Consider the following 71,225-nt stretch of genomic DNA (forward strand, 5'->3'; position numbering starts at 1 on the left):
ACTAACTCCCTTCACATGTAATGCATTTCTCCATGATGGCAAAGTACTTACATTATACTGCCAAAAATTTTGGGACGTCTGCCTTTACATGCACGTGAATGTAATATGGAGTTGTCCCGCCCTTTGCAGTTATAACAGCTTCAACTCTTCTGGGAAGGCACAACTGCCCCCACAACAAATTACACGAAATTAACCCTACTATCCACAGGAAACCAATCCCTCACTTTTCAAGTAGACTTGACCAAACAGTGTACACAAGGTGCCCGCATTGGCCACACCAGACTCACCCATGGCCACCTGCTAAAAGGGGAAGAACCACAACTATGTCAAGCCTGCAAAATATCTACATCAATAAAACACATTCTACTCCACTCCACAGAAGAGTTGAAGCTGTTATAGTTGTAAAGGGCGGGTGGCAGGCCAACTCCATATTACATTCATGTGCATGTAAAGGCAGACGTCTTGAGGCAGAGTTTTGACCTGGCTCGCCCAAAGGTGTTCTATCAGGTTGAGGTCAGGACTCTGTGAAGTTCCTCCACACCAAACTCACTCATCCATGTCTTTATGGACCTTGCTTTGTGCACTGGTGTGCAGTCATGTTGGAACAGGAAGGGGTCATCCCCAAACTGTTCCCACAATGATGGGAGCATGAAACTGTTCAAAATGTCTTGGTATGAAGCTGAAGCATTAAGAGTTCCTTTCACTGGAACTAAGGGGCCGAGCCCAACCCCTGAAAAACAACACCGAAATTCAATGATTTGGAGGAGTGTCCCAAAACATTTGCCAATATAGTGTATGATGGACCACATGTACATATTTTCGTAAAGATTTGCGTAAGACAAACCAATCTACACATGCTGATTATTTTTTGATACTCATGCATATGTTGGTGAATGCAAGTCTCCTGGCACAGCTGATTTGCATTTGTTGATGCCCATAAAACTCCATAAAAGGTTAAGTTTACAGCACTAATATGATGATTAAAAGTAGACAATGTCAGAGGAAGAAGTGAAATATGGTTTGGTTTAATAGTAGTACAGAGCATCTTAAAGGCCAAAATCTGGAGCCAAGTTATGGAAAGAGTGAGTTAGAAGAAGTAGTCTTTATCGCCACTACACATACATTACAGCACAGTGGACTTCTTCACGTATCCCAGCTGAGGTCAGAGCGCAGGGGCAGCTATGATACAGGCCTCCTGGAGCAGAGAGGGTTAAGGGCCTTGCTCAGTTGCCCAACAGTGGCAGACTGGCAGTGCTGGGGTTTGAACCGTGACCATCTGATCAACAATTTAGAAACTTAACCACTTGATCCACCCCTGCCCCACATAAATGAGTTATGTGAGGTGGGGAAAAATAGTTGTGATACACCGCTTGTCCATTTTTCCTGCTTCTAACATCAACTTTGAGGATAAAATGTTCACTTGCTGCCTAATATATCCCACCCACTAACAGGTGCTATGATGAGGAGGAGATCAGTCTTATTCACTTCACCTGTCACTGTTCACAATGTTTTGCCTAATCGGTGTATTTCTTTAGTTAATGCTATTAAGTTTGACACATTTTTAAGGGAGTATAATGAGTGAGAAATAAATGTCTCTCTTCAACACAACGTCCTGCAGAGTAAAAACAAAGGAAAAGCAAATGTAGTTCATCAAAGAGGGTGTGGTGCGTGTGTTCATTCTAATATTGTATGTGATTCATTAGTGAATGTTGTCCTGCTGTGTGGTCATAAATAAATGTAAGAAAGATGTTTTGAACCAGTTAAACATTTTATCCTTCTCTTTCTGTTTTAAAACTCTAGTGAAGCTGAATGGCGGTCGTCATGTCCAAGGCATCCTGCGTGGATTTGATCCATTTATGAATCTGGTGGTGGATGACTGCATTGAAATGTCCACTGGTGGACAGCAGAACCCTATCGGCATGGTGGTCAGTACTCTCATGTCCCTAACAGAATTAAACATGTAACGTTACCTACATACAGCTATGTAAAGATGCCAACGATTCTGGTAATCTATTTAGCAGAGTTGACCGTAGTATAAGATTTTCATGAAATGATTTAGATTTGTCAGCTTCTTTACAGATTTTTCTGTTCACTTACAGGTCATCAGAGGAAACAGTATTATCATGCTGGAGGCTCTCGAGAGAGTATGATAATGACCTTTTCCTTCGTTTTTACCCCCCTTTTTGTTTGAAAGCTTGTTTTGTGAATAAAGAACCAGGTGCAACTCTGTAATGTATGAATGAACTACTTTTTTCATTATGTTTTGAAAGGTGTATGATTTTGAAATCAATAAATGGTGGATAAACTCTGTCACTTATTTTATTCTGTTTATGGAATTATTATTAGGAGGGTAAGCACCAATGGTACTATTGTGATGGTATGGTTTCTCTAATTCTTATTCTTCTTATTTAAATGATTTTGTGTAATAATATACAAATATTTATTGTTGTCATGTCATTGTCTCCCGCTTATCTGGACATTTATTGTTTTTTTTCCCCCCTTATGTTTGCTTGTCAGACATCAACTTGTACATGAAAACTTCATTAAGGTCCCATTTTCTTTTGACCGAGAGCAAAAAAATTAATACCAATCCTGTTGAGGTTTGTAAAGGGAGGAAAATTGTATTTCCTGTGAAATAAATATAAATATCTTTTAAGATTTACTAACAATATGGCTGCCACCTGCTGATTAATTCTAATGGGGTGAAGCCCCAATGAATGCCCTAATTAGCCCTAATTAATTCAAACAGCTCTAATTTATTAGTCCTACATGCCAAGTGTTGATGTTCCTCTTTGGGAGAAGATTCTGAGAATAAAAGCTGAGATTTGGGTGTGGTTATTAACAGGGGTGGAGTTAAGTTCAATAAACTTTCTTAGGAGCTGCAAATCCGATTAAGCTGAAATTTGTTATTCTGCAATCTATTTCTTTAGGTCCTGATTCATTTTTTTCCATGTACCGCTGTTGACCTTTTGGACAATTTAGCCCCACTCACATGAATTGTTTGGTCATTTGATTGATCTTTGAATCAAACCACTGACAATTATTCCCAAGGATCTTCCCTTGTTTTCAGACTTGTGGTGTTGAATTACTCACGTTGGTCCATAAATAATAATAAAAAAAAACATGCTCTCTTTAAAAAAAAAAAAAAAATTTTTTTAATCCTATACTAGCTAGAAAGTCTGTTCAAGCTTTAAACAAGTGAGCTACCAAAAAAAAAAAAACACCAGGTCATTTATTCCTCCATCAACCCGTCAGTGGTCATAATGTTATGCCTGATCAGTGTATATCTCGTGCACTAGGCTCTAACCCGACCCTCGCCACTCAGCAACATTCTGCTAATGGAGAAATGGCGCCATCTACATCACTTCTTTTTTTCTTTTTTTTTTAACCACACACATGGTCCCAACCCTCATCTTCCAAGTTTAAGTGTTTTGTTTGCTATCAACTCAGGATGGGATGTAAATTTGGTTATTAGTTGTGTTAGAATACACTGTAATGTGTGGAATAGGGTTTTTGGTATTTGTGGGTTGTTGTTTTTTTTTTGGTCAGTTGAACCCCAGCAATGTAATTTATTTACTTCATTAATGTTCCTGTAAGATTTCTGAAGGAAGAAAAAAGCTAAATTTATTACTTAAAAGCGTGTTATCGTTTTGTTTAAAATCTCTGCTCATTTGTTTAAATTAATGTGCATTGACAGTTCTATCCATCTTATGAACAACGCCAGTGTAAAAGTGTTGTCCTGGTGTTTCACGAAACCCTGATTAGGAAACACTAAACATCAGAATACTCTCATGAGGTCAGTATGTAGCATTAAAGGATGTCAGATTTATGACCCTAATGAGCCACAAAAATGATCATATCTCTCCCTATTACGCTATAATCAGCAGATTTTCTTTATGGGGCTAAAACTTATTACATATAAAATGTTTACCTAATGGTTTCAGGTGAGAGATCTCCTTTAAGATATTTGCATGGTCAGAAACTAAACATTATTTTTGAAGACTGGCCACATTCTGGGTGAAGGGAAAGCTGCATATATTTAAATGTATAAATAAATGTTTAACATTCAACAAGGAACAAATTTGTCAGAATGGAAGCAGTTTCCTATCACTTATTAGTATACTTTTCCACACACACAGAAACATTTCTTGCAGACAATCAGGCAGAAAAACACACTTTATCTCAGATCTCAGGCGTTAAAAACATTGTGTACATTTTCATACTGCTATAGTGAAAAGCAATACAGCTCGCAGTTTCCATTAAAACGAAAAAAGTGCTGGGTTTTACAAAGGTGTTGGCGTTGGGAACAATGCAGAACAAATTACAAAAACGAACCTGCCTGTAAATCATCTACAATTCGATAACACTGAAAGATTGTACCACAAAAAAAGTGCTTTTTTTTTTTTCCAACTTCATAGAATTATTAAAACAAAATATTAACCTTCATCTGAAAGGCTAAGATGAATCGTTTGCGCTGAATCGGCATGACACTACGCATGGCAATATTTTTTTTTTCTTTTTTTAATTCACAATGTCCAGCCAAAAGCTCCTACATCTTGACCTAAAGAATAAAATACATTTGAAAAGAACACTGGTAGGATATTTAATTCTGCATGACGGTTGCTCATATCAAGGAAACCAAAGCGTTATTGAATCACTGTAGATGGAAAACGGATAAAAGTTGTGTGTGTGTGTGTGTGTGTTTTTCTCTCTTTTTAACCCCATACATTATGCTGATGGCAAACATTTTGGTCCATAGACAATTGAGAGATGCATTAATATTTGGAGAAATGACAGGAGCTGATTTGGTGATGAGAGTTCAGTCTGTGATCAGGATAATGCTGAGGGAACACTTCATCAGGCACAGAGACGTTACAGGAAGTAGTCAGGGGTCCGGCGGGTCACGTGCGGTTCTCCTCTTCTTGGCGCCGGGTCAAACTGCAAACTAAGGACAAGCAGAGGTGGTGTTAAAGCCGGCTTAACAAGTCTCTTGGCTTCGAATAAGTTTGGATTTTATTCACTATTTCTATTCATTTTAGAAAAGTTCATTTAGTAAAACTTCAGACTAGTCATGATATCTACGGTGGTGGTAGCTGAAGTGGTTAAGGGCTCTGGGTTGTTAAAACTTAAATTGTCTACATTATATTATAAACACTAAGTTTATCATTCTTTTCTCACCTAAAGGGCACATCATTAAAAATGATAAGGATAAATTTATTTATATTATTATATTTCTTTCTATAATTTAATGTCCTGATGCTGATTTTTCTTTTATTCATATAAATCTGCACTGTTCGATGTGTTAAACAAATAATAATTGATCTGAATTAATAAACAAACAGTGTCCAGGAGCACAGGAAGTGACATCAGTTTACACTCACAATGAATACTTGAGCGTGTCATCGAGCTCCATGATGGCCGCCTGATTGCCGCAGCGGTAGCAGTAATTGGGAGCGCTGAAGATCGTGACGACGTTCCTCTCGTGACACCAGTTGTAGCCCTGTAAGAGTTTTAAAAATATCAGACTCTCTACAAACAAACTCCAATATCAATATCAGATCTGGCAAATATAAACATCGCGTCATAATTCATAACATCTAAACTCAAGAGAAAAAGAAAATCTGGAAATATATATATATATATAAATAAAACCCAGGCTGTCATATTGACCAAGACTTTGGGATTTTTATCATTCAGCTCATTGGAACTCCTCACATTTCTTTCATCCGTGCTTCAGTGTGATTTTACACGCTAATGTTATATCATTCTATAATTACTATTAAAATGACTTGTACAAGAATTCCCATTCACATATTATATAACCAAAAGTTTGTGCACCCGTTGAACATCTCATTCCTGTTATAATAAACTCCACTCTTCTCTTCTCTTCAGGTTTTCCACCAGATATTGTGTGAATTTAATCAGCTACTGAAAACAGCTAATTTAATCAGACTCTGATGTTCAGGATGTAGATGAGGCTCCAGTTCATTCCAAAACGGTGTTCAGTGGAGTTGAGTGAGAGTCAGGGATCAGTGCAGGACACTCCAGATCTTCCACATTCATCAACCTTCACCTCTACACCATGTCTTCTTGGAGCTCTGTGCTTTGTGCACAGGGGCATCGTCATGCTAGTTCCAGTGAAGGGAAATTGTGAAACTACATCACACAAAGGCATTCTATACATTTGTGTGCTTCTGGGTTTGGAGTAGAACTACATATGGGTGTGATCATCAGGGTGCACATACTTTTGGCCTTGTGTGACATTTATGAAGTCTTGAATTCATGTGACAAGCAGCTAAAGTTCCCTTAATGTGATTACTCGACATTTTTGGAAACATTTCTATAAAAACGTGATGTTACTGAGATGTATTTGTGTGTGTAGGTGTGTGTGAGTGTATCTGGGTTAGTACTACACACTTATTGTGTTAAAGGTAAGCTCACTGTGCCTCTTAGTACTCAGAATTACAAACCGGACTTGCTATACGATCACAAAAGTGTGTCCAGTGTGGTTCTTCTCTGCGTTTACCTCCATGACTAACTGGTGAGCTCTGGACACCAGGGTCAGAGAGTTGGCATGATTGAAGGTTTCTGAGATGTCCTGGCCGAACGTGTAGCCAGCTCCTCTGGGTGAAATCCCCCAGCCACCGCGGTCATCAGGGTCTGACCACAACAGGTCACACATGGGGCCCTGTCAATCATACAGCCATGGGGCGGGGGTTAAATTATAACAAACAAGAATTTTAATTTACAATAAGGTTAAAGCACACCCTAATTTTACGGTCTGTTCTAACATGTTCAAATCTGAGACTTGTTACTATGGCAACAAATGGATATAAGGTTTGCGGTATCTAGTAGCTAGCTACGACTTTGCTTTCTTGTATGGAGAAAAATCACGTTAAATCCTATCGATATCTCGGATCTAATAAAAACATCCGTTAAACTATGAAGCCGACTCCTACAGCTCTTAAGAATATAGAAGTCTCGAGTTTGTGAGTAGATGTGAATGTTTTAGTTTTTTAATAAATTCGCATGATTCTGACATGGACATAAACACCCTCTAAAGCCAGACTTTCCATTGCAGACGCAAAATGTTCTCCATCACTATCGACTTTCTACAATTAAATGCAGGTCACACTCATATGAGAACGTGTCTGTAATCTTGTAACCACTGAAGGGGAAGAAATGGCACTAGAAATCTCTCTGTGGTTTTGTAGAACAGTTGGCGTTGAATCAGACCTCATGTGGGACTTCCTGGATGCGGTCCAGAGCTCGAATGTGATCCAGGGTATCGATGGACGGAGACAGTCCTCCATGGAGACAGAAAATCTACACAAAAAAAAAAAATAAAAATAGATTTGTGATTATGGAGTCCAAAAATAACTGCGAACCTCAAACGCAAAGATGTGAAAGGTGTAACTGTACACCGATATTGATCTTAATCTCATCTTAAACTGAAGGTCAGAGTCTTGAACAACGATAGGACCTCATTTGTTAACATTTAAAGCAAACAGACTTAAAAGTGATGTTTTCTTTTTAATAGATCCTCTCTGGTTGTAGTTATTAAAGACAATACGCATTCAGACAGAACTGAGGGCTGTGTCCCAAACCACATGCCCAAACTATTCTGTGTAGTATATAGCTGGGCATGTGGCTTAAGTCTGAGTATATAATTATGTCTAAAATAAAATATTTTTCACAGAAATGTTAACAAGTACCAGGTGAAAGAGCAAAACCTCTCCGATTTCTCACTGGGGACCAATTTCAACAAAACTCTGCATACCACTGATACCAACAGACCTATAGCTGTAGACCTACCTCAACTAGCACTATCTAGGAAAAATAAAGTGTCCAGAACAAAACCATCACCTCTGTTCACTTCTTGTGTTTGTATAATTACGAGGTAAGCAGTTGCAGCAGATAACATACTCTCGCCCAATATAACCAAGATCAAACATGTAAATAACAAAAATTAAGGAAGGAAAAACTTCCTCCTTGTCTTTAAACTGGGAATAAATGATATAAACTCCACAACGAGAACAATTCAACTCATTAGCTTCCTGTCAGTTTAGATCATCTGATTCTTTTACTGTCTCATAAGCATGAATTTACATTCTCTTGGCTGAATCTCCTGCCGAACAACATGTAGTCTAGGCTTCTTTCATGCCTAAAGTTTCAACCTGACACAGAGTTAACTGCATTCCCTGAAACCGAATAATCATTTTTTTTCTTTAGTGCACCGGAGATGTAATCATGTTACCTGTGTGTCCACCAGGGCAGTGAGGGGAAGGTAGTCAAAAAGGTCGGTGAAATATTTCCAAACGTTTGCGTTTCCGTACTTTCTCAGACACTCGTCGTAGAAGCCATACACCTGTGTGATCTGTCTGCTTTCGTGGTTCCCTCTGAGGATGGTGATTCGTTCTCTATATCGAACCTGAGGAAATACAAAACTGAGCTCCTTTACACATGTACGATCAGTGACACTTAACTAATGATAAAACACAGTAAAACTAAGAAGCTTTTTTCTTATAATCTGGAAATATTTATATTAAGATAACCAATCTTTACCTTTAAACACACTAGGAGGGTGACGGTCTCTACAGAGTAGTAGCCTCGGTCCACATAGTCGCCCATGAAGAGATAGTTGGTGTCTGGTGATTTCCCGCCGATCTTAAAAAGCTCCATGAGGTCGTGGAATTGCCCGTGGACATCTCCACACACCGTGACTGGACAACGCACCTCCTGAACATTGGACTCCTTTGATAAAATCTCTTTAGCCTGGCAACCAGACGAATAAAGATGTGACATTATGTATGAGATAATTTACTTATTGACTGGACATCCACTGTAGTAAATAAAATAAAATCATTCTTCCTAGAGATGTCTAAATCCTATCTAGCTAAGTATGATTTCCTCACACAGTCAATGTGAAACTTTTAACAAGTTATCGCCAAAGACAAGCGCATAGAACACCTTTGGGATGAATTAGAGCGGAGACTGTGAGCCAGGCCTTCTCGTCCAACATCAGTGACATGTGCTTCTAGAGGAATGGTCAAAAATTCCCATAAACACACTCCTAAATCTTGTGGAAAGCCTTCCCAGAAGAGTGGAAGCTCTTATAGCTGCAAAGAGCAGGACAACTCCATATTACATTCATGTGCATGTAAAGGAAGACGTCCCAGTTATGACCTGTCTCACAGTCTCTGTTCTAATTCATCCCAAAGTTGTTCTATGGGGTTGAGGTCAGGACTCTGTGCAGGCCAGTCAAGCTCCTACACACCAAACTCCCTCATCCATGTCTTTATGGACTTTGCTTTGTGCACTGGTGTGCAGTCATGTTGGAACAGGAAGGGGTCATCCCCAAATTGACCAATGTCTGACCAATGTAAATGTCTTGGTATGAAGCTGAAGCATTAAGAGTTCCTTTCACTGGAACTAAGGGGCCGAGTCCAACCCCTGGAACACAACACCTGAACTCAGGTGTCTGGAGGGGTGTCCCAAAACTTCTGGCGATATAGTGTACATACATTTATAATCAGGGAAATGTTACAGATTTAAGTCCAAGAGATTGATCACAAACTTTTTTCCTGCTCTGAAATGTGTGTTTAGAGGAATTTTATGAGAGACATTTCCTCACAAAATAAATGAAGGGGGCGTAAACTTTTGCACATCGCGGTAAACAAAAGACTGTTTCATTGACACGCAGTTTCCTATCCAGCGCGGTAATAACTACATATTTTCACTCAAATGTTTTTTGTAAAAGCAAATCTTAAAGTCCAAGACTGAAATAATCCACAATCGATGAAATAAACGAAACTTCTTTCGGGTATGTTTAGGCGTCTGCCTGACAACGGGCGCCATTACAGCGGACACACCCCGCGAGCTCTGGTTGCTACCTGCAGTGCACTCGGAAGCAGCCAATCAGCGTCACCCAAAGGTGGCACGGCAACCAATGAGGTGGCGGCTAGGTAAGACTGGCGGCCAATAAAAATAGACCTCACCGCCGCCATCTTCAGACTCGAACATCCAGTAGCTATAGTAACTCGTTTTAATTTAAGCCGCAGTAAAGAGGAATAAAAAAAAGGCGTGCTTACGATTAAAAATAATAAGTAATTAAGACACTTCATGGATTATGAGAGAGATTATACTTACTTTCTCGCATAAAAATTTAACCTGGTTCTCCGACAGCTGCTTGCACTCGTTCAGCTGCTCGATCCATTGATCCAGTTCTTTTGTAAACACCTTCTCATCCATACTCACCAAATAAAATCACGAAAAGAAAATGAATCGTTAATGTAGAATATTTCGGTGGAGAATGTGTGTGTTTTCGTTGGCTAACTAAACTAAACCGGGTCTCGCTTCATCCGGGTCTTTCTTCGATTAAAAAAATATAGAGAGAGCGACGATTCAAATCGACTCTGTTGTATAGATATGTGCAGAATTATCCTAAGGTACCGAAAATAATTTACGAGTTCGACATGAGCGCTAAAATTATATCAGAAAGACAGAATTAGACCCCGATGATTGCGAGTCCGAGGCGCCTGCACCGCGCAGGAAGCGAAGAGGAAGCTGAGCAGCGTTCAACTGACCTGACGCGTTTCATCGCGTTGTGCAGTATTTTCTCCTTGACGTTGTGATTCAGCAAGCCTGTCTGGAAATATGTTATTTTCAGTCAGGATTGATTTAACCCTCTGTTCAACGTGGGTGTTATTTTTCATTTCACAAATATGAATAAAAAAAAAAACCCCGTTAACAATCCAGATAGTATGAAAGTAATGTGTGTGATGTGTGTTTTCATTCATTCGAGTGTTCACTAATAAAGCACTTGAGCTGAACTGATCTATAACAAAATGAATAGCAATTAAATCGTATTTTTTTTTAAAGAATTTGCATTTTTCTGTAACTCGATAATGTGTTTTTGTTCTTTTTATACACGTTGGTATACCCGACTTCCCTGACTAAACGTTGAGCGTTAATGTCTGTAAACTGTAATTGGTTTATGTGAGTCTCCTCCAGGTTGTCCTGTTTCCTCCAACCTCCTAAAAACCTGGTTTTGCTATTCTAGATTTCTCATATTGCTCCAGATTCACCGCAACCCTGACCAAGAAGAGATGTCGTGATTACAAACCTTCGAAAACAAGTTTGATTGTGAAGTTTACTGAATGAGCCCGTTCAAGTAAGATATTTCCAGGTGAGTGGATGTCAGGAGAAAGATGACTGACCAACAAGAAACTGAAATACAGCTCCGACAGAGCAGATGTGAGTTCAGGACTTTGCTCAAGAATCCAGCTGGGATTCAAACTCACACCTTTTGGATTGGTGGCCCAGAATACAAACCACTGAGCCACCGGTGGTCAGATCTTCCAGACTATAAACATTTGCTCTTGTAACTCCTCCACAAATTGTACTTGACTGAACATTCCATGTCATTTTAATTCTTTTAGTGGATATCTTTTACACAGGAGCATGTAAGTCAGGTTGTCTTATTTGTTACATATACACTACTGCAGAGTGAAATTCTTTCTTCACAAATCCCATCCTTGGAGGGTTGGGGTCCGAGTGCATGGTCAGCCATGATGCAGTGCCCCAGTGGGCTGGGCCCAACAGTGGCCCAACAGTGCTGGGACTTGAACCCTGATCTTCCAGTCAACAACCTAGCGCCCTAACCACTTGAGCTACCTCTACCCCGTAGTGTATCTTTACAGCTTTACAGTCTTAGTGGTTAGAACATTTGCCTCGTACCTCTGGGTTCAATTCCTGCCTCCACCCTGTGTGTGCAGAGTTTGTATGTTCTCCCCAAAATTCAGGGGGGGGTTCCTCTCCCAGTCCAAAGACACATGTTGTACACTGACTGACATCTCTAAATAGTCTGTGTTGTGTGTATGTGTAAGTGGTTGCACCCTGTGATGGTTTGGTACCATGTCCAGGGTGTACCTTGCCTTGTGCACCCCATCCTCTAGGAGTCCCCAGGCTCCCTGCAACCCTATGAAGGATAAGCGCTACAGAAAATGGATATAATGATAGCCATTAAATATACGAAAGGGAGTGAGGGAAAAAGAAAAGTACTGTTTAATGCTATCCTTTATGAGTGTGTGATAGAGAAAAGATTTTTAGTATTTCTAGAAAAATCTGTAATCACCTTGTAATTCATATAATAAAAAATATGTGAAATGCTGGTCTGGGCATAATAGTGCTAGTTTTTTTTGTTGTAAAACATCATAGAGTTCAAGTGCTGTGACTGGGAGTTTATTAGGGCACCGAGTCTAATCCACAACACCTTGGCACAGTGTTGTTGAAGGCACCCTTGCTGCTGGGAGAGGAGGCGTTTCTGTCAGCAGGGTGGAGGGAAGAGGAGAGGAGATGCTGCTGCCTGATGATAATAATAGACCACTGAACAAATCTCTGCATATCAAACCCAACCTCGTTTTATATAATAAGATGAACAAGTTAGAAAGCCAAGATGAAACACTTACACGCAGATCCTTCAGCGTTCTCATCAATTAACAGCAAAAGAACCCATCAGGCTTGATCAATTTCGCCCTAACTGTTTACGGCCTTCCTTTTTTACATAGTCGGAATGATCGAAAAACTTAAAGTAAACTGAAATCATGTCAGGATTAAACTGCTGACGCTGTTACGGTACAAAAGTGCAGCACTAAGCCTTACCACTTGAGGTCAAGTCCGGTCACAAGCCGAATGGGCCGCTGTCCAATAATGTACTTACCACTGTAATTACTGAAATTGGCTGGCCCACATACTTAAGCCTCAGTGCTGAAATACCTCAGGAAAACATAATAAATGTTCCAAGATGCATCATAGGGTACTAACCTAATGTCCTGCTAAAACATTTTCATTATTATACATTATACTTTACATCAGACTTTGATGTATTTTGATCTATTTATTCAGGCATAACTGTTTTATCTGTTATGTCACAGCAAATCCCAAGTACATCCCGGGAAACTCTAGGCATCAGACAGGACACTGGATGGGTGATCAGTCTATCTTTTCGCATTGTACACACACACACACATACACACAGACACACACACTTACACCTAGGGCCAATTTATATTTGCTAATCCATTTAATGCCATATTTTTTTGGAAAACCTTCACAGACATGAAGAACAAGGATGTACAAGTCCACTCAGAGTGTAACCATGAGTTCAGGGTTAAACCCAGGGACTCTGGATCCAGCAACAACACCAATGTGCTGATACTATACTGCCTTTCTTTAAAAAAAAAAGTTGGTATTATGGTCTTGTTTGGTTTATAATCATTTTTTTGTCAGTTTATTGCCAGACATTTGCATCTAAAGCAGAATCCAATCCATTATCAGCTGAGAGGAGCTTCTGCTCACTTTTTCCACATTTATTCTTGTGATACTAACATATATAGATATACATGATATTGCCAAAAGTTTTGGGACACTCCTCCAAATCATTGAATTCAGGTGTTGTTTTTCAGGGGTTGGGCTCGGCCCCTTAGTTCCAGTGAAAGGAACTCTTAATGCTTCAGCTTCATAGCAAGACATTTTGGACAGTTTCATGCTCCCAACTTTGTGGGAACAGTTTGGGGATGACCCCTTCCTGTTCCAACATGACTGCACACCAGTGCACAAAGCAAGGTCCATAAAGACATGGATGAGTGAGCTTGGTGTAGAGGGACTTGACTGGCCTGCACAGAGCACAAATGGTCTAGATTAGGGGTGTCCAATCATATCTGCAAAGGACCGGTATGAAAATTTGCACCCACACCAGCCCTTTCTGGATAAGATTGGACACCCCTGGTCTAGAGGAATGGTCAAAAATACACACTCCTAAACCTTGTGGAAAGCCTTCCCAGAAGAGTTGGAGCTGTTATAGCTGCAAAGGGTGGGACAACTCCATATTACATTCATGTGCATGTAAAGGCAGACGTCCCAGTTTTGGCCTGGCTCACAGTCTCCGCTCTAATTAATCCTTAAGTTGCTTAGACCAAGGTGTTGATGTTGGCGTTGGTGCAGGTTTTCATTTCAACCATGCAGAAGCCACACCTGACTCTACTTGAAAGCCAATATCTTCTTATTACACAGGTGGAGTCAGGTGTGGCTCCTTCACGATTGGAATGAAAACCTGCAGCCACACAGGCTCTTTGCAGATAAGATTGGACAACTCCGGTGTGGATGTATGATTGATCCTGTTTCTGCTATATCTGGATTACAACTCCAGATGTACATGTGTACATTGGAATGAAAACCTGCAGAAACCTAAGATTGTTAAAGAACGGTGAAATGGACTTGATTACACATGAAAAGTCTGATTGGTTCAAACATCCACTGGTCTCACTTCACGCAGACTCACGCTGCTTGCTCAGCTGTCCTGTTTATCTAGAAACATCCTGTTTTTCTGAGAACCTTTGTGTACTACTCTTCACTTTTACTACACCTCTTTTTTCTGAAACTGCAGGTGATATCTGAAATGTGTGAATATACAATACTGAGCAAAGGCCTTAGGCACATGTAAAGAAGCTGAGATGCTTTTTCAGTAATGAAAGTATGGATCTATGAATCAATTAAATTGCCATAATGAGCAGTAAAAAGTACAAAATGCAACAACAATCAATATTTTTTGACATAAGTAATGATCATAATCTGTCTTTAAAACTGTTCCCTCACTTTTATAAGTAAATCACCTGGCCATTTCTTAAATGTCTTTTCTAAGCAACTTGAGACTTTAGCAGTTGTATATGCTTCTGTTTTTACAACTTCTATTATCCTTCTGTTATAAAATTGCTCTCTTGCTCAAAATCCTCCTTTTCGTCAATGACTTTCACACTTTATGTAAATAAACATTTGGTCATCTGTTGACTTGATCCTTCTCACTGACGGATTAAAGCAGAAGACCCTATAAAAATATTTAAGATAAATTTAAATTAAAGGATTGATGTTTGCCTAAGACTGTATTAAATTAAATTTAATTAATAATAAAAAAGTAAATTAAAGGATTGATGTTTGCCTAAGACTGTATTTAATAAAAATTAATTAATAAAAATAAATAAATTTAAATTAAAGGATTGATGCTTGTCTAAGACTGTATTAATTTAAAATTAATTAATTAAAATTAAAATTAAAAAATAATTTAAATTAAAGGATTGATGTTTGCCTAAGACTGTTTTAATTTACAATTAATTAATTAATTAATAAAAAATAATTTAAATGAAAGGATTGATGTTTGCCTAAGACTGTATTAATTTACAATTAATTAATTACAATTATAAATTAAATTAATTAAATTAAAGGATTGATGTTTGCTTAAGACTGTATTAATTCAAAATTAATTAATTAAAATTATAATTTAAATAAAAATAAATTAATTAAAGGATTTATGTTTGCCTAAGACTGCATTACATATGAAATAATTAATTAACATTATAATTTAAATAAAAATAAATTAATTAAAGGATTGATGTTTACTTAAGTCTGTATTAAATAAAAATGATAATTTAAATAAAATAATTAAATTAAAGGACTGATGTTTGCCTAAGACTGTATTAAATAAAAATCAATTAATTAAAATTATAAATTAAATTAATTAAATTAAAAGACTGTATTAATTTACAACTAATTAATTAAAATTATAATTTAAATAAAAAATTAAAGGATTGATGTTTGCCCAAGACTGTATTAAATAAAAATAAATAAATTAAAATTATAATTTAAATAAAAATAAATTAATTAAAGGATTGATGTTTGCTTAAGTCTGTATTAAATAAAAATTATAATTTAAATAAAAAAAATAAATGATTGCCTAACACTAACGTGTGTGTGTGTGTAGTGCTGAAAACCATTAGAATGCATCGTGTGTTCAAAATATCACTTACTGCATGCTTTATTCATTACATAGCTTCCTTTTTTGTGCATTTTAAGAAAATTTGATTATTTTTTAATGACTACAGTTGAGTGCATTTGAGCAGAGGCATATAAGACGAGGCTTTCAAGCACAAACCTAGCACAAATCTAACCTAGGATCAAAGCCAAAAGGTTTTTCCACTAAACAGGAAATGCAGCGCTCTTTTCTCGTGTGTTTATGTGTAAGAGGATGTTCTGTGGTCACGCGTTTTTACCGTGAGGTGTAGAATAGCTGTATAAATTTCACATGCTCTACACTACAGTCCGATTTCCTTTCATCCGTCTGCGCATGCGCGCCGAGCCCGTCTTTCAATATTGTACTTTTTTTTTTTCTTAGTGAAAATGGCTGCCTTACAGATTTAAGGCTCATCGCTACAGGAAAAAAAATAGCTCTTCAGCAAAGCATAACAATTGCAATCCGCCATTAAGACAGCACCGTAAGGCTTCCTTAGATGTTTCGGCTTTGTTAAATAGAAATATGCTTTGGTTTCAAGGATGGAAGATCTATCTGTTTCATATTTAACCCTTTGCACCCCGAGATCCGCGTACAAATGAGGTAAAGTAACGGCTTTATTTGTCGCCATATACGTGTTTCGTGCGCATTGTTCCAGATTTTATACACTTAATACGTGTTTTCCCCGAAGCGAAACAGTCGATATGATGGAGCTGTAAAAGAAAACACCACGATGCCTTTTGATAAGGATATTCCTTCGTCGGTCTTTGTACGTTTTGTGTACAAGTGCACGTCTGTTGTCAGCCTGAGCCTACAGTCGAGGCCTACATACAAACCTCGAGCACTACCCTACCTTACTAAGTAGTATGCGAAAATCGTACGCTACCTGTACAGCGCCGTACTTGCCATGGACACTATTTAGTACGCTAGTACGCTGTGCCTTTATTTATTATTTTTTAACTAGCCATGACAACCGTTCTGTTTCTACATACTGTTTAGTATGGAAGTGCGCGAGGTTGGACGTCGCCATGGCGACTTGACGTACTAGTTAGCACGGAAGTATTTAACACTCAGAAAAAGCACAATAAACCGTATTGTCTTTTTTTGTTTTTAAGTCTGGTAACCTTGAGAATACGTCTCTTGGACCGTTTGTCTAGTGTGTATCTTTTTAAACAGTAATGTGAATGTAGTGTACCTAAAAACATGTACATTTAATTAGGTTTTTGAGATGTTTAAAGGTACTCTGAATGCAGCCATGCAGGTAAAAGTTCTAGGTACATCCCTGAGTGTTTTCTATTCACATAGCAGTGCATTATTTCACACGCTCACGTTAAAGACGCAAAAAATGTGCCACAATTGCATATTCTGATCATATGGGATAACGATGTGACTATTTCATACACACTAACGGTCTCCATGCCACGTGTCCCAGCTAACGACCCTGTTCTGAATCTATTTTCACAGAAAAATGATGCATCAAGTAGCTAGCAACAACAACGACTACGGCTTGGGCGGCCTAGCCGAAGATGGACAGCACTCGAGTAGCCATTTCGAGTTGTGTGCCTCACAGTCAGGCAAATTCTACCCGTCCGGCCCGCCTCCGCCGCTCCAGCTGCCCATACCTAACTTGCCTCCTTTGCCTCAGAGCATGATCAAGCCTATGTCATGCCAGATGCAGGACTCTGCGAGCGACTTTCTGCCTCAGGCCGTGCGCATGAGGGCTGCCGAGGCACCTGAAGGCTCCAAGAAGAAGAAAGGACTTGGGAAGACGGGAAAACGCGGTAGACCTGCGGGTACCACCAAGTCCGCTGGGTATCGGACAAGCACAGGAAGGCCGCCTGGTACCACGAGGGCAGCTGGGTTCAAAACAAGCCCAGGGCGGCCGCTAGGGACAACCAAAGCCGCCGGCTACAAGGTCAGTCCCGGAAGGCCCCCGGGCAGCATCAAAACGTTGGCCAAACTCAACAAACTGGACTATAGCGCCTGCAACGGAGCACCGTTCCCTTACACGCTGATGCAGAAACGGGCGCTTTGCGAAGCCACGGTTAAAGAGAAAAACACTAGCGAATGAGAGCAGGCTTTTGTATTTATTAGGAAAGGATGACGGCGTGTAAATCCACAGAGAGACGTTTGCACTGAGGCAGGACTCTTGCGAGGCAGAAAGGCAAATTTTGATACCTAGGCTTAATACACTTATTATGTATGTGAAAGTGTTACATTGTCATGATCATTTTCGTGTTATCTCTATCCAAAGAGCATTATCATTCTCTCACACTCCTAAAGGAGCAATAAGTAGATTTCATTAGAATGCAAATGTAATGAAACCTTTAAAGAAAATGAATTTGTGGAGTGTTGTGTTTAGATTGTTCACTCTTTAACGGCAAGGCTCGTGGCAGACACAGACGAAGACCATTTCCTTTTGACGTCCCGTCCAAGAGAGAGTGACGAGCAAATCCCAAATACTGCTGCTTATTGCTCCTTTAAACATATATTATCCAGCTGTACAGATGTGCATGATAGTAGTCTTGTGAAACAAATAACACAGTATGTATTATATTAGACATTTTTTTGGGCCAATAGTATTCACTCAAGCATATGTATAGTAAAAAAAAATAATAATAATAATCACTTTTGTGTTGTTTTTAATCTTGTTACCTAACTTTTGATAATGTGACTTGCTTGAGTCTTCACCGTTCTGTAGCAACATCCGATTTCATTCCGCACCCGAAATGTTAATGAATCAATATCACGTGCATATTTATCCTTCTTTTCTAACGTGTTATGTAATTTGTGCTTTGCCTGTATCGTCTTCGGTATGAACTCTATCTTTTATTTGTATTTATGAAAAACGTGGTGCCCTTTTTTGCAGTAGTGTCGAGTGACCTTTTCGAAGAATATTTGACTTTACTCTTTCCTTTTCTTTTTTTTTGTTTGTTTGTTTGTGGTGAGATGAGAAAAACGAATCATTGTAATGCTTTACAAAAATCTCTTTTGTAAATGTGACTGTGAGTTGATAGCTTAGTATATCCTGTAGTGTTCCTGTTCCATACAAAAATATTCATGTTTATCCAAAATCTGGAATGCCATGGTTCAATCTTTTGTTTAGTGTTGTGTAAGCAATTAGCATCCAGTCTGCTAAAAAACAATAAACAAATATCACTTAAGCAAGGCTGCATGCATGGAAACTGATTCTTCTGATTTTTAAACCTTATGGTTTTACAGAAGTGCCCAGTATTCCCAAATTTTGGAATACTTAATACCCAATACTTTTGCCCAGTATTCCTAAATTTTGGAATACTTAATACCCAATACTTATGCCCAGTATTCCTAAATTTTGGAATACTTAATACCCAGTACTTTTGCCCAGTATTCCCAAATTTTGGAATACGTAATACCCAATATTTTTGCCCAATATTCCAACATTTTGGAATACTTAATACCCAATACCTTTGCCCAATATTCCCAAATTTTGAAATACTTAATACCCGATATCTTTGATCAGTATTCCCAAATTTTGGAATACTTAATACCCAATACTTTTGCCCATTATTTACAAATTTTGGAATACTTAATATCTGATATCTTTGATCAGTATTCCCAAATTTTGGAATACTTAATACCCAATACTTTTGCCCAGTATTCCTAAATTTTGGAATACTTAATACCCAATACCTTTGCCCAGTATTCCCAAATTTTGAAATACTTAATACCCGATATCTTTGATCAGTATTCCCAAATTTTGGAATACTTAATACCCAATACTTTTGCCCAGTATTCCTAAATTTTGGAATACTTAATACCCAATACTTTTGCCCAGTATTCCTAAATTTTGGAATACTTAATACCCAATACTTTAGCCCAGTATTCCTAAATTTTGGAATACTTAATACCCAGTACTTTTGCCCAGTATTCCCAAATTTTGGAATACGTAATACCCAATATTTTTGCCCAATATTCCAACATTTTGGAATACTTAATACCCAATACCTTTGCCCAGTATTCCCAAATTTTTTAAATACTTAATACCCAATACTTTTGATCAGTATTCCCAAATTTTGTAATATGTAATACCCAATATTTTTTCCCAGGATGGTCTCAGGACCCTGACCTTGATAAAACCCTTACAGAAAAATGAATGAATGTTTATTGCATATTTACATATTTAATGTTACCATGATTTTATTATATTGTATCATGGTAACTAGCCATGCAATGGACCTCATCCATGGTGTATCCTCATCTCATGCCCAGTATTCCCAGGATTCGTAGAATTCCAGATCCTCCACCTTGACCTTGATAGATCTCTTACATAATGTAAATAAATGAATTATTTGTGTGAATGCATTTACGCTGATGATATCCACAATAACTACTATGGTGCTTCATTCATTTGTATAAAAGTGATTATAAATCCATGCATAAGCTAGTAGAGCAATGATTTATTATATATAAAGAGATTTATCAGGTCACGTACTAATTCTGTGTAGACAAGCAAGACCTAAAGAAATGCTTGGTAAATATCTTTGTTGGAAATGAAGCAAATGTCCACTCTTATGTCCATATCCTGCTAGCTTCATTAACATGAACAGACATGCTAATGAATGATACGTGTTTATGTTGTTGTGCTTGGGTTTCATTTTGTTAAAAGAGGAAAATGTGCCTGCATATATGTCGAGCATGTCGAGTAAGAAAACTAAGCTTTATTTTATTTTATTTTATTTTATTTTATTTTATGTATTAAAAATACAAGACAAATACCCGGATGAAAGGCGTTGGGACTTGACGCGCGTGCATAGAATTTAAATTCAAACTGCTCCTCGTTCTAGATTTTGTTATATTTTCAAAAAAATCCGTTAAACCGTCGTTATTAAGTATAGATTTAGGCGAAATACACAGTTTCAGTCGGAAATTTGGACATAACGTTAGTAATAAATCCTTTTCCCAACCCTAATCTTTTGTTTTCTAACAATTACAATAAATCATTTCTTGCTAGTTTGTTCGAATCCCTGGGCCGTGATGCTGGTCTTACATCATGGACATGTTAACATTTACAGTGGCCTGTATTCACTGAAACCCAAAATGGCGTTTAAAGTTGCCAAACGACAAGGTCTGTCATTTAATAACAACACAGCACCGGTAACACGGTTTCGTTTCCGATCATTCGGTATTACGGTGTAATCACGGTGTAACTGGCTCGGGCATGGTGTGTGTTCATGGCCGAGGGCTTTGGAAAGAGTCCTGTCTAAAATGGAGGAAGTGTTTAAAACTGCACGTCTTTTGTTAGGACGAGGAAATACAGCGGTGAGTGCTGAGAAAACCTTGAAGAAACCCCTTTATACAACAAAAAAACCCCACTACCTCCCTTTGCTAAATGACATTACAGCATAAGCAGTAGGAGAGAGTTAAATTGTTACTGATTATAAATGTTTTGTTTCCTCGGGATGATACTATGTGAATCATGGAGCGTTTTGTACCCAGTGTATGTAGTAGACTGGGGGTTGGGTGGCACTGCCGGTCGGTCTCTCTCTCTCTCTCTCTCTCACACACACACACACACACACACCATAGCACGCACGCACACACACACACACGCACACACACTCAAGGCTTTTGCTTTAACATGACTACTAGGGCCACGATCAAAACAAGCCATGCATTTCCATGCAAAACGTGCTTCGCGTGCGGCGCGTTTTGCACCGTCTAGATGGCTCGGTGAAAGCAAGCGAGGCAAAGACTTGTTATTTTCTATCGCCAATGAACTAATCTCGATACATTTCTGTTTCTTTCTTTCTTTCTTTTTTGGGCAAGAGTAAAGCGCGATACTAGAGTAGAAATGAAAGCCGAGTCCGGGCCTAACGTTGTTAGTAGTGCCGCTTTCTGCAGATCCGGCTTTCACAAATCGCCAAAAAGTGACTTCTCGCCTGCCCCTGTGAACGGATACCGGATGGTTTTGTCTTGACCGAGCCGTAAATGGTAAGATTTCGGCCACTTTTTCCTAGCAGCGTTTGTGATAAAGTGTTTTTTTGTTGTTGTTGTTTGTTAGTAAATCGAGCCGAGTGTCCAGCTCGGCCATGGCTGTAAGGCTTTAAGGTCTCTGCATGGGGAAACTAGTGCAGCTTTAGCTTCCTGTACACTTTACTTACCCAGGCTGGCAGCGCACTACCTTATTATATCTGGATTAATGAAGTTTATAAGCAAAATGAGCACATTTATGGCCTGTCCGTGTGCTGTTAAATGTCCGTACCGGGCTGGCTTGTCGGCTTTTTTGGGGATTGAATCTAGTTTCTCAAGGTGTCTTTTGTCTGCTCTGATGGACATGACGGCCTAAAAGAAACCTCGAGCATTCAAATCTAAACCATAATGTTTTGGCTTCGTTACTGGGAAACGACCACTGTTCTAATCATCCAAATCATGTTCACATTAGACCAAGGGTTAGATAGGGTTAATTGAATGATATCTGTAGCTGATTGGTCAGTCATTGACTTTGTGTTCACTTTGAATGGAACAGTATTCATTTATTATGTCATTTTATTTTTGTTTCTATTTTTTTGGCAGGACGAAGCCATGCCAACATGAATCAGTCGTATAAAGTGGGCGCCAAGGATGGCTCGGAATGTCGCCCGGGCCCACAGTGTCCGCAGGTCACTTCCTGCGGGCTCCAGCACGGCGCTAAGCACTCGTCCTCCTTTGGATTCAGCCAAAGGGAATCATCCTCCAGCTACAGTCCACTCAGGAGGTTGCAGGACCTGACGGCTATGGTGAGCAGGCCAAATATGAACGTACAGGAATGGGACCACGGGCGAGCTAAGGCGCACGTGCACAGCTCAGAGTTTGGCCTCAGCCTTGTCCACACGGCCCAAACCTTCAGTCGTGGTACTGACGATGGCGTATTTCGAAACATCCAGAATCTGGACAAGAACGGCTTTTCCCCCGTGAGCTCGGACAGCCTGGAGCACATCTCCCCGACCCCCAACGGATTCCTGCATTTTGAGTCCAGCCTCTTTGACAGTGGGGACAGTAAGGATGACCACGAGGAAGAGGAGCGCGTGGCACCGCTCAAACCTTCAGCCAAAAACTGCCAGAAAAGGGACTCTGCCAATGCAAAGAGCTTCTGTGATTCAGGGCTTAACCTGAGCTTGAACAGACATAGACGTTTTGACCCAGTTTCTAAAAGTACTCCACAGCCAGCACCGGACGACCCTTCTTCTAGTCCTCCTCATCTGCCCGTTGAAGTCATGCTAAGGGACTTTGACAGCTCGGACGGCTACTCCGACAGCGATTGTGACCTCCCGAGCACGGAGAACTGTGCATCGATGTTCAGTGTAGGCCTTTCTCATCGGCCAAGCTCACCTAGCAGCACCTACTCAGATCCTGTAAGCACTACATGCTTTTATTGCAAGTTTATTGCTTTTATACACATGGGTCACCCCAGGGAATGCTTTTTTTTTTCTTTTTACTGTAATGAAATTTAACACATTAGTGGGAGCGATTTTATTGGCACAGAAATAGAAGACTTTCATTTATGCTTGGAAAAAAAGGTGTCCCAATCAACACAGTATTGCACAGAGATTGGTGTAAGAACACATATCTTTCAAATTACAGACAGACAGTGACACAATTTCACAGTATGATAACTTTTAGTCTAAAAATATCACTGTTCCAAGTCATCATTCATTTCAACAGCAAACAAACTAGTTGTGAAATTGAAATGAAGACTAAAATCCAAGAGAAACTCCAGTCGGTCCCTCCAGGATTTCGAGATTTTTTTTTCTCATCGTATTGCGGTCAAAATTGCTCGATTTGGCTGCGTATTATTTTCAAAATGTGCGTGTTTTTGTGCCAGAATATTACCTAAATTGGTGAAACTGCAAACAGCGTATTCTAGTTTTAAACTCCTCTGAATTTCTAGGATAGCTGTACTCATGTTGATGGACGTGATTCGAAAAGGGCTTTGGCTAAACGGGTGTTATGACGATGTCACACGACACGTCTCGAACCAAACCTACAGAAAATCTGTAGTAAAATTGTAAGCTGCAGCGAATACCACAGAGTTTGCTTGATTTTGCGTTCATTTCTGCACTCGCAAATTCGTGAAATCCTGGAAGGACCGTCCGGTCATACTCGCATTAACTCATCTCCACGTGTAAACCTAGTCCAATCTAAATACGGATCTAGAAAGATATATCTGAGAACGATGTTTCTATACAATCTCTCGCGTTTATTATGGAAGTTCATTCATTATGAAGGAAATTAATTTTAGTGAATTCTTTTCAAAAGTTAACCACGAGGTAACGATCCTATCACACGCCCTCGTGAACGTCAACACCACATATATTACCGCTAATTACCATCTTAAGTGTAGCAGACGTAAGGTTTATTTCTATTATTGTCTGCTCATTTTTACATTTAAAGTTGTCCAACATACTTTATTAAATAGAAATGCCAAATATTTTAATATAATACTAGTTAATATAAGTTTCCAGTGTGCTAAGTACACCTAACCTGTGTCTGTACTCATTGACCATTTCATCAAGTGTATTTTTAGAAATATAGTGATTGAAAGTATAGTATATACTGTTTACTCTCCATGTCATTTGATCAGTCAAATGACAAATGACAAGTTTCTTACAAAAAATGGGAAATTCCTAGACAAATTCTACATTTATAAGAAATAATACTAATTTGGAAAAATGGTTAAAATGGCATACTGAAGCATGTTTTCTCTGCATGTTTACATTGTCATGTGACCAGAGAGATACTGAAATATGGTTAAAATGGCGTACTGAAGCATGTTTTTAGCTGCTCGTGTCCCATTGGGTGTCCCTTCACTGCCTCTGGTGTCTTTAGTGGACAAGTGAGCATCATATTAAAGTCTAGAATTAAGACTATTCAGCTATGGAGTGAGGCACATGTTAAAAATACTTCTGCATCATACAGATTGGCAAGCATTCTTCACGTGGCTACTCAAGGCATGCTTAAAAGTGTTAAAAAGAATTTTTTTCCTGGCCACATACTCCCAGTCAGCTCTACTGGGCCTGGCGGTGATGTTCACTTGGAAATGTAAAGTTAGAAATGCACATGTAGGGCAATGTTCGTGCAAGAATGGAGTCATTAGAAGACGTCCATCTGTGAGCAACAGCCAAGTCATGGAAAATATCCTGAAAAGAGTTAAACACGCTGATGAGGTAGTCTCGGTCATGGTGAAAGCTAATTTGCCAAATGTGAGGATTGTTGAGGAATCACTGTAGCCTTGTTCATGGAAGAGTTTCTGAATTTTTCCTTTGATGGTACAACTAAGGACTGAGAAATAGTATGAAGTCTTTAAAACAAACGAATGCATTTGAGACAGAAAACAAGTTAAAATTCAGGGGGAAAAAATGAAATTCTGTAAAGTCTCTTTGTACACTGATGTTTATAACAAAAACAATTGATTCTTTTCCATAGAAAGACAGATTCAAAACTTTTACTAAAAATAAATCAGACTAGCCTGGTGGTTTGCAGCGTTGCATATATAACTTTTAAAATATTATTATGTTCAGGAATGACGTATTTGTCCTGTGTGTGTTTTGATAGCTATTGTGTATGAGCTGGCAGCATGTTATGTATTTACGACAACATGGCCACTGCATTTGTGTCGAGAAATTTAAATCGAGAAAGATGCCAGACACAGAAGGGAGGCGGATTCTCCTGACTGACATCAACAAAAAGTTGTATATTATAGTGTAGTTATTATGATGTAATACCTAGTTGAGTGTGCCATTCTCTTTCCCAACTCACTTGGCATACAAACTCCTGCTACTATTGTTAACGACGCTTACAAGTCATGCGTTTTCTTCTCCAGTCCGACAGCCCAAAGAAGAAACCTCTTCCAGAAGTGAAGTTTACCGTGGGTGATGTGGTGTGGGCCAAGTTTAACCGCAGGCCTTGGTGGCCCTGTCGCATCTCCATAGACCCCCTGAGTGAGAGCCACACCAGGATGAAAGGTTAGTGTTTCTACAGATTTTTCCTCTAACAAACCAGAATCTGTGTATTTTCTCTTGTAAACTCCCACACACATCTTAAGGGATCAGTATCAGAATAATTTCCCTCAGGGAAATTTTGTTAAATACAAACTGATAAAGGGATCGTCATCACCATGGTTGTGATTTCTGAGTATATGTTAGCACATTTGGGGCACACTGATTTGAAATAACATCCGAATTCAGAACCCTAAGAGATCTGGTCATGATGTGATGTTTCAGAGCCCAGCAGCAGGCCGTGTCGAATGTATTTCGTCAGGACGTTTGGGGAGATCGTGGACCACGCATGGGTTTCTGGGCAATCCACGTTTGCTTTTGAAGGAGGTCAGCAGTTTGAGAAACTTCCTATGGTCAAGCGACGAGGCAGACAGAAAGACAAGGGTTATATGGTAATGTCCTAATGCAGTTCCCTTCTACGGTTTTATTAAAATGAGCTAAACGTTATAAAGCATATTACTTCATATGAGTCCTCCGTTTGGTTTGCTAATGTAATGTTTTATTGTTTTTTTGTTGCAGGTTCCAAAGCACTTGATGCCTCTGTGGAAAGCCAGTGTGCTGGATGCAGAAGCAGCTCTGCCAGAGTATCTCAGGAGTAAACTACAACTTTCCTCAGTCAGAGGGATTCACTCTCCCGTTACAGAGGAGAGGACGTGCACCTCTCCGACCTTCTCCGACCTCCACCAGTCCTCCCAGAGTCCAGTTTTCTCCAACGGACACAACCTCCCACTCGTAGGTTCACCCAAAACTACAGAGAGAAGCAAAAAGAAATCACCTGCTAAAAGGAAAAAGAGCTCGCTGCTGAAAAGTCCTGTTAAAATCAAAGACGAATCGTTCTCCAAGCTGATGTCAAGCCCCACACTGGACATTTCGAAACCTCCTGCTGCTCCCGCAAATGAGCCGGCGTCTGACTCCAGGGATTGCCCTTACTCGGACATCGATTCGGTTCCCAGGATACTGTGCCCCAAACGCTCAGAAGAGCAGCTCGTGGGGTTGGATAAAGAACTCTGCGCTGAACCAAAGGCAGAACGTGCGAGTAAAAAACCCAGAAAAGTCCGCAAGACAGAGAAAGAAACGGCGGCTTTGACGAAGCACAAGCCGAACAACAAATCTACAATCAAAAACAAAAGGTGCACCACTTCAAACGGCAGGAGCTTGGGCAGCACTTCTCAAGGATTATCAGACGGCACCTTCGAGATGCACTCTTTGAACTTGCCGGCGAGTTGCGGCCTCCTGACCCGTGCCCTCGCCAACTATGAGAATTCCAAAGAGAAGGATGATTTTGACTCCAGCCACGATTCCAGATCGTCATCTCCGGCTCTGTCTGACGAGCACCACTCGTTTTCTCCCTTTCTGGATGTATCCGAGCGCACAGAGCACCAATGGCAGGTGAAAACAGAACCCATAGCCGATCCGACACACCCGACCTCTCAGTGCTCCCCGAACCCGACATTGCTCAAGTTAACAAGAATCCGGCCCAGCAAGGAGCCCATTCACAACGGGTCTCGGATCAAAGGTAAAGATTCCACCATCAGGTCTGCGGAATTGCCAGTCGCTGGTTTAAAAATCAAGAAAGAATCAAGCATTTCTTGCTCATCCTCTTCCTCTGTTTCATCCCCATCACCTTCACCCATGGAGGTTTTCCGAGAACCTAAAGACCTCTCTTTACACACTCCAGTGAAAGAAGAGTGTAGCTCAGACGATCACAACTCCAAGTACAAATTCACCACCTTCCTTATGCAGTTGAAGGATTTGCATGACACCCGAGAAAAAGAGGGAAGGCCGCTGACGCTGCCTCCTACCTCTCCGTCTGCCCTTATTAAAGAAGAACCCTCACTCCTCCCCTCACAGCCCCACCCTGAACCCACAACCCTAGACACGCTTCATAAAAACGACGGTCAGACTCTTTGGGTACAGAACGGGCCGCAGGGGAAAGCCGCAAGCAGCCTGAAGCCAAACAAATCTAAACCGAAGTCCGCAGGAAAAAAGGAGGCTCAAAAACATGATGTTGTGAACAGTTTGCTTCCTCTGGTTTCAGAACTTAAGAAACAAAACACGCTAGATGTGGTTGCGGCAAGAGCAGCGCCGACCGAGAAGCTTTCAAAGTCCAGTTCAGAGTCTGGCCTTGAGAGCACTGGGAAGGGTGTGATGTCAGCGGTGGCACCGAAGAAGCGCTGGCAGACGTTCGATGCTGAGACCCAGCATAGGGCAACGCCAAAGAGTGATCAGAGCAGCGTGATTGAGCAGGACAGGGTCATACCTCCTGCTAGACTCAATGGAGTATTCGAAGAGAGCCACCAAAGCCCTCCGGTCAATGCTACAGATAGAAAGGACAGCTCTGGTAAGTGTGAAAAATGAAATGTTAGTACACACTCAAAATCTGAGCTTGTCTATAAAAAGAGCATTGTAGTAGGATCACTGCTGTCCCGTGATTATCAGTGGCAGATCTGAGACGAGGCACCTGGGTAAAGGTTACGGTCCTGTGGAAATGATGCAGTGGCTTGTTTCTGATTTTAAAAAATGTTCTTGTTCATGATTGGCTGCAAAATGCATTATTAAGAATAAATCATAAACATATACAAATACTCATAAAAACAGATGCAGATATGAAGCTCACGTGAGAAGGAGAGGAAACACAGCTCACAGTGAAAACTCCACATTGCAGTGCCAAACGTACAGTTATGAAATGATGTGTTAGAATGTTACAGTCAAGTCAAAGTCAAAGAAGCTTTATTGTCACTTCAACCATATATAGCAGATGCAGTACACAGTGAAGTGAAACAACGTTCCTCCTAGACCAGAGGTGCTACACAGAACACAGACAAAGTACAGTGACGCAGACAAACATAGAGCTATAACAGAGATGATAAATTAAACTATAATTTAAAAATTAAACTAAAAAAATTAAACTATACTTAAGGTGCTGTCTTTAAGATCTAGATATATAACAGAAGTGCACAGGAAGACAAGACAGTCGGCCTATATGTTGTTTGTCTGCACTGTGTGCAATGAGCAAGACAATGTGCAAAGAACAGTGTATACAGTGATTGCAGATATTAAAGCGACACATGTAAACAGGATTAATATAAAGTGGCATGTGCGTGCAAACAGGACAATTTAGTGTGTGTGTGTCTGACTATGTCCAGCACAGTTCAGTTCTTTTTTTTTTTTTTTGGTGCGTGTGTGTTATGTATGCGAGAAGATTAGAACGATAACAATCAACAGACCTGAACTTTTTCTCTCACTGGTGTTAAAGTGTAAGACAAGCTATTTAAACCATTTAATGTGGTCGCACACCGGATTTATCCATTCACTGTTGTTGACCGCAAATAAGAAGGTGGTTAAGGCAAGGTTTAGGAATCTATAATAACTGTTTCATGTGTGAAAAGAGACAGAAAATATATTTTCTGAAATTTCTTTCAGCCGGCTCTTTATTTCTACACCCAAAAAATGATTTTAAAACCTCATTGTCCCGCACTGTACGCACAAAAGTGAAGAGGAGCGGTTTGATTGGTTAACACAGCTATGTGCCTAACCACGCCCTTTAATAACACATCATTTAAACCCTAACCCCTCTACGACAAAGATACCAAAAAAAAAAAAAAAAAAAACCACGACGCCAATGCTGTCTAATGCTTTGTTTCTGCATGTGTTCATTGATCATGAAAACACCATGAAAGAAAATAATAGGCCAAGGCTAGGTTCTTACTACCAGTCTCCTGATAAATCATCCTGATCAATCAATAACAACCAGATCTCCATCACTAATAGACAGAATTCACTGGAGTCTAATCCAGAGAAGACGTCTGTCTTCAACAATACATTTATCTCAGTACATCTCTCAACGATCATACGGATATGGAAATCTTACACCATCGATGTGTTTTGCTATAAACAGATTATAAACAGTCAAGCAGCCTCGTGTCAAATAGTTAACCCTGACTAGCTGCGATGTTCCTGATCTGCTGGTCTTATTAAACCTGGTGAATTCTGACGAACTTCTGACATTAGCTTAGATTAATTGCCTTTCCAATGCGATAAGAATCACGATAAGAAGTGTATAACTATTTTCTACGGTGGCCAAGAAGTGCAAAATAAAATTAAAAAAAAAATCAGGAAGAAAACAAATCCAGAAACGAAATATCAAATCTGGAAAATAAAATAACAAATCCAAAAACTCAATAACAAAAATAACAAATCTGGGAACAAAATAAATCCAGAATCAAAATAACAAAAGTAGCGTTGAATTAATTCCATTTTCTTATGAATATAAATATATGTGTGTTATTTTTTTAGCTTTAAAAATTCACCATCAAAAAATAATTTAAAGTGACTGCAGAAATCCACACATGTTCAAGAAATAAAGTTAGATACACAGTTTCATACTTCTTGTATATCTTGAGTGACCGATGTCTCGTCCAATCAGCGGTAAGTATTCCATTCACATACTATACCTACCTCTGTCCGAATCGCCCTTGTCTTTTCAGATTAGTTATTTTGTGTTCAGATTTGTTATCATAGTAAACCCCGGGCAAAGGGAATCCTGGGTTATGTTGTTTTAAGTATAAGCAGTGCAAAACATCTCCACAGTGAGTTGTGACTATTGAGAGGTTTCACACTGTACTTTCCCAAACTCTGGTTCAACCTTCTCCTTATCTGCATAAAAATGAAATAATAGTTGGTCAGCTGTTTGTTGATATCCAGTACGCACTTCTGTGAGGTTCAGTGTTTTGCCGCCTGACTCTATCTACCGAGCTGTTTTGTTTGCTGATTTTCACACACTGTTCAGTGTCTGATTTGTTGTTTGTTGCTAAGCAACCAGCCGTAACATCCTAACAGCACATCATTTCACATTCAGCACCGTGATATGGAGTTAACACTGTAAAAGCTGCTAATCCTGCTTCAGAGCAGAGTTTCTTAACCCCGTGGGAAAAGCCCTGCTTAATAACCCTGCTTCTACATGACATTACTGTACCTGAGGTTAAAAGCAGAGTTTAGAATAAGGTTAATAAGGGTTAAGAGCTGTGTGAAAAAGCACTTCTGTAGACCTAAATACAAATGCATCTATTTTTAATAAAAATCCACAATGAATTAAAACCTGCAGGGCTTTAAACATAGAGTTATCTGGTTAATGAAGACATCAGAAAACCTTGAAAGAGAAACGTGCAGAAGATCAATAATGCATATTGACAGAATGACGAGTTTAAAACCCACAAGATCGATAAACACAACAATACAAGAATAACGCTATCATTTGCGGTGTGTGATTACGATTAAAGTACTATGAAGTATGTGTCATATTTCCTTTTTTTTGATGCTTTGGAAGCTTATGGAGTTAAATGATGTCTGAAACAAATTGCAGGAGAATTAAAACCCTATCCATTAGAGCATTGTCGAAAACGGTGAACAAAAACACTTCACACTCTTTCATTTCACACTTTACAGCTTTAACGGTTTTATTTACGCAGGGAGCCAGAGGTGCCTGAACTTTCTGTGGTTTTGAGATCATCTTCAACGTAGAGCAGAGCAAAGTTTAACGTGGGAGAGAATGTGAAAGTAGAGTTTAATGTGCGAATTGGTTTTGTTTTCCTAACATCACTGATTCTGAGACTAATAAGTTAAAAAAGCTGGTTATTTTATATACATATATGTTTGAAGTTTCTGCTTCACGCTTGGTTATTTGTTAAAGGTAAATAATTTAGATGTATGTAGTTAGTCACGTGATGAGGCGGCTTGTTTACGCTGGAGAGGAGTGAAATACATATTCAAAGCATCTCCAAAACCTGGTTTTGTCCTGGGACAGGACTTTCGAACTGCACTAAATCGACATTTCTGGTGGCAGTAACCTGCATTTTTGGTCCAAAACGGATTACGAAACATCTCGTCGGTAACGAGTCGGTAGATTTAGACTTTTAAGCCTTCTTTTGTGCTGCTCTGTCTGTATTAACAGAGCAGAACTAGTAAAAAATGAACACAACGAAATTTCACACATAGTTTTGTGATTTTTATCTCTGCAAATCTTTTAAAATAAAAACCTAGCTAAGCTTTTAAAATACGATTAGCTTTACTATTGAGGAGTTAGCCGACTCATAACTAGCTAGGTAACTAGTGCTAGCTTGAAAGGAGGACATTCCGCATGTAGAATTGTCCAGAGTGATATGCAGCAGCTTACAGCGCTATCATGTCTGTATAAAAAGTTTAGCTGTCAGGTAGCTTGTTAGACGCACAAAGGTTTAAGCGCGAGTTAGCGCGACTCTCGACTGTCGAGACGCTAAGGCCATAACAAAAAATTAAGAAAAAAACCCCAACATATAACAAATGATTCCATAAGGAGACGTTTCTGTAAGGAGTCTCTGGTGTCAGTGGTTTGTATTGGTCAGGAGGTTTTCCACCACAGGAAAGTACTTGTGCTTATTAATTTCAAGGAAATGGAAAAAAAAACAACTGAGGCTGATGAGAGAACCTTTTAGTCACACAGAGGGTTTTGTGTCGCCTGATTCGTTAGTGAGGCATCAGTCGAGTTAATTATTATTTTATTTTATTTCAGAGAACAAAAGACTTCGGAAGCCAAGCAAGAGGCTTCTCGAGTGGAGCGAGGAGTATGAGCAAATCTTTACTTCCAAGAAGAAAACGCAGAAACCCCCCGAGTCGTACAGAACGGTGAGCTTCACACCTCTGTTGTTCCTGAAAAAGTAAACAGCGTGTTTCGTTTATTTCTTCTATATACAAAGACAAGTGTTTCTTAAAGATCTAGCACTGATAACATTCTCAAGATATGTCTCAAATTTCCTGCCATCTGAGCACTTTAACAACCATTTGACTTGCAAAAGACTTGTTTTCTTTATGTAGTTTTTCACACACAACACACAGTCATGTCTGACCATGAACACAGCATGTATTTTGTCGGTTGCTGCCCCTGTTTTGTGCTCCGCCTTCGTGAAACTCAAAACCGAACCTGTTCCTCACCCTCAACATGTCTAATCCAGACTCTCTCGCTGACGTCTCCAGATCAGTTTTCTCATGAGAGATCATTTTTCAATGATGCGAACTCAGCGATATTTGGAGGAGCTTTCCTGTATTTTTCAGAACTGCAGCAGATTTTTCGCAGGTTTGGTCCGAGGCATATTGTGTGATCATCACAACACACGTTCAGCCCAATCCCTCTTCCATTCATGTGTAGGGAACAGGGGTACAGCTTTCATAGAAAGTCATTACAGATGTGTCTTCACTGGTCGGAGTTTAAAAGAATCCTGTGCTTGCGATTTCACCAATTCAAGTAGTTTTCTGATAAACATTAAAGCACAAAAAATTCATCACAGATAAAAAAAAAAGTTCCAGCATAATTAGTAATTTTTGGCCACAACAACAAACAAAATTCCCCAAAATTCTGGAGGATATATAAGGGTTCATTTATGCCTTTTTTAAATTTTATTTTCTTTGGTCATATATTTTAATTCTGTTGCTTATGTTATAATTTTTAGAATTTTGTACTTTTTTGTCCTTAAAAATAAAAAAATTAAAAAAAGGCTATTGTGCAAAAATTTTTTATTTGAGGTGGTTTGGGAAAACCCTTCAAATGTCACTGCGACTTTTGCAAATTCTGGCAGATGTGCAAGTCTCTGAACCTGAAATATACTTTTAGGCATCAAGTTTAAGAAAATAAAGTATATTGTACTGTTTATATTCATTTTATTTACTTTATATTCTACACTACATTGAGTAAGGAGGCTATTTAACCAACAGATGGTTAAAGGTCTAAAGCAAGTTAAAGGAAAGACCATTATATGATTTAAAATGCTAGAGATTGACGCTTTGCACCCTGTAATTTTCTAAAACATGCCACGCAGGCGTCTTCATTTATTAACACTAATGTCGGCGAGCAGACCTCGAAACCTCCAGTGGCTGACGGTTTGAGCTCAGCAGCAGGTCAGCTGTCTAAGGCTTGGATACCGAAACCATCGCAGCACGAAAGGCAGCTTTCTCTAGATGAAGCAGATAACATTCTTTCTTCACCGCCTTTATCAACACCCCACAAACCTCCTGCGGTACAGGCAGAGGCGGCCGAAAAGAAAACAGGTTAGTGTTGCATTTTTTCCCCTCAGCTGTGAAGACTGATATTTGACAGTGTTGATATACTCAATCTTGATCTTGCAGCATCTTCAGAAAGAAAAAGGCCACAGAAGATCACAAGTAAAGTCCTGGACTCGGCTTGTGAGGACGAGATTCTCAGGATCCCAAAGAAGAAGGTGAAAAGCTTTCTAGCAAAACACATTTTAAAGAGAGTCCACGGGTTGTTAAGGATGTTTATCGTCTGTTTTTTCTGTCTATCATATCAGGAGTCTAAGCTACAGGGTCATTGGTCAGAGGAAGCAGTGGTCAAAGATGTTCAGGTAACAGTCTTTAGGTTCATTATAATTCAAATAGATTATTAAACATGATCCTTCAACCACAACAAAAGTGGACAGATAGGGTGGTAATACCTTTGGAGGCAAGTGTACAGATAGGGTGGTAATACTTTTGGAGGCGAGTGGACAGATGCTGTGCCAATACTTTTGGAGGGGAATGGACAGATAGGGTGACAATACTTTTGGAGGCGAGTGGACAGATAGGGTGGCAATACCTTTGGAGGCAAGTGTACAGATAGGGTGGTAATACTTTTGGGGGCGAGTGGACAGATGCTGTGCCAATACTTTTGGAGGGGAATGGACAGATAGGGTGACAATACTTTTGGAGGCGAGTGGACAGATAGGGTGGCAATACTTTTGGAGGCGAGTGGACAGATGGGGTGCCAATACTTTTGGAGGCGAGTGACCAGATAGGGTGGTAATACGTTTGGAGGCGAGTGAACAGATGGTGTGCCAATACTTTTGGAGGTGAGTGGACAGATAGGGTTCCAATACTTTTGGGGGCGAGTGGACAGATAGGGTTCCAATACTTTTGGGGGCGAGTGGACAGATAGGGTTCCAATACTTTTGGGGGCGAGTGGACAGATAGGGTTCCAATACTTTTGGGGGCGAGTGGACAGATAGGGTTCCAATACTTTTGGGGGCGAGTGGACAGATAGGGTTCCAATACTTTTGGGGGCGAGTGGACAGATAGGGTTCCAATACTTTTGGGGGCGAGTGGACAGATAGGGTTCCAATACTTTTGGGGGCGAGTGGACAGATAGGGTTCCAATACTTTTGGGGGCGAGTGGACAGATAGGGTTCCAATACTTTTGGGGGCGAGTGGACAGATGGGGTGCCAATACTTTTGGAGGCGAGTGAACAGATAGGGTGCCAATACTTTAGGAGGCGAGTGATCAGATAGGGTGGTAATACGTTTGGAGGCGAATGGACAGATAGGGTGGTAATACTTTTGGAAGCGAGTGGACAGATAGGGTGGTAATACTTTTGGAAGAGAGTGGACAGATAGGGTGGTAATACGTTTGGAGGCGAGTGGACAGATAGGGTGGCAATACTTTTGGAAGAGAGTGGACAGATAGGGTGGTAATACGTTTGGAGGCGAGTGGACAGATAGGGTGGTAATACTTTTGGAAGAGAGTGGACAGATAGGGTTCCAATACTTTTGGGGCTGAGTGGACAGATAGGGTTCCAATACTTTTGGGGCTGAGTGGACAGATAGGGTTCCAATACTTTTGGGGCTGAGTGGACAGATAGGGTTCCAATACTTTTGGGGCTGAGTGGACAGATAGGGTTCCAATACTTTTGGGGCTGAGTGGACAGATAGGGTTCCAATACTTTTGGGGCTGAGTGGACAGATAGGGTGCCAATACTTTTGGGGCTGAGTGGACAGATAGGGTGCCAATACTTTTGGGGGCGAGTGGACAGATAGGGTGCCAATACTTTTGGGGGCGAGTGGACAGATAGGGTGCCAATACTTTTGGGGGCGAGTGGACAGATAGGGTGCCAATACTTTTGGAAGAGAGTGGACAGATAGGGTGGTAATACGTTTGGAGGCGAGTGAACAGATAGGGTGCCAATACTTTAGGAGGCGAGTGGACAGATAGGGTGCCAATACTTTTGGGGGCGAGTGGACAGATAGGGTGGTAATACTTTTGGGGGTGAGTGGACAGATAGGGTGGTAATACTTTTGGGGGTGAGTGGACAGATAGGGTGGTAATACATTTGGAAGAGAGTGGACAGATAGGGTGGCAATACTTTTGGAAGAGAGTGGACAGATAGGGTGGTAATACTTTTGGGGGTGAGTGGACAGATAGGGTGGTAATACTTTTGGGGGTGAGTGGACAGATAGGGTGGTAATACTTTTGGGGGTGAGTGGACAGATAGGGTGGTAATACTTTTGGGGGTGAGTGGACAGATAGGGTGGTAATACTTTTGGAAGAGAGTGGACAGATAGGGTGGTAATACTTTTGGAAGAGAGTGGACAGATAGGGTGGTAATACTTTTGGAAGAGAGTGGACAGATAGGGTGGTAATACTTTTGGAAGAGAGTGGACAGATAGGGTGGTAATACTTTTGGAAGAGAGTGGACAGATAGGGTGGTAATACTTTTGGGGGTGAGTGGACAGATAGGGTGGTAATACATTTGGAAGAGAGTGGACAGATAGGGTGGCAATACTTTTGGAAGAGAGTGGACAGATAGGGTGGTAATACATTTGTCCAAAAAATATCAATATTGAACAGTCATATTTCGTAGCCAATCAATTTAAATTCACAAAACCAGCAGTAACTTGAGTTAATTGACTTAACGAAACAGGTTTGCTAACTAGATTTATCAGTTATTATTAATATCAGTTGTTATTATTATGACTTATTGTCAGATTTCCTTCATTCATTCACATGGATTTTGTTATTGTTACTTAAAAGTCCCTGGGCACATTGACTGATGTCCTCAGCAGGACTGAAATAGACTCTTTTCATTAAAAAAAATGTTGGCCCTCTGGCCTAGCTAATAAAGAAGTAAAAGCTAAAATATCCAGTTGTTTGGAGTTAAACTGAGAACAACAAAAATTTGCTGTAGCAGGACAAACATCAGTATTGACCCCTGAGCACCTCAGAGGGTCAATTAATTACTGTAAAATAATTAATCCAGACATTTTACAGCTTAGCACAGGTGAATAAAAAAACATGTGACTCAAATTACACTGAGATACTGGACATCTATCACATCTGTCCTCTTCAGAAGAATATATTTATGATTTCTGGGTCTTGGAAAAATGAATTCTGCGTAGCATTATAAATTGTATAAGACTCAGATGAGCATAGAGCGTATTCTTGTCCACCTTTCCTCTTCAAAACTCTCTCCTAACTCGCACTTTTAAAATTTTATTTTAATTTCAGTTAGCTGACCATAAATTCTTGAAATTTGTTAGTGACGAAAAGTGAGTTTAAATCCTGATGATGCTGCAGTCAGAGTCACTGGTAGAGAAAAACTAGCCGCTAGTCAGTGAGCTCATGTATGCGGAAGAGGGCAGATAGCGCTTTAGTTTAACTGCCCAGTGTGAGCTGCAGTATGTAAAGATGCACTTGTTTGGCTTCACGTGTCTCACAGGAAGCATGTGGTAGTCTTCCTCCATCATAGCCGTGTAATAGGGAAGAGATGGCTGGTGGGCGAGGATGGACAGATGTCCAAATTGGGAAGAAAATGTCCCCTAAAATAAAGTGTTTGCTTGTTTAGTTTTGTTAAGCTAAAAGGTTTTAATTTGGCATCATGGCAAACCACGTGTTTTGACATTCTGACTTTTTTCCAGTGTTTCTCTTTATAAAGAATATTCACTTTAGAAAGAAAAGTTTGTGAGACCAGTTGATTGGCTATTAAAGACATCTGTGATTTTTTCTTATAGGAAAACGAAGTGCCTGGAACCACTCTGTCCAGCCCTCCTCCTAAATCAGGTGAGTGCTCACACTATCACACTTTTTTTTTTCTTTAATGTTAACAAATATTAGCTTTCTTTGTTTCTGAACTCCTGCTACAGTTGAATTTATCTCTCGTCTGAAGGTACAACACCCCGACCGGGTGACGCACAGACGCCCTTAAAGCCGTCTGCAACGTCCAGCGTCTTCCAGAGCCACACGCCAGGAGAGAGCCGCAGTCCAGCTGAGTCCAAAACTGTCGAGAGGAAACCACGTGACATCTCCGGACCTTTACAAACACAGGTGAGAAACTGATATCAGGGCTTTCAGTCTGTTTTAGACGTGTGTTTGGATAACTTTACACAGAATTTTACTGAAGATCAAATTTGAGTTGCATTTTAGATGAACAAGCACTTGGAGCATCTCAGAGAGCAGAAATGGGTTTGAGATCTAAAAACTTGAGGCTAATAACTTGTTAATAAGTATGATATTTGATGATGATGATGATGATGATGTAACTAAATAAATAATAACAAAATCCCAGACACTCTGGCTATGATTCACTAGTCCACTTCCTAAAATGATCAGATGGTAAAGTGTTTTATTAGGTGTTTTTGCTCTCTCATGATCTCCGTGATCTCTCTTCAGGTGTTTGCTCCAGCACTGAATGAGAGCGTGGTCCAGCCCAGAGACCCATTAACTCCTGATACAGGTCTGTCTAACATTAAGAAGGTATCAGAGAAAGGAGGAGGCGCCTCACTGAAGGAGAACGTGTGTCAGGTAAACGATTACCATATCTCTAGCTGTAACATCTCAGTGCCAGTCCTGGTGTGTTTTTATGACCGGTGTGTGTTCTGTAGGTGTGTGAGCAGACAGGTGAGCTGCTGCTGTGTGAGGGACAGTGCTGTGGAGCTTTTCATTTACAGTGTATCGGCCTCAGCGAGACTCCAAGAGGACGCTTCATCTGTCAGGAGTGCACTGCAGGTGAGCTCACACCGCCTTCCTGTGAAATCGGAATGATCCGGAATGATGAGTGGTAATTAGGTAGGTCGTGTTCACATGCTAGGTGGTTGGAAAGAACATGAAAAGCAAATAACATTAGGTTAATTCATGCATAGTTTTAACACATATTACTCAGTTTGCTGAAGATTATAGTGAAATACAAGGTAGTTTTCATGCTTTAAAAATAAATGCATAAATGTAGGACCGAAAAAAAGTTAGTTGCTATAAGAAACTACGCTCTTCTGCCTTGTTGAAAGTTTAGGACTTTTCCCATCTCAGAAACTCAACTGTCATAATAATCTCTGGGTGATAGTTATAACTTCCTAGTGGGAAACTATTTACGGTAATTCTCATAGTCTGGAAAGACAGCATGAGAAATTATATGTTCTTCCTCCTGACTTAAATAATTTAAGAACTTTGGATGATTAAGATATAGTGACAGATAACCTTCATAGCTTATCTTTCCTGATCTCTGTTGGCTTCCACTGTCATTTGCCAAATCATGAGGTCTAAGCTTGAAATGTACAAGCTTAGACGTTTTCCTCAAATTCAGCGTTCGTATTTGGATCAGCAAAAATCTTTCATTTCACTTTTCTGTTGTTAAATGAAGAAGCAAAAGCTGACAGATGCTTCTGTGTGGAACCATTGGAGAGCAGTGAAGCTTTTCTACACTGTGGGCACAATTTTTAAGCAAATGAGTATTTTGACCAAATCATCATTTTTATGCATATTTTCCAAGTCCAAGCTGTATGCTTATTGCATTTAAGCCTATCAGGTGAAGAGTGTTTGTGTAATGATGGAGGGTGTGGCCTGAGGAGATCAACACATTATATCAAGGTGTGCATAATTATTAGGCCAAAAATTCCTTCAGAGGGATGCAGCTCTCTTGAAATTGATTGATATTGGGGCGTGATCACTAGGGATGCCACAATACTCAATATAATATTGAACCGTGGCAGTCGTACCGAAAGGTTCAATATTATATTGAGTATTGTGGCATCCCTAGTGATCACAGAACCATCATACGTTTTGTTGCAAATAGTCAACAGGGTCACAAGAAATGTGTTGAGAAAAAAGATGCAAATTAACTACCAAAGATTTCAGAAGGAACAAATGTGAAGCTACTGGGAACCCATTATCCTCCAGTGCGGTCATATTCCTGAACTGCAACCTACCTGGAGTCCCCAGAAGTACATGGTGTTCTGTGCTCAGAGACAGGGCCAAGGTAAGGCTGAAACCTGACCACCACAGAACACCACACATAAGCTGAAACGTCAAGACTGGGCCCGGAAATATCTAAAGACAGATTTTGGTCTGAAGAGACTGATAGGATGAGAGTGACTCTTGACAGACCAGATTGATGGGCGTGTGGCTGGATCAGTGATCCACTTCAACTCAAGGAGCAAGGTGGACAATGCTCCATCGCATACATCAAAATACTCCACTGCGTGGCTAGACAATAAAGGCCTTAAAGATGAAAGAATAATGACATGGCCCCCTTCCTCACCTGGCCTAAACCCTATTGAGAACTTGTGGGCTCTTCTTAAACGGGAGATTTACAGTGAAGGAAAACAGTACACCTCTCTGAACGATATCTGGGAAGCTGTGGTTGCTGCTGCACAAAAAGTTGATCCTCACCAGATCAAGAAACTGACCCCATGAATGGAAGGCTTATGAGCGTCATTGAAAAGAAGGGACCTATATTGGTCACTGAGGTTTTTTTTCTTTTCTTTTTTTTAAATGTCAGAAATGTTTATTTGTAAATTTTGAGCTTGTTTTTCATTTAGTTGCATAATAATTCTGCACACTAATAGTTGCCTAATAATTGGGCACACATAGATATTCTCCTAAGAAAGCCAAAACCTCACTTTTACTTCCTTAAATATTTGGGTTTGAGGTTTTCCAACATTTTGGATTAACCGAGATCACTGTAGTTGTTCAAGAATGAAATTAATCCTTAAAAATACAACTTGCCTAATAATTGTGAACAGTGTATTGAAATGGAACATATATATATATATATATATATATATATATATATATATATATATATATATATATATATTATTTGAAAGAAAGTGTAAGGTGAAGTGAGTGCCATAACTACTGAAGTTTTATCTCCACGTAGGTAACCATGCGAGATGTTTTAGACGTATTTTACAAAAGATTGAAGAGTTGATTAAATGTGTAAAAATGATTAAATGAAGCAACACTTCAGTAAGAGGGAGGAGTTTCACTGGTATTAAAATTGTAGACTATTTACTCACAACACAATGGTGTTGTTTTTGTTGAAATATATTTATACTGGGTTTGAATTTGTATGAGAAGGGGAAAGAAGAAATAAATAAAGATCCCCTAAATTATTCTGAAAACTCTTATGTATCTTGGATTCAAAGAGCCCCATCGGCTTCTTTTCAAAGAACCCATCAATATCTTCTCTATATAAAGAACCATTCTGGGTTCAATTTACACCGATCAGGTATAACATTGTGAGCAGTGAGAGGTGAAGTGAATAAGACTGATGATCTCCTCATCATGGCAGCTGTTAGTGGGTGGGATATATTAGGCAGCAAGTGAACATTGTGTCCTCAAAGTTGATGTGTTAGAAGCAGGAAAAATGGACAAGTGTAAGGATTTGAGCGAGTTTGACCAAGGGCCAAATTGTGATGGCTAGACCACTGGATCAGAGCATCTCCAAAACTGCAGCTCTTGTGGGGTGTTCCCGGTCTGCAGTGGTCAGTATCTATCAAAAGTATTCTTTAAGTCCTGTAAGTTGACCCATGGAAGCCCCACCTTCAACTTACAGGACTTAAAGGATCTGCTGCTAACATCTTGGTGCCAGATAGCACAGCACACCTTCAGGATCTGTGGGAATCCATGCCTCGATGGGTCAGGGCTGATTTGTCAGCAAAAGGGGGACCAACTCAATATTAGGCAGGTGGACATTACGCCAGATCGGTGTATGAAGCAACTGATGGAACCATTTTAAATGTTAATAAGTAAGAGCAAAGTAGTTGACTTTTACATCCTACAGAAATGAAAAAGCTTCTCCATACATCTGAGAAGTGATGGCCTTTTTAGCTCGGGTCTGAACCAAGCAAGAACATAGAACATCATAGAACAGGGTCATGGGGTCATGTCTTAACCATAAGAGCATAAAATTTGCCCTCGCTATCTACTAACACATGCTTGTACTCTCTCTCTCTCTCTCTCTCTCTCTCTCTCTCTCTCTCTCTCTCTCTCTCTCCAAAAGGTGTGCACACCTGCTTTGTGTGTAAGCAGCCAGGCGAAGACGTCCGCCGCTGTATGATCCCAGTGTGTGGGAAATTCTACCACATGGACTGTATAATGAAATTCGCTCCCACGGTCCAACAGAACCGAGGCTTCCGCTGCTCTCTGCACGTCTGTCTGTCCTGCTATATCACCAACCCTACAAACCCCTCCAGCTCCAAGGGTGAGTCTTCAAGTCAGGTGTGGTGTAATACAGAGGAACTGTAGGTGGAAATCAGTGGAAAGAAGAACGCTAATCCAATCCAGTGCGGTGCTCCGGCAGGAAGAGAGAGGAGATGGATGTCGATGTGACGCTTTAGTTCTGAAATAAACAACTTTGACATAAACGTGAATTTACGTACAATAGAAAACAGCTTAATACACATAGCTCAGTTGGAGGATATGTAATAACAGACTGGAAAATAAAACTGGAATAAAGGCGGAAATCTTCTCGGGTTGAATGACAGCAGTGCATAGAATGTCAAAGTAAAAATGTGAATGTTGTAATAAAGTAGCAGTAGCCAGGTAACACACACACACAAACACACATACATACATGAGGGAATGTAGTGCATATAGTCTAGTCAAAAATGTACAGCAGGGTGTGTACTGTATCACTGTGTCATGTGACGTCTCTCTCTGATGCTTATAATAGTAAATAACGTAAAATTCACATTTGTGTTCACATCCACTTTAAGTGCTGCACTGGAGGTCACTTACACTTAATTTATGGCAATTTTCCAGTTCTTTTCCACTTGTATTGAAATAGCCTTTTCACCCAAATCACCACTTCTGAAGCCAACCTTTATTTGACTGTGTGTGTGTGTGTGTGTTACAGGTCGCCTGACCCGCTGTGTGCGCTGTCCTGTGGCGTACCATGCAAATGACTACTGTATGGCAGCCGGCAGTGTTCCTCTGGCCAACAACAGCTTCCTGTGTCCCAACCATTTCACCCCCCGCAAAGGCTGCAAGAACCACGAGCACATCAACGTCAGCTGGTGCTTCGTCTGCTCTGAAGGTCTCCCCTCACACACGGCCGCTCTAAACAGCAGATTCCAGTCACACATTCCTAACATTGTGTTAGGCCATGTCCACACGTAGCCGGGTATTATTAAAAACGGAGATTTTCATCCACATGCAAATGCAGTTTAAGGTTAAAAGGTTGAAAACTGAGCGTTTGGAAACTCCTTCCAAAGTGAAGATTTTCCAAAACTCCATTTTCAGTGGTGTTGTGTGGACAGAGGAAATGGAGATTTTGACGCATTGACGTCATTGTCTGTGTGCCGGTCTCATTGATTTGACGTCAGCTTTGTTATTTTGTGCAATGGCAGACTTACGTAAACTAGTGATTGTGTTAACGTTGCCTACTGGACTTTTTACACCTGTGCACATACACGTGCAGTTACTCACACATTCCGTTCATGAACAGAGGGGCCGCAATGTAATACGGAGCTCACTGCTGCTGCATACGAAACTCCCACAACACAGACCATGCAAACTTTTTTTTAAGAATCCAGTTGAGGTATCATTCAAATTATGCTTGTGACTTTAAACATTACAGACTGCACCTTTAAACATTACACACTGCACCTTTAAACATTACAGACTGCACCTTTAAACATTACAGACTGCACCTTTAAACATTACACACTGCACCTTTAAACATTACAGACTGCACCTTTAAACATTACAGACTGCACCTTTAAACATTACAGACTGGACCTTTAAACATTACAGACTGGACCTTTAAACATTACAGACTGCACCTTTAAACATTACAGACTGGACCTTTAAACATTACAGACTGCACCTTTAAACATTACAGACTGCACCTTTAAACATTACAGACTGCACCTTTAAACATTACAGACTGCACCTTTAAACATTACAGACTGCACCTTTAAACATTACAGACTGGACCTTTAAACATTACAGACTGGACCTTTAAACATTACAGACTGGACCTTTAAACATTACACACTGCACCTTTAAACATTACACACTGCACCTTTAAACATTACACACTGCACCTTTAAACATTACAGACTGCACCTTTAAACATTACAAACTGCACCTTTAAGTCACTGCAGAGCTCTTTGTATCAGTGTCTCATAAATGCTGAAAATCCTCTGTAAACTGAAGACATTTCAGCCCCCAAAGGAAGCGTTAGTCATTATAACATCGTGTAGCTGCTGTGTAATACTCGTGTTTTGGTATAGGGGGCAGTCTGCTGTGCTGCGAGTCCTGTCCTGCTGCCTTCCATCGCGAGTGTCTGAACATCGAAATGCCCAAAGACAACTGGTACTGCAACGACTGTCGCGCAGGCAAGAAGCCCCACTACAAAGACATCCTGTGGGTGAAAGTGGGCCGCTACAGGTAAGTGTTTTCTGCAGCGTTTGCTTTGATCATTTCCAAAGCAACTGACATGTAAACACGTTTCAACTCGCCGTCTCGATCAGGTGGTGGCCTGCAGAGGTGACCCAACCCAAGAACGTCCCCGAGAAAGTCTTACGCATGAAGCACGAGGTAGGCGAGTTCCCTGTACACTTTTTTGGCTCCAAGGACTATGTGTGGACTTACCAAGCCCGCTGCTTTCCCTATATGGAGGGTGACGCCCACAACAAGGAGAAAATGGGCAAAGGCACGGACGCTGTCTATAAGAAAGGTACTCAAAAAAAACAAAACATAAATAACCTCTAAACTTTAAGAAGTTTCAGAATCTTCTCCATCCAGTCCTGCACAGTAGTCTCATCAGTTAAGCCTGCGTTTCAGCGATGATTTTTCAAAACGAGGGGTGATGCGATCCATAATTTTCTTTGTACAGCTTTAAACGAGGCTGCCGAGCGATTCAGAGAGCTCCAGGCGGAGAAAGAGATGAGACAGCTTCAGGAAGATAGGAAGAACGACAAGAAACCCCCACCATACAAACACATTAAGGTGGGTTCACCTCTTCCTTTTAATATTTTCCACTTAAATGAGTGAAATTGCATGCTTTATTCAATAAGGAGCATTTACATTTACACACTGTTTATGCCCAGGGTCTATTGCTTTAGAGAAAATCATAAAGATAATTAAGCTTTGAATATTTATTAGTGGTTCTCAACTGTTTTTATGTACCCCTTGGTTTCCTCCAGATCAACCGACCGGTAGGGAGGGTGCAGATCGTGACCGCGGACCTGTCGGAGATCCCGCGCTGTAACTGCAAGGCCACGGACGAGAACCCGTGCGGCATGGACTCGGAGTGTATCAACCGCATGCTGATGTACGAGTGCCACCCGCAGGTCTGTGCGGCAGGAGAGAGGTGCCAGAACCAGTGCTTTACCAAGCGCGAGTACACTCCGGTGGAGATCTTCAGGACGTTGTCGCGCGGCTGGGGGCTCCGTAGCATCCACGATATCAGGAAGGTAGGATGGATTTCTGTCCATTTATACTTTATGAACTGATCATTTCTGCAATTATTACACTTGGGATCTACAATGCGAAGGATGCAGCTTTGGGGGTTTTTTTTGATCGATCGAGCCTAAAATGTAATCACAATTCTAACCTGCTTCACATGACGGTGCCTTACACTTCCCTAATTGTCCTTCGTCTCTGAGGTTTTGATGTCTGGACACGTCATTAGCTGTAATTAGCGATAATAAACGTGTACGATAGACTGAAATGAGGCTTTTCATGAATTACAGGAATTATACAAATGATCTAAATCATAAAAAATGAATTGATGTATAAGACAAAAAAATTGAAGTGATCACAATAAAGGCTTTAGTAATGTTCAGTCCATGAATCATCATCAAAGTCCGCAGCTTGGAAAGAATCTATAATACAAACGTGAAAACATAAACAGGGTCAAAATCAGCAGAGAAGAATGCTTAAAAAGACGTAACGAGACGGAGAAACAGACAGATATACATGTGGTTTGTTCGAGTCGTGTGGGAAAGATGGTATTTACGAGTTGAACGCACATGAAGGACACCACAAAGCCATAATTACATTTACAAATTACAATTACAAAGTCGGAATCTCAGGATTTTCTTTGTGCTCGGAGTTTCCGACTTGGTGGATTCAGAAGCTGATTTCAGTCAATTTTTTAAATACAAGCAAACCGATTAGCATGTAAGCATCTAGAGGAGAGAAACTGATTTGATAAATTATGAATTGATTACCAGCATAAAAAAATCTAAACACAATTATAGTTTATTCCTAATTTTCTCTATTTTTTAACTAGAGTTAACACAGAACAGCTGCACACACTAGAGAAAGAAGCCAATGACCGGATGGGGGCGGAGACTCAAACTCACGGATTTTGTCGCCTTGGGAACTGCGATGCAAAAGTGCCGTATTTGTGAAGGTTTATATTTGGACATGTTGAATCTGAGTGCCTGTGCTCGCTGCTCTTTCAGGGTGCGTTTGTGAGCGAGTACGTGGGCGAGGTGATCGACGAGGAGGAGTGTCGAGCCAGGATCAGACACGCTCAGGAGAACGACATCAGCAACTTCTACATGCTCACGCTGGATAAGGCAAGCGTTCAGAATACACAAAGTCCTCTGTACCTCACTGCAGTTAAACATTGACGTCTTTCACAATCGAGTTTTCCAATTATTCGTCTTTGTTTTCTTTACGTTAAACTATTACATTCTCTCATGCATGTTTACAATCAGCCATTTTTAACACATAATGAATGTAGTAGAGTCTTCTCCTGTTTTGTTGTGTCCATGAACTTCATCATGTCTCATTCCAGTGGTGGTTAATATGAAGCTCATATGAAAGTAGACACACAGGACTTCAAGAATTTGTAGTGTTTCAGAAGTATTTCTGTTTTTATCTAGCCTACTAGGAGCAATATATTTATAGAAAAAACTTGTAATTTTTCTCCACACAAACGTTTGTATCTTCAAAGTAAATGTTGATCTCAAACCCATTTCTGCTCTCTGAGATGTTCTCCAAGTGCTTGTTCATCTAAAAAGCAGCTCAAATTTTATCTTCAACCAGTAAAACTCTGTGTAAGGTTCTCCAACAGAGGGAAAAACACACGTCTAAAACACACTGAAAGCCGACAGACTCATTTTAGATCAGACTCACAGCCTGAACATCATTCTTTTATATATAGTGATTGAAAATGCCCCATAAGTCTATTTCTGTTGAATCGCTATCAGGTTGTTCCGCTTTTTTAAAGTGAGCCGTGTTTTATCCTGTGTTTAGGATCGCATCATTGACGCAGGGCCGAAGGGAAACCAGGCACGCTTCATGAACCACTGCTGCCAGCCCAACTGTGAGACTCAGAAGTGGACAGTGAACGGGGACACGCGAGTCGGCCTCTTCGCCCTCGTCGACATTCCTGCAGGTGAGAAAGATCTTCAGTTTATTTCACTTCATGTGTGGGTTGATCTCTGTAAACCTCCCGGCTTTCACACATTGTGTCTCGGTATTTTAACTTAATCATGCACAAATTATTTTCAGACGTAAATTTAGATCCTGTTTAAATATTACTATAGTGTGAGGTATAAAGTTATTAAAGAGAAACTAGATTGTCTATGAGTTAAAAGAAAAGGCTAAAATAGTTTTAAAAAAACAATTAATAAATCTTTTAATGTCCAAAATTAGTAACATTTCTGTATTTCTAAAATATTATATTTAGTAGACAAAATAATAAAAAATAAAGTATTTCTGTTTAGAAATGATAATTTATGTTTAAAAAAACAAAAAAAAGTTACATATAGCAAAAGAGGAAAAATAAACCTGATCTTTGATTCTGGCACCAATTTATTTATGTTACTTAATTTTATTTGTTTATTTATTTATTCTAAATAGATGAAGCTTTTTTATTTTAGTGTTTTTGTTGATTCATTAGTTTTGGTCTGTAGAGCTATAGAAGTTTACATTAATATACAATAATGATTTTGGGCTATTTTACATTTTTAAAAATGTTTCCTAAGAACAAGCCTTGAATCGATTGTCCATAAGAGTGGATGATGATGTGGATGACTGAGTTTCACTCAGATGAGGATGACGAGGTTCCCCTTTGAGTCTCTCAGGGTTTCTTCCTCATATCGTCTCAGAGAGTTTTTCCTCAACTTCATCACCTCTGACTTGTTCATTGGCGATGAATTTTAATTTAAAATTTATACTCTTTAAATTGATTTATTTTAGAATTATTTCTGTACAGCTGCTTTGTGACAATGTCCAATGTTTAAAGAGCTAAATAAAATAAGATAGAATTGAATTATGTCTAAAAAGGTGATAATTAACATCACTCCAAGTACGCCAACAGAGCATCGTCTTTTCCCTCAAATTACAGTCACATCAGTCAGGGATGTCTAATCTTATCCACAAAGGGCTGGTGTGGGTGCAGGTTTTTATTCCAACCAAGCAGAAGACACACCTGAGTTCTCAAAGCCGAGAACAGGTGATTAAACAGGTGGAATCAGATGTAGCTCCTGCTTGATTGGAATGAAGACCTGCAGCCACACCAGCCCTTTGTGGATAAGATTGGACATCCCTGGTGTAAGTGTTTTGAACTCTTGATCCCCTTCAAGCCTCGTCCCTTTCCCTCTACGTCACATTAGTAATATTTTCCTCATATCGACTTTCCGAGAATCCTTTACAATGCAGCACTGCCGTTAATTTCTCTTAAGGTAAAAGGGAAAGGATTTGGGGTCATTCGTGCCTAGTTTAACGGTTTCATCTCACTGTTTTGCAGGCATCGAGCTCACCTTCAACTATAACCTGGAGTGTCTGGGTAATGGCAAGACGGTGTGTAAATGTGGCGCGTCGAACTGCAGCGGCTTCCTGGGCGTGAGACCGAAGGTACGGCGTGGTCTAAGCATTTCTGTAGCACTACAGCTCTTCTGCTTGACAAAGCTGTGAACCCTGAAACCTAGCTTTCTTGCTGCACCGGAGTTCGCTTGGTAACAGACTGAGACCATGTTGCTCGGAAATCTTGTGCTTCGAACAGTCACAGCAATTGGGGGAAAACGCCCCACATGCACAAAACGCTGATCTCACCCTAACGCTATGATGTGCTGTTACACCTATACTCTCCTGTGCTGCTATTTCAGAATCAGCCCCCGTCTGAGGACAAGGCCCGCAAAGGGAAGAAGAAAATGTCTGCAAAGAGGAAGAGCCAGCTGCAGGTGGTGAAGGAGCGCGAGGACGAGTGTTTCTACTGCGGAGACGGCGGGCAAATCATCTCCTGTAAGAAGCCCGGCTGCCCCAAAGTTTACCACGCAGACTGTCTGAACCTGTCCAAGAGACCTGCAGGTGAGAACAGAGACACATCACCCCCAAATCTGAAGGTGTTTATCTTCAACCACTAAAACTGTGTGTTGGTGTTTAGGTCGCTGGGAGTGTCCGTGGCATCAGTGTAACAAGTGTGGCAAGGAGGCGGCGTCGTTCTGCGAGATGTGCCCCAACTCATACTGCAAGCAGCACCGTGACGGCATGCTGTTCATCTCCAAGCTGGACGGCAAGCTCTCGTGCAGCGAGCACGACCCGTGTGGCCCCGACCCACTGGAACCCGGAGAGATTCGCGAATACATCCCGGGAATGCCCATGTTATCCCCGCCGCCCAGTACAGCCAAATGCAAGTTAACTCCGCCCACCACCAAGCTCTACGCCCCTCCCACCCGTGGGAGAAGGTCCTACGGCAGCCAACGAATGCCCTTTGAGGAGGAGGTAGTCTTGGAAGAGGACCTGCTTCCCGCCACGTCTCGGTCTAAAGAGGCAAAAGACGATGTCATGGCCGAGGTCGAGGACGGAGAGGTGGTGGAAGGGATGATCGGGGGCGAGGAGGTAGGACTGGAGGTCATCGGAGACGAAGATGAGGAGGTGGACTACGAGGAATTCGAGGACGAGGATGAAGAGGAGGAATTCGAAAGGGAGTCAGACGAGGACGATTGGTTTGAAGACAGATTCACCGACAAAGACTTTGACGCTGAAGGTTTAGGGGATGAGTCATATAGTGGGAAGTGAGCAATTTGTGTTTACTGTCCATTCATCTATCTATCCATCCATCCTTTCATTCTTCTTTACATCAGTCACGCACTGGCTCGCTAGACGGCGTGGGCTGTCGGGCAGCGAGATCGGCCAATTCTCGGTTAGTTACACTTTGTAGCCTGTAGGAACGAAGCAGGGAATCTGATCTGGGATCAGTGCTCTTATCTGGAGATCAGCTAATGCGCGCTCAGCTGGATGCAAAGCCACTCTTTTCGACTCTGACGGACCCGGGCAACGTGCTGAGCTTGAGACAGACCGAGTCAGCTTGCCTTCTTTACCCAAGTCCACTTGGGACTGGAAAAAATTAAGTGGTGCTTTGGACCTTTGGCTGTTCAGTCAGACGTCCAGTATCGGGTGTAAAGTTACTGTCTGGTGCTTCTTTGTGTTTCTTTTTCGTTTTGTCATCTCCACCTACTGTTTACATTTTTATCTTTAGGCGAACCACGGACGGGGTCGGATACGAGACATCTGATATCCTCTTCATAATGACACTGTGTCTTGGAGAAGGCATGAATTGGGAAAGAAATGGACTTTTAAATGGTTGACACTGGTTCTGATGATGTAGATCGGGGTTTATTAGTTAACACAGTGCTCCAGTTAACACACACACCTACACAGAAATCTGTTTCACATTTAAAAAGCTTTCTCAGTTCTTCCACAAAAGACAGATCCTGTGAAAGTGAGCCAGTGGCTATTTAAAGATAACAGGAAGTGTTTTAGACATAATTCTTGTCCATTGCAGCTTGACAGATTTTGGTAGTCCAGATCCCACCTGTGTCCAATCCTGGTCAAGTCGACGCTCGGTGTTTCTCCTGCAGCCACATGGGCGAAATTCGGATAAGACTGACGAGCCGTGATGTCAGTGATGCACTTTTGGATACTGACCATGCTTTGGTGTGTAATTAGTAAGCTGGTCCTCTGTGTCCCATTCACAATTTGGTGACATTAAACTGAATTAGAAAAAAAAAAAAAAGCATTTGGCAATCACAAGCCCTAACAGCGTGGATAAAAAAATAAATGCGAGCAAGAGTACAGTAACAGTTTAAATGCACTAAAAAGGAGTATAAGTGGTTTCATTAGCCGTGACAAGTCATGAATTTTAAATCAGTTTTTTTACTCAGTAGACAGCTGGACAGTAAAGACCTGCCTCTTGCGGCAGAGACGAAACGAAAGCAAAAACCAAGCGAAATGACCACAGCTATAGTTTTACTTTGAGATTTATCACAACATTCCAGGCAGCTGGTGTGATTTCTGAGCTGCACTTTTACAAGACAGAGCCTCCAGGATCGCCCACGTGAACGTTGAACCCAGCGATATTGTAATTTTTCAAGATGGCCACAGATTTGAACCGTCGTCACATGTCCAGAATCGCATCACAAGAATCCTGTGCTTGTGATTTCACCAATTCATGTAATTTTAGGCAGAAAATAAAAAAAAAAACAAAGCATATAAAACTCCACAAATTGCAAATTTTGAAGAAAAAAAAATCAAGAATTTTTGATCACATCAATCGCAAAAAACTCTGAAACTGAAATCCTGGTAGGACCGGTTTATCCGAGCGGCTGGGTCTTCGTGAAAGCAGGTTGGCGGACAGACTTGTAACCGAAATACTACTCTTCATTTCTACAGTTCAGTACAGATCTTTTTCGTTTGGTTCGTCTGTTTGTTTAGTTAAAAATAAAAATACTAGTATGCTCGTGACCTCGAAATCTTTCCGGGAGCCTGCAGTGAAAACTTTTTAAAAAAAATATTCTTGTTTTTTGAGAGAGTTTTGCGGAAATATAATCCCAACAAACTCCAGTCATGAACCTTATAGCCACACGTTAAAAATAAAAATTAAAAAATTGGTGAGTTGAGAATGAAATTGTCTTATTAAAACATTTTTCTTCTTTAAGGTACTCTCGTGCTTCCTCCTCTGCAGGATATGCTCTTTACTTACACTGTGGACTTTTTATTTTCTTTTTCAGAAGACTGTTGGATCCAAAAACACACCATGGAAAAACAAAACCCAACTGGCTCACTTTATTTGTGAAGGTTTTCACACTGGTGCTTTGTTTATATTGTTTCCTCACTTTGACAGACTATTCTTCCATTGCCTCGTCATCTGTTCTGTCACATGATCTCTGTAACAGTCCCGGCATGGTTCTGGTGTTCGGATGTCTTATTGTGAGATTAGACAGTAATGTATCCTTCAGTAGGTGCTTAAAACAGAGCAGGAATGAAATCCTGTAATCCAGATTGCTGACTGCTAACAGAATGAAAGAACTAGCAGCAGTTAGCATTTGAGCCACTGGTTTCAACCTTAGCGCTAGTCTCGTCGGATATCCCGACAAACTTTGACCCCTGGTGTAGTAACACACCCACTAGACGATCGCAGGTTTGTGCCTGGTTTCATTTTAGCGTCGTAGATCGGATACGTGATTTTATTTTCCATTCAAACACGTTACAGGACGTTCCATCCAACTAGAGACTGCTGTTCCAAATGAAGGACACTTTAATTTCTTTTTTGTTTGTTTTTTAAACGAATTGTTATTCGAACAATGTTTTCAGCCTCACAATCATTTCTCTTTTGATATCCACTGAATGTTAAAGTTTCCTGCCCCACTTGTTTTTGTTCTTTTTTTTTTTGTTGTAATCTTTGCAGCAGCCATCTTTCTTCTCAAACAAAGAAAAGAAAAGGAAAAAAAAGAAGCATGTTTGCTTTCATTTAGTCTCTTCTTATTTATGGACTTTGTAGAATCAGTTCTCACTGTTTTACACTTTTGTTGTACATTTCTATGTGTGTATGTGAGTGTGAGCGTGTGTGTGTGTGTGTGTGTGTGTGTGTGTGTGTTTTTGTACGGTGTCTTAGCCGCCGAATCCGAGTGTGCTTTGGTGCTGCGAAGAAGAAGAAGAAGACGAAACACACACTGGGTTGGTCTGGGGGAAAGTGGGGCAAAGTCATTGCTGCCATGTTAGAAGCCTCTTCAACTGTACTGTACTCCTTTCTGTATATGAAAATATTATAAGTAAAGTTTTACAGTAGAGACACGGTCGTTTGTGTCGTTTGAAATCGACTCATTTTTTTATTTTTAGAAAACAATGTTTTTATTTTTAATATCTACACTATATCGCCAAAAGGTTTTGGGACACCCCCCCAAATCATTGAATTCAGGTGTTGTGTTTCAGGGGTTGGACTCGGCCCCTTGGTTCCAGTGAAAGGAACTCTTAATGCTTCAGCTTCATACCAAGACATTTTGGACAATTTCATGCTCCCAACTTTGTGGGAACAGTTTGGTGATGACCCCTTCCTGTTCCAACATGAAGCAAGGTCCATAAAGACATGATGAGTGAGTTTGGTGTGGAGGAACTTGACTGTCCTGCACAGAGTCCTGACCTCAACCTGATAGAACACCTTTGGGATGAATTAGAGCGGAGACCTTGAGCCAGACCTTCTCGTCCTACATCAGTGCCTGACCTCACAAATGCACTTCTAGTGGAATGGTCAAAAATTCCCATAAACACACTCCTAAACCTTGTGGAAAGCCTTCCCAGAAAAGTTGAAGCTGTTATTAGCTGCAAAGGGCGGGACAACTCCATATTACATTCATGTACATGTAAAGGCAGACGTCCCAGTTTTGGCCTGGCTCGCAGTCTCTGCTCTAATTCATCCCAAAGGTGTTCTATGGGGTTGAGGTCAGGACTCTGTGCAGGCCATTCAAGTTCCTCCACACCAAACTCACTCATCCATGTCTTTATGGACCTTGCTTTGGTCACTGGTGTGCAGTCATGTTGGAGCAGGAAGGGGTCATCCACAAACTGTTCCCACAAAATTGGGAGCATGAAACTGTTCAAAATGTCTTAGTATGAAGCTGAAGCATTAAGAGTTCCTTTCACTGGAACTAAGGGGCCGAGCCCAACCCCTGAAAAACAACACCTGAATTCAGTGATTTGGAGGAGTGTCCCAAAACGTTTTGGTAATATAGTGTAATGACGTACTGTACCTGAGACAAGAAATGAAGACCAGACTGTTGGAGAGATTCAACTGGTGGATCTGGAGACAATCCTGGGAGGGCTGGGATAGTTTACACTTGATTAGATGCCGCAACAACACACACACACACACACACACACACACCTTTGGACAAGGTTTAGACAGTCCTTCTGTGGTTTCAGGTTTTTTGGTGGGGACAGTACAAGAAAAAACTGGAGTTGATTATACAACTGTTAGTGTTTTGGCAATTGTCCTTTAACTTAGTGACCTGAAACACACATTTAGATTTTTTTCTAAATGAAACTGGAGTTGATGTGGATTATTAATGCTGTTAAAAAATCTGTTAGGGATTAGACATATCTGCATTACACACACACACATACACACTCCAATGGCAGTAGGTAAATGTTTTAATGGGCTGTTGATTAAAATCACTGGCTCACACAGTTCTTATAATTGGACACGCATTTATAATACCAGAAAAACTCTCTCTTTATCATCCTGAATAACAAGCTGACGAGTCCAGTCCTAGATCTTTTCAATAATTCTGAAAGTTACAGAGAATAAAAAGAACTAATATCCAAATAATATAAAGGGTTGGGAAAAAGGTCTGAAATTAGCGTAAATTGGGATAATTTCTTCATTTGAGTGTTGATCAATTTTCTATAACAGCAGCTCTGACAGTAGTGTCAGGGACAACAATCACAGGGTTCTTGTTTCCATAGCAACAGTTCATTCACAGGGACTTGGATGGCAGATGAGCTACATAAATACTACCACTATTATTATTAAAAAACAAAAAGATTGATATTTTCCCCTAAATTGTTGATGATGATGCTAATAATAATAATAATAACAATTTTAACAACAACAATAATAATAATGATAATGTTTTCCATAAAGAGACATTAATTAGTAGTCGTTAAATCTTGATTTTTGTTTTTATTTATTTGTTTTTTTTTGTCTAATTTTAAGAGTGAAGGAACGACTGTTTATAGCTGCTATAATACACTCGATAACTCGCGTAATAGCATTGCATTTAACTCGAAAATTATAAAATAGATAGATAGATAGATAGATAGATAGATAGATAGATAGATAGATAGATAGATAGATTTAATTAAATTTTAAATAGATTTAGAAATTTACAACTTCCAGCAGTATCCATAAATAAAAAATAAAAATAGGAATATAACAAACAAAATACTAAATACTAGAATGTCTAACAGGTGGTCCGTAAATGAAGAAAAAAAAGATTTGTTGATGTGGTCAAAAACGAGGAACATTGACCTGTAACAGCACGAGACGACGTGTTTAATCCCTCACTCAGTGCAGAAGAACGCAGCCGTTCATCCTCCTGCTCAGTAGAAGGCAGTGAGTGCGTTTAGCTAAAGCCCCGAAGCGACTGGCTGAACTCCGAATTCCGTCGTGCTCCCTACATTCGTCGCCCTCCGCCTACGTTCGAACGCATTAGCTCGTGCGCGCTACCTAGTGCACTTGCTCAGTGGTGAAGTTGCGGATTGGAATGCGGTCCGTGTAGAAAAGCCTCTTCCTGTTTCCAGGGGACGTCTGGTGGAGGAGTGCTGCTGCTACAACAACAGGCGAGTACGTTTTGTTTTATTTATTTTTTTTAACGTCCCCGTTGCAAATAAGTTCTGAACCCTGGTTTAATTTCACAATGCGATGCCGTGGATATCATTTACACTCGTTGTCAGTGTGTAAGCTTTCACAAAACACCTGCTTTTTTCCCTTCTCGAGTCCTTTAACCACCGAACTGTTGTTTGTCCTGATTAGCTTGCTAGCATGGCTCCCTGCTCCTCTGTTTGTTTTGGTCTCTCTCTCTCTCTCTCTCTCTCTCTCTGTTTGTTTGTTTATTTGTTCGTTTTTTAATCAATTATAATATCATAATTCGCTAATGTATAAAATAACAAGCCATAGATTTTTCTTTATGGCTGTAAAAGGGAGAAGTTTGGTGGTAATGTTGACTAGCTCACCTGCAAAGCTGGCCTCTGTTTATTTATTTATTTCAGACACACTTCTGTTCAGCTCGCGGTGGCAAAAATAATAAAGTTTTTAATTTATTTTAATTATATTGAAAGGTTAATAAGACACCATAGTGAGTGTTTTGAATAATAAAAAATATATACAAATAAGAAAAAAAATAGAAGTAAAATTATTAAAATTTTTAGAAATTAGTTTAAAATTATTTTTAAGAGCAAATAAATATATAAATAAATGATTAATAGGAAGATAGATAAATAAAGTCAGCTGTTATGTATTTTAAAAAAATTAAAACTTTTAATAAATAAGTGGAGAAATTACAAATCAGACAGACAGGTGTGTATTACATGATAAAATTAATCTCTCTCTCTCTCTCTCTCTCTCTCTCTCTCTCTCTCTCTCTCTCTCTCTATATATATATATATATATATATATATATATATATATATATATATATATATATATATAAATATAAATATATATAAATAATGGTAGTTTAAATAAAGGTAGGTAGTTAAGGCATCACAGTGGTATGAAAAAATAAATAAAATTATATTAAAAAAATAAGTTATGACCTAAACACGAATCCTCTAGGTGTGATGTAATTAAAGCATGGGTGTGATTCAAGGATTAAATTATTGGAGAAATGTTACTGGTCCAGATGTTTCCAGGTGTATATTGTCCGTGAGGGTGGTGTGACGTGGCCTGAAGTTTAGAGGAGTGACTGTTACCACTTCAGAGTTGATTATTTACCTGTTATTTTGCTTCCTTTCACTGCGCTGTAATTTGCTGTTGATTAGAGTGTTTGTCTTTTCTTTTTTTTTATCCGTTTATAGTTATGTTTAATGTTGTGAAAACCCATAACACAACTTCTCACTTTTATCACAGCTATAAACAGTCTCATCCTCAATCTCTCTTAAAGACAAAAAATGCAGCTTGTCATGTTCCTGAGAAAGCAGAGAGCACTCCAAAGTGGTGTTAATTAGAATAAATAAATAAATAAATAAATAAAGTATTCAACATCTCTGTGGTGTAACTTAGGTTTAAGCCTGTATGGGTTTGAGTTTTTTGATCCAGTGGATGAGGAATTCCCAGAATGTGTTGCAGGTATACAGTGCTGATGTACAGTAGAACAGAGACTCGACTTGTCAAGTTAGAGGTGATGATGATGATGATGATGATGATGTGATCATGAAAGGTGAAGATTTGAAAGCTGATCTGTTTGAGTGTCGAGTGTATGGAGAAGGAGACTGAGAGAAACACGGTTGCATTTCTCTCTCTCCCTTTCTCTCTGGGGGGAGTGTGCAAAAGTGTGAGAAGAACAGATAAGGGCAGAGATTTTGTGTGAGAGAAAGACAATGGAGATACATGGAGAAGGACAGGCATAGAGGAAAAAATGGAGATATGGAGAGAGGGAGAGATAGAATAAGAAGGACAGGGATTGAACGAAAAACAGTTAGAGAGGGCAGGAACGAGTAGAACTAATTTCTTAACAACTCGCAAAACTTTAAAAGGGCACGATAAACTTGAAAATATTCCACAAAGGAGAGTTAAAACGAGGGCTAAAGACTGACCGCACCACAATCTCCAGATAGCAGCCAGTAATAACCAAATAACTCTTAAATGGTGCAGATCATGTGATATTTATAAAGATTCAGATCCACATCACCCTTGGAAAGATTAGCCGATGGACTTTGCTTGGGTGTGTGTGTTTGTGTGTGTGTGTTTGAAGGAGGTATGAAAAACTTCAGTCTTGTTTTTTTCTAAATATAACACATTTTATGCAGTATGGAGAAAAGAATCATCAAAACAGAATCATGCTGTGAGTTTAACGTGTGTGTGTGTGTGTGTGTGTGTGATAGGTATCGTCATCATCGCTCCTGCTGTATGTGTGATATTGTGACCGAGAACGAGTGACTGAGCCATGGAGCAGTGTGCGTGTGTGGAGCGAGAGCTGGAGAAGGTGCTGCACAGGTTCGTGACGTACGGACACCAGTCAGAGGAACGCCTCGACGAGCTGCTGAGGAACGTGTGTGAGCTGCGCAGCCAGCTGGTCACCTTCGGTAAGCGCCAGAACAAAGCGGCCACTCACTGGCTATTTTAACAGGTACGCATGTTTGTTCACGAAACGATCTGGTCAGATCCGATCACGCATATATACGTGATTGACACAGAATGTTGGAAGAACGATCTGGCATGGTGGTTAGTGTCAGATGGGCTTCTTTCTCTCCGCAAGCATAAAAGCTTTATTGACTTAAACTACCAAGTCACTCAAATAACAACTCTTTACAACCCTGGTGAGCTGAAAAGCATCTCAGAATGCATGGATCTTAATGCAGATGAGCTACACCAGGAGAAAACTACAGCAGGTTCCACTAAGAACTCGAATCTGGGCCTGCACTGGCCACAGACACGCCCACCCCAGACCGGACAGCTGGACAGACTGAAAAAATGTCTGCTGGTCTTTTTTCCCAATGGTTACGTAACTCGGATTTTACACAAACGGTTCACAGATGTTGTCTCGGTTTGTTTTACTGGGAAAGTCGGTTCGTTTTTGTTTGTTTATTTGTTTAGGATTTTTTTTCTTGCTGATTTCTGGGCTGTCGCTGAGATCCATACCAAGAGCAGCACAGGAAGAGGGTGTGAATTTGCGGAGCTGGGGTGGGAGGGTGAACACATCGCTGCTCACAAAATGTCTAAAAAGGGAAGGTGGACATGCCGACTGCCCTTTACTGTAAATATTCGAAAGGTTGGGTCAGTGATTCGTATTCCAGACACAGTCTTGGTTGTGAAAGAGACAGAAAGGGCTTCAGAGAGCAGGACCAGTTACACCGATCAGACGCAAGCAGTGCCAGGTGAAGTGAATAAGACTGATGATCTCCTCATCATGGTACCTGTTAGTGGGTGGGATATATTAGGCAGCAAGTCAACATTTTGTCCTCAAAGTTGATGTTAGAAGCAGAAAAAATGGACAAGCGTAAGGATTTGAGTGAGTTTGACCAAGGGCCAAATTGTGATGGCTAGACGACTGGATCAGAGCATCTCCAAAACTGCAGCTCTTGTGGGGTGTTCCCAGTCTGCAGTATCTATCAAAAGTGGTCCAAGGAAGGAACAGTGGTGAACCAGCGACGGGGTCATGAGTGGTCAAGGCTCATTGATGGACGTGTGGAGCGAAGGCTGGCCCGTGTGATCCGATCCAACAGACGAGCTACTGTTGCTCAAACTGCTGAAGAAGTTAATGCTGGTTCTGATAGAAAGGTGTCAGAATACACAGTGCAGGACGGGTCAGGGCTGTTTTAGCAGCAAAAGGGGGACCAACGCAAAATTAGGCAGGTGGTTATAATGTTATGCCTGGTCGGTGTGACGTAAGCAGTGTTCTGCTGTGTTCTCCTCACCGCGGTTCTTCAGGCAGGTGAGAGCACGGTTATGGCACGAGGCGGGGTTAGTACACTTAAGAGTAACCAAATGGAAATTTGACTGCTCTGCAGGAAGTGAATGTGTTTTGGGTTGTGGCATTTATTTATTTATTTGTTTGTTTATTGAGTAGCCCCTAACTGAGACAAAGGACTGAGCTGTAGTGCTGCACAAATATGATGTTCTGGAGACAGACCCTGAGACAGACCTTGGAGATTTGGACCAACAAACAATTTATCATATCAGATCATTTACTTAGGACTAGTTTCTGTTTGTTTACTTCTTCCATTGGCAGATTTCTGACCAGTGAGAGTTGTGTGTTGTTTCTGGCTCTGACCTGACTGATTGGCTAATAGAAAGTTTCAATAGTTTGATTCTCCTAATGATGGTGAGATCAGGGGAGCCTTTGCTGAAGGGTTTTCTTTCTTTTCCCCCTCTCAGGTGTACAGGACACAGATTTATCAGTTCTCTCTCAGACGATGGCGCAGTGCTGTAAGGAGATCAAGGAGACGGTGCAGATGCTCGCTTCTCGCCACAAGGACATCCATGGCAGTGTGTCCAAAGTGGGCAAAGCCATCGACAGAGTGAGTCTCTCCTCCATCACTTCATCTCTCACTGATAATGTCTGACTTCCGTTCTGTCGTTAGTTCTGTCGTCCGTTCTTTCTGTCGTTCTTTGTCGTTCTGTCGTTCGTTCTTTTTGTTCTGTCGTTCTTTCTTTCGTTCTTTCTTTTGTTCGTTCTTTCTTTCGTTCTTTCTTTTGTTCGTTCTTTCGTTCTTTCTTTTGTTCGTTCTGTCGTCCGTCCTTTCTTTCGTTCTGTCGTCCGTCCTTTCGTTCATCCGTTTGTTCTTTCTTTCCGTCATTTTTTTTTTTTTGTTTAATTTTTCCTTTGGCTTCCTGTTTGTTTTTGTCTTTGTGTTTTATTTTATAAATTCTTTGTTATAATTAATTTATTTTGTTTATTAATTACTTTCATTTATTTCTTTTGTCTTATGATTCGTGTCAGTGTTTCGGTTTCAGTCTGTGTCTTTCTGTCTGTCCATCAGTGTCTTTCTGTAGCTTTCTCTTGAGTTAGGATTTCATTATTACATATGTTATTAATAGTCTTTTAGTTATTGTTAATCAGTTATAAATTCTCAGTAATGTAATTTTAATGAGTTCCACCTCTACACTTGAGGGTTTGTTTCATAAAGAATGCAGTAGCGTGTTCTCTGATTGTCGTGTTAAACGTTGTGTAATGAGGCTTCACGCTCTGCAGAACTTCGACGCAGAGGTGAGTGCTGTAGTAGCCGAGACGGTGTGGGACTCGTCCGAGAAGCAGAGGAACCTCAGTGAGACCATCGTGGAGCACCTGTACCGACAGGGCATGCTGAGTGTAGCTGAAGACCTCTGTCAGGTACAGCGCTGTAATCTGACTTTTTAGGATTTAGGATTATGGAAATGTTTGAAAAGTTATGAAAAGTTTATTTGACCTCTCTTCCTCACAGGAGTCGGGTGTGGTCATCGACATGAGCATGAAGCAACCGTTTCTGGAGCTCAACCGCATTCTAGAGGCTTTACGGATGCAGGACCTCCGGCCAGCGCTAGAGTGCGTAGAGCTCGTAAATGCCTCGGGCTGTTTTTCTCTAATAAAATGAGGAAAACTGTCAGACTGTGACTGTAATAAAACCAATGTGCCATTTCCTGCTGACTGTGTGTGTCTGCTTTGTGTGTGTGTGTCTGCTTTGTGTGTGTGTGTCTGCTTTGTGTGTGTGTGTCTGCTTTGTGTGTGTGTGTGTGTGTGTGTGTGTGTGTGTGTGTGGTCTCTCCCAGATGGGCTGTGACGAACCGACAGAGGTTGCTGGATCTGAACAGCAGTCTGGAGTTCAAGCTGCACCGACTCTACTTCATCAGCCTGCTGAATGGAGGCGTGGAAAACCAGCTGGAGGCTCTGCACTACGCCCGTCACTTCCAGCCATTCGCTGCACAGCATCAGAGAGGTGAGACACTGAGAAATACAGCTCACGTTACAGCAGCGCTTCTATGATGCAGACTGGTAAAAAATCTTAGCAAGTGAAAATCCGTATTATATACGGTTGTAGTGAATCAAATGTGATTTATTAAACCTCTCCTACATGTTATTACTCTGCCTCTCTGTCTCTCTCTCTGTCTCTCTCTCTGTCCGTCTCTCTTGTGCACTGTCTCTGCCTCCCTGTCTGTCTGTCTCTCTTGCTTGCACTTTCGTTCTCTCCGTCTGTCATTCTGTCTGTCTTCCTGTCTGTCGCTCTCTCTAGCTTCCTGTCTCTATCCTTTTGGAATTATAATTTTTTTGTATAATCTACTAAAATGATCTCAGTAATATAGTTCTGTCTGTTTGGTTCACTGTCTGCTTCACCTGTTGTTCGTGTGTAGATATCCAGGTGTTAATGGGCAGTCTGGTGTACCTGCGTAACGGCATCGCCAACTCTCCGTATCGCAGTCTGCTCGAGACCAACCAGTGGGCTGAGATCTGCAACATCTTCACCCGAGACGCCTGCGCCCTGCTCGGCCTGTCTGTCGAGTCTCCGCTCAGCGTCAGGTCAGACACCACCTTCAGTCATACCTTAACCGCTTCAGAGGTTTCTGTGCTCACTGTCCAGGTTTAATAACAAAAGGAAAAAAAATAGTAGTAATTATTAAATAAAAATAATTTGCAGTTTAATTGTGCCACTATAAATTTTTCTGAGAGTTTGTAAATAATTAAGAAATTGATAATTATTTAATTTTTTACAATTATCAATTTTTTAACCTTAAAATAGTTTAGAAATAAATTTATACTGTATATAGACTGTATAGTAGCACACTTTATCACAATATGGATATTATGTCGTCTTTTATTAAGTGATGTATTGCGTTTAAAGGGGATGAATTAATAATATCTGATATTAATAGATAATATTTATCAGTACTAGTGTTAATAATAATGTAAAATAGAAAAACAATAATGTATAACAATATAGGACCCTTTTTTTTACACACAGCAGTTTATATTATGGAGCAGGATAATTGTTGTTGGTGTTGCTGTTGTTGTTATTATTATTATTATTATTATTATTATTATTATTATTATTATTATTATTATTATTTCTGTGCTGCTTGACAGCAGTTTGATTTTGTTTTCCCTGTAAGTGAAGTGAATCACTGATCTTAGTCAGCAGTAGAGGAAAGTTCAGCAGGGGTCCATAGCAGTAGGTGGATGGATACATCATTCCTGCGCTCACATGCCTGTGGGACTCCTCATTTATACACAGAGAAACTCTGTGATATCTTCTAGAATTTTATCAGAGACTCTCGGTGAGAGTCAGGCTTTATCACGGCATACGTTTTCATCAGGACACCTGATTCATTTTAGCACAAGAGTTCTCTAAATGATTTACTAGAAATAGAAATTAATATTGCACAATGCCACTTTTTTTCTTTACTGATTTGCGATTCATGTATTAAAATATTTCGTTTCAACCAATATCCTTCTAACCGCCTGATATTTTTAATCTACTAAGATTTACATTTTTATTTAAAAAAACATATTTTTTTTATTCAGAGAAAAAGAATAAATGTAAAAAAATTGAGTCATAAATAATCACTACTGTAAATGTTAATTTTATATTAATAAAAATACTGTAACGTATCAATACAGTACCAACAATAAATTAATAAATAAATAATTAAACACCCATTGACCAGCTTTTATGTTGCTGTACTGCAGGTTTTCTGATATTTCTCTCTCTATTTTTCTTACAGGATCAGATCAAATTTGTTTGTTTTGCTTCCCCTCTGAAATCCTGTCTTTTAACCCATGTTTAAATCCACTCCAAATGAAACCATGTCCTCCCTCAGCTCTCAGAGTTCGAGTGCCAAAAGCTTTGGAAATATTTTATAATCCAGTCGCTGTGATTTCTCGCACCGACGGCGTGCCTTGACTCGAAGTTTGTTAGTAGAAAAAGAAAAGAAAACAAGCCCAGGAGCGTGATTGTACTCGCTGATGTAAAAATGAATCCTTTCAGCAGGTATAAAAGCTCACTGTTTTTAAATCCACCTCATTATCGAGATCAGACGTGTCTGTAAATGAACAACATCCAGATTGAACATTGCTCATATTGTGCATTTATGTCTGAATGGATGCAAGGGCTTTTTTTTGTTTGATTAAAATGGATAAGATTCATTTCAGTGACATTTTAGGGGTCTAGTGGTATTTTTAGTGTTAAAACATTCTAATAGTTTATACCAGATACTGTTTAACAGATTAGACTTGCAGAGAGTTTGTGGGGTTGAGTCGCCTTTGTGACCTTTTTTTTTTTTACTGTTCGAATTTCTGGTTGGAACTATTTTCATTACAGCGCCAAAAAAAATATTGATAAATTCAGAAAAAGGCACAGAAATACACCCACACATATGCCCCGCCCCCCTTTCCCATATAACACTGTCTCATGTTTCTTAAAGAAACAGCAAATCACAATTTTTCTCTTGGATCCATCTCTAGCACTGATTTAGACTGGATACAAAAACTTTATATTTTGGTTCCTGAACCTTTTTGGTTGAACAACCCCAGATGGTTTCTGTGACCCCAAGCCTTGACCACCCTGCATTGGTGTGTGTGTTTTTGTTTATACTCCAGGTTTCTGAAATGGAGCTTGATCCATATTCACTAAACATTTCTGCATGTTTTCATGTTCATATCTAGCTTTTATTCCACAGTCCAAGTCACTCAGTGTTTTTGAGGGAATATTGGAAGGCTCAGATATTTATTGCTGTAGTTCTGCATTAGTGCAGTATGTCAGGATTGTGAAAAAAGACTGTTTAAATGTGGCTAGTTTGAATGGGACTGCTTGTGCACCAATCATTATGACCACCTTGCTAATACTGTGTTGGTCCCTCTTTTGCCGCCAAAACAGCCCTGACCCGTCCTGCACTGTGTATTCTGACCCCTTTCTATCAGAACCAGCATTAACTTCTTCAGCAGTTTGAGCAACAGTAGCTCGTCTGTTGGATCGGATCACACGGTCCAGCCTTCTCTCCCCACGTGCATCAATGAGCCTTGGCCGCCCATGACCCTGTCACTTGTCACTTACACTTGTCTATTTTTCCTGCTTCTAACACATCAACTTTGAGGACAAAATGTTCACTTGCTGCCTAATATACCCCACCCACTAACAGGTGCCATGATGAGGAGATCATCAGTCTTATTCACTTCACCTGTCACTGCTCAGCTGTTACGGCTGATCGGTGTATACTTTTAACACAGGAGCACACAGAATGTGGCTTCAATGTAGAGACGTTAATAAAATACAAATGGCAAACCCTCTTAATTTTTGATTAGCTAAAGTGTGTGTGGTTTTTCTTCCCCAGTTTTGCGTCAGGTTGCATGGCCCTGCCAGTGTTGATGAACATTAAGCAAGTCATTGAGCAGAGGCAGTGTAGCGGCGTCTGGACACACAAGGACGAGCTGCCTGTGAGTCTCTCTCTCTCTCTCTCTCTCTCTCTCTCTCTCAAATCTATATGCTGCTTGTTTGACTTGTTTTTCCTTCTGTTTTAACCCTTTTGATGTTCTCTGTCCTTATCTTGGCTCATGCTTCCATAAGCTGCACCCTTCCATTCTTAAAATTCACAATGATTGTGTTTAGTCCTGCGTTAATTACCCAGCAGGTTCCGAGTCTCGGGCAGAGCTGTCAATCATACAAACATTAATCCACGCCCACTCGGTTCTCAGTTTTGTCTGATCAGCGACTTGGTGTTGGTGTTCATGCACATATTTTAATTTAGATAAAAACACCACATGAGCCAATCGGTGTATGAATTCGGTCCGACTGACTATTGCACTTTGAACTAACTGTCCATGACTGTAGCTTCACCCTCGTCTCAGTTTCTGGTGAATGGAGAATATTTTGAGTTCAATAATATGAAATAACTTCTGTCCATGTATTTATTAGAACATTCTGGCTTAAATGGTAATGTCACTTTATTGTTAATTTTTTTTTTTAAATAAAGGAATTTCAAAGATTACTTAGGAACCCACAAACAGGCCAAATGTTAAATCTAACACTTTATGAATGCTTTTAATGACTTTTAGTGACGTTTGATCAGTTATTCTAAAGTGATGATTGGAGATCTATAATTCTTGAGGTCGTCCGCAAATAAAAAATCTGCTACACCTTTCCTGTTAACAAAATCCTGAACACACCTTGTTCTCTACAATCAGACGTGTAAGCCTTTTTGTTCCCCACCTACCTCTTTTTCCCTTTTTGTATTTGGAAATGTTTGAGACTCAGGGTCCAGAGCAAGCTAGCGAGCAAGGCCAGCTCTTCCGCAGAAGAAGAATGAAGCTATTTTTAACGTGGTTATATATATATCTTTTGAATTGCACATAGTTGTAGGGGGTAAAAAAGGATTTTCACTGCAGAACCTGATTAGAGCCAAGACGGAGAATGGCCTTATAATATTGTAGATCAAGCAGAACTGTAAAAGAGTGGGATGAGGAAATGGTGAATGTCAGTGCCAGGAAATTTTGGACAAGGTTAATGTTTTTGCATATTTGTGCATGTGTGTGCGCGCAGATTGAGATAGACCTGGGGAAAAAGTGCTGGTATCACTCTGTGTTTGCGTGTCCCATCCTGAGGCAGCAGACTTCGGAGAGTAACCCACCCATGAAGCTCATCTGCGGTCACGTCATCTCCAGAGACGCTCTTAACAAACTCACCAATGCTGGGAAGTAGGTGCTCGCTTTATACGACAACAGCTGCCGGGATATTTATTTACTGTTTACTATTTTCTAAATCTTGAGCTTTTGATGCACCTTGTATTATATTATACAAGTTTTGGGACACTCCTCCAAATCCTTGAATTCAGGTGTTGTTTTTCAGGGGTTGGGCTCGGCTCCTTAGTTCCAGTGAAAGGAACTCTTAATGCTTCAGCTTCATACCAAGACATTTTATGCTGAAACCTCAGGGCCAGTTAAATTTGTAAAAGTACTTCATCACAAATGTTCTGTATTTATTAGTGTACTAGTGACAGTGTTTTACTGTGCTCTTCCTTTGTTTTCCCCTTCGGTTACTTCCTGTTTTATTTTAAGGGTTATTGTACGGAGAGTTCATACAAATGATTTTAAAGATCTTTTTAAATTGTATTTAAGGCATTGATTTACTATACATTTCTATTTTAATAATGTTGGTTATGTATTAAAAGTATTAATTCGTAAAGGTTAAATATTTTTCCCCATAGATAAGTAAAAGCAAGCAGATTCTTCTTTCGTTTTATTCAATTATTTTTTTATTTTTAAATATACGAAAACAATTTCTTTAGGATAAGTGCTTTTGGCAGAGATATTCCAAATTTCTTCCTCTCTTCTAATCGTGATCTAACTCTGGCGCTCGTTTCCGTCTCCGCAGGCTGAAGTGTCCGTACTGTCCGATGGAGCAGAACCCGTCGGACGCTAAACAGATTTATTTCTGACGTCCCTGGGCGGAGCAGATTAACCCAGCGGAGGCTCCTCAGCGTGTCGGAGGCTCCTCGGAGTGGCTGAGTTGGAATGATCCACGTTCACGGCCTTCTGCGGCGGCTCGAACCGTGGAGCCGCCACACCCTCCCCTTCCTGAGTTTTTTTAGTTGGCACAGGCCGGTGGTCATGACAACACACACGTGTAGATCTGAGTCAGTTAAGTGTACGTCACAAGGACCGAGCTCCACGGATCATTCGCTCATATATGATACACTCATTTATGACTCACAGGCTTTTATAAGTATGTGTGGTTTTGTTTTTGTTTTTTTCCCCTCTCTCTCTCTCCCCCCCTCTCTCTCTCTCCCCCTTTTGCTCTCTCTCATCATTAATAAGTTTTAATTTGATTTTTCAGTTCCTCTGTATGGTTTAGGAGAGTGAGGTGTATGCTTGTGAACAGGTGTGACCTTCCTGCATCGTATGTTTTCACGGTTGCTTATTTACGAGATATTTAAACGACTATATTATAGAGGCTTTCAGCCAGTGTACATGACAGAAAGGCTTTTCAGCAAGTATATTCACAGAGACGTATTCAGTGAGGCCAGGAGGCGCCGGGTGGAGGGTGGAGTGTTTGTTGTTCAAGAGAAAACTGTTATGAAACGGATCGGCGCCACACTTCATGATGGTGTATTGATTAAAATAAAAAAAAAAACGAACAAAAAAAAAAAATTCCTGATTTTAGACTGTCGGATGTCTGGTTATAAAACGTCCGTGCGGCGAATCGTCAGAGATGTGAAGCTTAATCATGACGTTAGCTGATTCCTCAGAGTAATAGATATGTGTCTTGCTTTGTGTATATATTTAAGAAAATATTTAAAAAGGGGACAAAAAAAAGATACTACTGTGAACTGTGACTCTTTTAATTTTTTTTTATTTTATTTTTCCCCCTCAATAGTCATCGTCATGTTATAAAGTAACTCAGCGTAACACGGATCCCGTCATCCCGCTATGGAAAGAGAGCAGTTTTGTAAAAGCCATAAAGAGATGACCGGCTCCATCAGGAAGTTAAACTGTACTGAACACTGAATGTCGGATGAGTTGCTCTGCTCTTATTCCCGTTTTCAATGCAGGGGGAAATGTCTATTTCAGCCCTCAGGGTAATGAACATGATGAATTGCTTCATGCTTTTAGTGTGTGTGTGTGTGTGTGTGTGATGTATGAATCTTAATGAAGCAATTCCCTAAAAATGACCTGTACATCACATTCCCTTTACCACAGACGGAGATGATCAACCAGGACATGTCTGAAGTTGTAGTAATAATAATAATAGCATCTTAGTAGATATGAATAAAGAGATGATGGCTAGAAATCAGTAAACATATGTAGACTTTAATAATCAGCTAATATCTATACTTATCCTTTTTTTCCCCCTCCTCTTTAAACGCTATCTAATATTAGTGTTAAGGAGAATGTTAGAGTTTAATATGCAATAATATCGAATTGTATTTTCATTTTCAGCTGAATGAGTTCGAAAACTAAATTTGTTTTCGATTTATGGATGGAATAGAAAAGAATGGCCAAAATATCTAAAGGCAAAACGGTGAATTGTCAAAATCTAACACTATAAATAATCTTATCAGCCAGGACAGGTTCATCAAAATGATACGTAGACTTAAGCCAATATTTATTCCGCTCTGATTTTTTTTTTTTTTTTTCTTTAAAATCTTCTAAACTTTTAAAATATTATTTTTTACACCGAATACATGACAAACAAAACTACGGCTCTCGGACAAAATCACTTACAAATGCATTAGAATTTTAAATATAATGTACAAATCGAACATAATGCACTATGAATTCTAGTCTGTTCATATTCTAAACATATTTTTTTATTTTTGTTACAGGATGCCCAAATTTATTCATTCTTTTTGCCCTTTCTTTCCCAAAAAAATTCCCAATTTTTTATTTTATTTTTTTATTAATTTTTTTATTGGTATCGGCCCGATACTGATCGGATCAGTGCCTTATGTCTTACATCACATGATTTGGATGTTTTTCCTAATATAATAATAATAATCTAGTAAAAGTTCTCCAAATGTTTTGGACTCCTGTGTATAACACGTTTGATGTTTTCTAGATAAATAAATCTTCAGATTGCTCTCCGCTCAGAGAGACACGATTTCTAATCCCATCCTCCGTCTTATCAAGCTTTAGTACATCAAACACCAGACATGTCTTGTTTGATCGATAACCTCTGGGGGAAGCTGTGTACATTTCACGCTATTAAGAACCAGCATTTCTTTACCTAGTGGCTGAATTTAGGGATTAAAAAGATGTTTAGTGTTAAATATTCTGTTTGAACAACGTGAGGCAAAACAAACCTGGTCATTTCCCACAAGAGTGTTAAAAACTTGTTTGCTTCAGTAGACAATCAAGATTCAGAATCTGTCCTTGTTGTGGCTGTGTTGACGTAAGACGAGCTAAAGTCAGCCACAGAGCGAGTCGAGTTGCGACCCGGAACCGTTCCTGAGCCGAATCAGGAGTGTGTTTATAGATGGAGGAACTGCTCAGGAGCATGAGATTTAAAACAATGTCCTTGTGAAATGTGATGGACAAAACACCCTGAGTCTGACGCGTTTAGTGCTTCGCTAATACTTCAGGACAGCGCTCGGTTTATTACACACTCCACCGTGTTGTCATGTTGTAGGTGTAGAGTGAGTCTTGTGTATTTATGTACAGAGTGTTTTACACACCAGATGTTTAAAATACAGCACATCAAATTGATTTAATAACTAATTGGGGCAGTGGTAGCTCAAGTGGTTAAGGCTCTGGGTCACTGACTGGAAGATCGGGGACCACCAAGCTGCCACCATTGGGCCCTTGAGCAAGGCCCTTAACCCTCCCTGCTCCAAGGGTGCTGCATCATGGCTGACCCTGTACTCTGACCCCAACCCTTAAGGATGGGATATGCGAAGAAAGAATTTCACCTTGCGGTAATGTATGTGTGAGAAATTACTATCGACTTGAACAGGCGCTAGTCTCAGTTTCTCCTCTAGGGGGCAAAATAGAGCAATAAAAACAAAAAATGTGTTGATGGAACACTTTACAAAGATTTGACGCTGGAAACGTCTTTTTTTTTTTTTTTTAAATATAACTAATTTAGTGGAAAAATGTTATACAATGGATAATTTTGGACTGACTATCAAAACTGTGACCAATTGATTTTACTTCCTGCCCCAGTCAGCAACTGTTACACCTACAACATGACCTCAGCGGTTGGTGTGTGTCTGATAAAGTGACCGCGCAGTGCGCCGCTCTCATGTTGCTGATCTCAACCCAAACCGAGCCAGTGGTTCCGTTTGGTTCTCAGGCTCATCGCTGACCCCTTTCTGACCCAGCATTTTTCTGCCACTGAAGAGAACCGGCGATCCGATTAAGCAACACAGGTGTCTCGACCTCTTACGAAGAAACTAACGCTCAAATTCCGTATTGAGAGGCGTCAGGGAGTCACGGCCTTCATTTTTGGTTCTCTCTAATTTACATTTCCTGCTTCTTCTATTGTAAATATCTAACTTCTATCATCACAGTATGTTTATTAAACCTGCATCTAAGATAAAAGCAGAATAAAAAAGATGTTTATACACAGCCTCACTGTTTCATATGTCTTTAGACAAGCTTAGGATTGTTTCTACAAAGTGTAGATGATGATGATGAACATGCATTAACCCAGTATATGGCTCTACACCAAGTTGTGAAAGTAACATAATTTTTTAGTTCTACACCAGAGGGCAGTGTTCACACACACACACACACACACACACACACACACACACCAGATTTGTTTAGCTAACACTTTGTGTAATAATTCTGCAGTGTATATTCATGCAAATATGTGTTGAAGTTGCTTTGAAAAGTGTGTGCCTGTTTAAAGGACTGAACTGGACAGAACCTGCTGTCCATTTCCTGCCTCTACCATGGACAACAAAAGTGCACCCATACATACAGTAGAGGAGAGTTGGTAAGTTGTATCATTTGTCACCTTTTTAATGGGTAAAAATATTCTCCAGATTCTTAACACAAGGGTAAGGGATTAGGGTTAATAAGAGAATAATACACACCTCAATGTTTATTATTCTCTTAAAACCGCAGAGCAAACTCCCAGTGATTACAGCATTTAATATGTTTATGACCAAATCGTCACATTTTTAAAAGTGTTCAGATTTATTGTGGAATATCCGAGACATGAGTTACTTCAGTGATGTCATAATAATGATACAAGTTATTCCTTCATTAGTCCCCGCCCTCCATCTCTCTCTGTCTCCCCCCCATCTCTCTCTCTCTCTCTCTCTCTCTCTCTCTCTGTGTGTGCGCTTATCACTTTACTGATAAATTCCTTTGATCTGAATAGTTTCCCTTAATTGGAAAATATTTCTTCGTTAATTAAAACCCATTTA

General features: G+C 40.1%; 5 protein-coding genes across 6 annotated transcripts in view; 4 read left to right on the forward strand and 1 right to left on the reverse strand.

Annotated features, from left to right (window-relative positions):
- Nucleotides 1–2,322, forward strand: part of snrpg (small nuclear ribonucleoprotein polypeptide G) — a 3,291-nt gene extending 969 nt beyond the window's left edge. Inside the window, exons 3-4 of the mRNA XM_058408343.1 lie at nucleotides 1,801–1,925; nucleotides 2,100–2,322. Of these exons, the coding sequence (XP_058264326.1) occupies nucleotides 1,801–1,925; nucleotides 2,100–2,150 (176 nt within the window). The 3' untranslated portion in view covers nucleotides 2,151–2,322. The remainder of the gene's footprint in view (nucleotides 1–1,800; nucleotides 1,926–2,099) is intronic.
- Nucleotides 2,323–4,161: 1,839 nt separating this feature from the next.
- Nucleotides 4,162–10,564, reverse strand: ppp2caa (protein phosphatase 2 catalytic subunit alpha a). Its single transcript, XM_058408341.1, has 7 exons — nucleotides 10,150–10,564; nucleotides 8,566–8,775; nucleotides 8,258–8,431; nucleotides 7,237–7,326; nucleotides 6,527–6,688; nucleotides 5,382–5,500; nucleotides 4,162–4,945 (listed from the first exon to the last, which is right to left on the reverse strand). Exons 1-7 carry the CDS (start codon nucleotides 10,249–10,251, stop codon nucleotides 4,873–4,875), a joined length of 930 nt encoding a protein of 309 aa, XP_058264324.1. The 5' UTR covers nucleotides 10,252–10,564; the 3' UTR covers nucleotides 4,162–4,872.
- Nucleotides 10,565–16,198: 5,634 nt separating this feature from the next.
- On the forward strand, nucleotides 16,199–19,011 carry si:ch1073-44g3.1 (uncharacterized protein LOC797133 homolog). Its single transcript, XM_058407636.1, has 2 exons — nucleotides 16,199–16,444; nucleotides 17,306–19,011. The coding sequence occupies exons 1-2, from the start codon at nucleotides 16,440–16,442 to the stop codon at nucleotides 17,910–17,912; spliced, it is 612 nt and encodes a 203-aa protein (XP_058263619.1). The 5' UTR covers nucleotides 16,199–16,439; the 3' UTR covers nucleotides 17,913–19,011.
- Nucleotides 19,012–21,390: 2,379 nt separating this feature from the next.
- Nucleotides 21,391–52,964, forward strand: nsd1a (nuclear receptor binding SET domain protein 1a). The gene is made up of 24 exons (XM_058407635.1): nucleotides 21,391–21,814; nucleotides 22,397–23,214; nucleotides 25,683–25,824; nucleotides 26,083–26,249; nucleotides 26,377–28,198; nucleotides 32,405–32,517; nucleotides 33,705–33,933; nucleotides 34,012–34,103; nucleotides 34,194–34,247; nucleotides 37,663–37,711; nucleotides 37,818–37,975; nucleotides 38,321–38,452; nucleotides 38,533–38,656; nucleotides 41,928–42,128; nucleotides 42,783–42,962; nucleotides 44,164–44,320; nucleotides 44,404–44,609; nucleotides 44,769–44,881; nucleotides 45,079–45,348; nucleotides 46,345–46,461; nucleotides 47,144–47,285; nucleotides 48,642–48,748; nucleotides 49,000–49,201; nucleotides 49,278–52,964. Exons 2-24 carry the CDS (start codon nucleotides 22,414–22,416, stop codon nucleotides 49,910–49,912), a joined length of 6,213 nt encoding a protein of 2,070 aa, XP_058263618.1. The 5' UTR covers nucleotides 21,391–21,814; nucleotides 22,397–22,413; the 3' UTR covers nucleotides 49,913–52,964.
- A 2,415-nt stretch (nucleotides 52,965–55,379) lies between these two features.
- rmnd5b (required for meiotic nuclear division 5 homolog B) lies at nucleotides 55,380–70,418 on the forward strand. 2 transcript variants are annotated; one of them, XM_058408398.1, is made up of 10 exons: nucleotides 55,380–55,514; nucleotides 57,773–57,973; nucleotides 59,766–59,908; nucleotides 60,583–60,720; nucleotides 60,812–60,912; nucleotides 61,137–61,303; nucleotides 61,716–61,881; nucleotides 64,689–64,791; nucleotides 65,894–66,048; nucleotides 66,725–70,418. In XM_058408398.1, the coding sequence occupies exons 2-10, from the start codon at nucleotides 57,835–57,837 to the stop codon at nucleotides 66,786–66,788; spliced, it is 1,176 nt and encodes a 391-aa protein (XP_058264381.1). In that variant the 5' UTR covers nucleotides 55,380–55,514; nucleotides 57,773–57,834; the 3' UTR covers nucleotides 66,789–70,418. The 2 variants fall into 2 exon arrangements, with proteins under 2 accessions (XP_058264381.1, XP_058264380.1); XM_058408397.1 differs by having other exon boundaries at nucleotides 55,456–55,510.
- The last annotated feature ends 807 nt before the right edge of the window (nucleotides 70,419–71,225 follow it).

The sequence above is a fragment of the Hemibagrus wyckioides genome, linkage group LG14 (genome assembly GCF_019097595.1).
Source record: "Hemibagrus wyckioides isolate EC202008001 linkage group LG14, SWU_Hwy_1.0, whole genome shotgun sequence".
NCBI lineage: Eukaryota > Metazoa > Chordata > Actinopteri > Siluriformes > Bagridae > Hemibagrus > Hemibagrus wyckioides.

Bases quoted from the DNA above. Each gene is read 5' to 3' on its own strand.
- ppp2caa (XM_058408341.1), bottom strand. From the start codon at position 10,251: ATGGATGAGAAGGTGTTTACAAAAGAACTGGATCAATGGATCGAGCAG. The intron at 7,327-8,257 runs GTAACATGATTA...TTTTTTGTGTAG, and splicing joins CTGCCCTGGTGGACACACAG to ATTTTCTGTCTCCATGGAGG. The intron at 6,689-7,236 runs GTCTGATTCAAC...TATGATTGACAG, and splicing joins TCCAGGAAGTCCCACATGAG to GGCCCCATGTGTGACCTGTT.
- nsd1a (XM_058407635.1), top strand. From the start codon at position 22,414: ATGAATCAGTCGTATAAAGTGGGCGCCAAGGATGGCTCGGAATGTCGC. The intron at 37,976-38,320 runs GTGAGAAACTGA...ATCTCTCTTCAG, and splicing joins CCGGACCTTTACAAACACAG to GTGTTTGCTCCAGCACTGAA. The intron at 47,286-48,641 runs GTGAGAAAGATC...ACTGTTTTGCAG, and splicing joins CCTCGTCGACATTCCTGCAG to GCATCGAGCTCACCTTCAAC.
- rmnd5b (XM_058408398.1), top strand. From the start codon at position 57,835: ATGGAGCAGTGTGCGTGTGTGGAGCGAGAGCTGGAGAAGGTGCTGCAC. The intron at 60,913-61,136 runs GTGCGTAGAGCT...GGTCTCTCCCAG, and splicing joins GACCTCCGGCCAGCGCTAGA to ATGGGCTGTGACGAACCGAC. The intron at 64,792-65,893 runs GTGAGTCTCTCT...GTGTGCGCGCAG, and splicing joins CACACAAGGACGAGCTGCCT to ATTGAGATAGACCTGGGGAA.